We start from the raw sequence: 72,089 nt of genomic DNA on the forward strand, positions 1-72,089 counted from the left end.
TATGACTAGATTATTTCAGTTGGTCTGACACTTGCAGATTTGTAATTGTTGGTGTTAGTCAAACATTATTGATCTACATTATAAATATTATTTGTGGATACCTTTCAGTTTCATTTTCTGGTTTATTCATTTTGTTGACAACTTACTAAATTTTATAACATGAGAATACAATTTCAGATCATGACTACTACAAACGATTGTACTAATGATGTCATGTACACTTTCTATACATCATGTTAATTATCTGTAAAAATATAGAATGGAATATTATTAGCCATATAAGCTATGTTAAAATTTGTGTATTTTCTGTCACAGTTACTTCTTAGGATGTGACACATCTTTAGATTCACAGAAAGTGTTACAAATAAAAGTGGCTGTTTTACAATGTTACATCCCATTATTAAAAACAAATCTTCTGAAGTCCATAATGTTATGAGAATGTGGGAATAGACTTCATAGAGGCCCCATCTGAACAGAAAGGGAGAAGATCAGTTAACAGATCTAGTAGCATGGTGCATGCAGGGGGCCTCCATCCCAAAAAAGCAGAGCCCTGTCTTTTGGGATCAGATGACACTTTTTAGGCTAAATGCAGACAGGCAGTGTAATTCCAATTAACTATTTAGCAATAAAGGACAAAGATACATATTTCAAAGTGACTGAAAATAAAGTGACTTGTTACTTTACTCAGAAGATGTCTAAAATTGGAACTAAATTATTATAATTCGTCTGTCTGAGAGCCACATTGTCACAGGGATAGAATATTGCCATAACTCTCCCCCACCTCCCCACCTACCCTCACTCCTTCCCTCTCTCTGTCCTTCCACATCTTTCTCTCCCTCTCCCTCCCTCTCTCTCCCCCTCCCTCCCTCCCCCTCTCTCTTTCTTTCTCTCTCTCTCTCTCTCTCTCTCTCTCTCTCTCTCTCTCTCTCTCTCTCTCTCTCTCTCTCTCTCTCCGTGTGAGTGTGTTTGTGTGTTATGTCTCCAATTTTTCAAGTTTTGTAAGTTTATATTCAGTTGTCAGTTCTTGCATTTCGATTAGGATACATTACATTGCAGTCATTAAGTCCAAATCATTAATAAACAACTCAAATAAATAAATTTATAACTTCCTTTACATAAACGAATGTATTCTGGTTAATAAACAATAGGCAGTATAAAGCAAGGAAATGTTATAGACTCTAAAACATATACTAAAGTAAGCAATAGTAAAGAATGTTTTAAAAGAGTTGTACTATATTCAACAGATTTCTCAAAAATGAAACATCAATTGGACAAAACTAGCTTAATGACAAAGCTGTTATATTATGCATAACGTGTTGTATAAAAGCTCAGTAGACAGTAAAAATTTGCCACACATATGGCAATCACTTTTCATCACATAAAACAGAGAGCAGATCCCCTACAAAGCTGTGAACAGCCCTTTCACCGGCAAACTAGAGGTACTACTCCAAAATGTAGTGTCCCATCTAAAGGTAAATGAGAAGGCCTTAGTTTCTCTTTATTTTTAACCACATTTTCATCTTATAGCTTGAGGCAAAGATACTGAAGGTCGAGTTATGATGACTGATTTAATTCACTAACACATCTTCTTCTGTCATCTTAAAAATTAAGATGATGCACTGTTTCAAGGCATAGAAATTTGGACACTAATATTTTGAATTACACACTGAAACAAATATAAGGCATTTGTTTCTCACCTTCCAGCAACAGAGTTTAAGAAAAATACAGAGATGGTCTGTAGAACAGGACTCAAATTCATTAATTTATTTTACACAAACAAACAAAAAAACGACAGTTCAGCTCTAGGTTCAAATGGCTCTGAGCACTATAGGACTTAACATCTATGGTCATCAGTCCAGCTGTAGGTGACTTGACTTCTACATATGTAGGTGCCACCACATGTGCATGTAATTCTGTTAAAAAAAAACATGAAATCACTGATTATTAAACAAAACTATTTTTGTATAGACACTTCTAATCAGAGCATGGTATAACTTCTTGCTGTGGAGACTCACTTCATCATGTAGCCTTGTTTTACAATACTCAATGAGTACAGCTTTCTTTCAGTTAATGAATGTGATTATCAAGGGGAGAACTTGTAACCTCCCAAGAGAAAATATGTATAATATATATATATTTAAAACATTCACATTTAGTGTTAACTCCCAACAGTTTATAATACTGTATCCCCACAATAATAATGTGACAAAAAAATGTGGCTCATATATAACCTTTCAATAATTAACTGACTGTTAATCTAAACTGGTAAATTTGGACGTCAGCAGTGCTGCATCAGGGCACTGAATAAATTGAAAATTCTTACCTCAATGAAGTCGCCGGATAACGCGTATATATCTGCTCCTATAATAAATTTTTCTGGTGCAGCACAGTGCAATGCTGGTCGCTAGATTTTTCATGTATAAAAAGAAACAACTGATTTTTCTTTATGATAATCGTGATGACCATGGATTGCAGAAGTTAGTAAATTCTTTAAATTCAGATGAATGATTGTCAAAAAGTTAACTTAAAAAAAAGATTATTATTAAATTATTTTTCTTAAAACATTTACATGGGACTTGATAAACAATAGTACAAATTTAGTTGTAACAAATTAGATATGCACATGGCTGTTTTTACCTTATACTACATTCCTCAGGCACAACCGGCCCAACCGCCCGATGACAAACTACCCCACTACTGCCCACACTGCTCCTACTGCAACTGACACTGCTTTCTGGTCTGCGATTCTATTATAGCTTACATTTCGCAGGCAGCACGTGAGCAATCCATCGAAATTACATCTGCTTGATTGTGCTAGCAATAAATTCCTTAGCCATGGACCTCTTACAAACTGTTTGGGCCTTGTTTATTCAACTGAAAGATCATCATTCCTTATGTCTATTGACCCATTTTGCACAAATAAACATGCTCATTCGATATAGCTGATAAGCCAATTCTTTTTTTTTTTTTTTTGTTCAAGATACCAGTACTAGAAATTTTAGGACATGGAGAAATTTGCCAAATGTGGAACTTCAGTCTTTAGATCAGTTTCCTAGCCAGATTCAAACTGTATAAAAACAGGATGATGTATGTAAACATAGTCATTAATTATCACAATGGCACAGTAATTAGCATTAGTAGATGTAGCAGTCCGAATGTGTACCAAAAATTCCTTGGAAGCAGCTTCAGACTGTTGGATTGACAATCTACTCCTCTACGACTTATCACAGCATTAAAAAACACTTCCTCCTGTAAAAACGTCCTTCAAGGTGCAGATCTGCTTCTGACAGTATCATACACATCTAAAGATAAATGTAAACTGTTGAGTGTATCTAGAAAATCTGTTCTTGTTGAGTGAACCAGATAAGTTCCTTCAGGAGATTCTGCTAATGTAAACTGGCAATCTTTTACTTTCTTTCAATACCTGCATAATTAACTGGCAAAAGTCATAAAATATGAACGCTTATGTTGTTTAAGAACCAGACCTTATGGTTATAAATAGATTTCACTTCTTATAAAATTTTAACAAAACATCATCAGAAAAGTAATGTTGCCTGCCAAACTGATATTTTGTGTTCCACTCTTGTGGAAACGTGTACTAAAAGACTCACAGTGCAACAAAAACAAGTGTTCAGCGAAGAATTGTATTTTTATTTTTTTTTCAACAGAACTGTCAATGCTTGATTTCAAATATAAATGAGAAAAACGTTATGTGTCAACTCCACTCCACACAGTGTGTAATAAGAGAGACTCTGCGTCCTATTCCGCGTCACGTGACTTTCATGTTGGTTTCAGTGTAACGAAGTCACTAGCAGTCATGTTATCCATGGTTTATGTGTGTATACGGCACGAGAGGTACTGTGGCTGCGCTTTTTTCAGCGATATACTTAGGCTTTCTCGAAGGCAATGATAGATGTTTCTGTTGTCAAGGTATCGCTGAGACTGCAGATGAATTAAAGCAGAAGCTCTTTATACGTTCTGCTGGTTCATTCATTGTAAATCTGGAACCATTGCTGCCTTTTCTTTCTTTGAAAGTGGCTTTCTGCCAACTTCATACACGTTATTTACATATCACTATGTGGTACAAATAGCACTTAAGAAGCTCCCCTAACGCTAAACAAGTGTGCTGGTTATATGAAGTGTGTTCTAATTTGTCCAAAAAATTACAAGCATGCTGTACTTTCTGCCTTTGAAAGTGAGAACCTGTCAAATACATACTAATTATTTGTGTAGCGACAGTACTGCAGAAAGTACTTAAGGATGAAGTTCTCTGCTAAATAAAGATCCTGGTTGTGTGAAGAATGTTCTAATATACACGAAAAATTACAGTTCATTGCCAGGGAAGTAAACTTCTTATGGCAGGGAAGTAAACATCTTCCTTTGCTCTTGAACGTAACTGAAATATCTAGAAAAACACCAGAAGAATTGACTGAGCGGTTCTAGGCGCTACAGTCTGGAACCGCGCGACCGCTACGGTCGCAGGTTCGAATCCTGTCTCGGGCATGGATGTATGTGATGTCCTTAGGTTAGTTGGTTTAAGTAGTTCTAAGTTCTAGGGGACTGATGACTTCAGAAGTTAAGTCCCATAGTTCTCAAAGCCATTTGAACCAGCAGAATTATGCCTGCACCATTACTAGAATACATTTCGACTGCATATGTACTTAATTTGAAGACGTTCTTGTTTGGAAAAGCAGTCTCATAAATTAAAGAGCTTGTAAATTTTCTTTTATACGTTATAGACAGCTGACAGTGAAACTAAGTAGCCTTTTAGTTTTTTCTCACATGTATCAGTCCTGTTTACGTTTTTTTTTGTTTTGACGATGTGTGGTAGTTCGTTTTTACCAGATAATCAATATTTTTTGAATATTCACTCCCATTTCCTTGTTTCATGCTCAATTTGTAAATAATTGACAATGAAAAAAGTCACAAAAGCTGTCAGAAACATGAAGATGAATATTAAAATTTTTCGGGATGGCAGGATGCGGACTAATAATACCTCATGCACTTTTATTGAAGTTACCCACTACACTGCAGTGGTGACAAGTTTTGTATGACTGTGTTCTATCTCATACTTCTACTGAAACCTTTAAATGCTGGTAACTCATTATTTGACATCCAATATCAATAAAGTGTATCTTTTAGAGAGATCCTCAAAGTGCTAGTATTTTGAAACAGCATTTATTTACAGGACATAAGTTATAAGTTGGTTGTAATATAAAAAAACACAAAATACAAGCTTGACGAAATCCAATATGGGCTCATGCAGTTGCTTCAACTCCTCTCGTGACGTAGATACAAATAAAGGGACTATAATCTGTAACACTATGTTGGTAATGCAATTAAAAGGTAAAAATTAAAAAAAACTGTAATATCAAAATTAGAATCAGAAAACAAATAGTGTAATTATACATATCTGATAGTAAATATCAGTGTGGAGCCCATTAAACAGCTTCCTGGAGTTTTGTCATGGAAATATTTGTCATATTTGTTGATACAGAGTTAAGTTTTCTGTGGTTTCATGAAACACTTCAGACTAATCTTGAGTTAACTACTTCACTATGTTGGTGTAAATTTCTTTCCTTTTACAATTTAAGATGAGTTAGTGCTTGGTTATTGGCCCTTAACTTTGAGAATTCCACTCGCAGAAATTATTCACACTGCCACTGAGGCTGCTCTGGAGGACGATGAAGGCTTCACGAATGCTTCTGAGTAGTTGGTCTACAGATCTCTACCACGCAATAGCTATCAGCAGTTCGTGTTACGGGAGTAGACCACGATTTCCATATGAAACGCCCTTTATTATGCCTTTTTCGTGAAGTCAACATCCCATTCAAGTGACGATGCCTCTTGTTTTTGACGGGAAATAGAATTAAGAAACGTAAAGAGTAATGCGACAGCAATATTCCCTGCCAATATAGTTTCTTACTCTTGAAACTGCAACACAAACGTATGTACGTGGGAGGTTTTATGCTAGGGAGCAGTTGTTATTCAGTTTGATATAAAACTGCTTGTTATTCACTTTATATGTTTAATTTTTTTGTTGAAGACTTATATGATATTTGATTACCTTGAGATTTTGTTTGTGATCTATTCCTTCTTATAATTAGCTGTTTCACTATATGAAACCCCTTGTATATAACGGACGATGATAAGTGGAATGCGTAACAGAACTAATAGTTATTCTTTTTCGATCTAATAATAACTTTCATTACTTGGACAAGTATATCCTAAACGTAAATTATAACAGAGATGTTAACCACTTACTGCTGAAAAGTAATGTCTTTGGCGAAGCGGAGTGTTTCTGCTACCTGCGACCTAAAATCGATTTAGCTTGGGAGAAAGCTGAAACAATGAAATGTGTGTCAACGAGGAGGTTAGTGACAGCTGTGTGTTTTGATGGGTGTGTTAGTGTGTGGTTTATGTCCGTCGTCCGTCTCCAGTTTAGGACTGGAGGAAGGTAAGTTATATTAATAGAAAACATCCGGCTAGGATTTGCATTACATTTAAATAAGTAACATTTATATTTAGATGAACGGCGTAAATATAGCTCCCCCTTTCGTAACTTGCCTTTAAACCGTGCCCGACTTTCCGTGTTGGTATACAGTCTTCAGTAGTAATTGTGTACACGTTTTACAATGCCATGAAAATTTCGTGAAATGGATGAGGTCTGTTGACGGTTCACGTACACAGGCTGTTTACGTCGCTGTTCTTAGCGTTCGCCATCCACACAGTTGTTTATTTAGTGTTCAACTTGGTATAACTCTTTAAAAAAATGTTTGTTTACATGACCTCACAAATGTTTTTCAGATGAGGGAGCGTCTAGGTTCAGCTGATAGTGGGAGTAAGAAGCTGAGTCTTGCATATTTACATCAATGCAAAAGCAAAAGACAAATGGACAGGGCAAGAAATGGAGCCCGATATTTTCGAAATCCACCGCAGCCTCATATGTGTGTGCAAGATTTTATTCATGTATGTTAACTTCTCTTTGTAGTGTCTGCATCCGAATATGTTTTTGATAATGTGTGAGTATTCTAATTAACTTTTTGTTTTTCATTAGGGTTCTGATCGACCATGTTATATTAATGTTATGTCTTGGGTGAAAATTGTGATGCCACATAACACAGAAGATTCTATACCTTTATATGGAGGTATGCGAATTCTTCCTGGGTCTTCCAGCCAGAGAGCACAAAAGAAGCAACCTCTCATATTTGCAGTGATGGCAAATCCTGAGATTCTTAAAATAAGTGGAAAGTCTGCAAAGAATTTATCGGTATGTAATACTTTTCAGTGACCTTACTCATTGTGTGTGTGTGTGTGTGTGTGTGTGTGTGTGTGTGTGTGTGTGTGTGTGTTTGTTTGTTTGTTTGTTTGTTTTATTTCCCTTGCCAACAAGGCTAGCTGTCTTTGATGTTTGTTTGTGGTGGAAGTGAGATTTGTTGTTGTTGTGATTGTCCTCTTCTGATAAACTGCTGCATGCTGAGAGAACATTTCATAGGCTGATGTCCCAAAAATTCATATTGTAGTGTAAAAGTATTTGTATGGTTGCAAAGAACAGAAAGACAGGACGGAAGAGGAGTGTGGGTCATATCAAATATTTCCATCTGAATATGTCAACAAGGAGTCTGATGCATATTTTTGTCTTACATGGTCTTTAAAGTGCTATGCAGGTGTAGGATGAACAAGTTTGCTCAGTCAAGAGAATTGTTCAATTGTAGTAGTTGCCCATGACCAGTGAAGTAACGTTAATTTCCACTGTGACGTCACCTTTTGGTCAGTATTTTCACAATTTTGTTTTTAGTTGATGGAACCAGTTAATTTGAAATTAAAGTATCTGGTTGTGGTGATAAACTGATCTGTAGCTTATCCCATTTGAAAAAAATCTCCACTGGTATCACATTATATTCCCCATTTTTGTGATTAAATTTGTCCCATGTTTTCTACATCTCTAGTCTAAGCCGACTACTAGCATTAAGTATTCCTTGTTATTTGTTAGCTCTCTTTGCGTTTAATGTTGCCACAACAGACGAGGGGAAAAGACCAAAAGCATTTTAATCTCACAGAATGTTTTAAAAAAATCAAAGGAGGTAGTAGGACTCTGTTGCTAAATTTTGTGACCACACTTTATCAGCCATGGCCAAAATAGTCAAGCCGCAAAGACAAAATTTGAAGTGGAGTTATTCAGTTTCCATAAATTATAACCACTGGAATCTCCACTAATGCTAGAATGAAATTTTCACTCTGTAGTGGAGTGTGCTCTGGTATGAAACTACCTGGCAGATTAAAACTGTGTGCCGGACTGAGACTCGAACTCAGGAGCCCCAAATTGGAGTCTTGGTACTGCACACAGTTTTAATCTGCCAGGAAGTTTCAATTCTATAAGTATTTATTTAGGAGTTGACTGATACACATATTACATATTTCCCAAGTATATTCATCCATCCATTCATTCATTCATACATAGTGTTCTGTGAATCCCATGATGGATAGCCTTCTAGAATGTTTACACATGACAGAAGCTGCAATTGCTGAGTACCCCTGCACAGTATGTTAACAAGAAGTTATTACCATTGCTAATATACTCACACTGGTTAGTATGTGAATTACTCCTAAATTACACTAGCCTACATATCTGTAATAAGAGAAAAACAACTACCTTGAAATAAAGTCAGTGCTTTTTCTATGGTATTACTCAGCTGCTGTTTTATCTAATGCTTCAAGTAAAACATGCAGTTCACATAAATCACTGTCGGCTGTCTACATATACAGACAGTATCAAGACCTTTTCAAAACAAACATCAGAGTTGGAGGGTTGTTATATCCTAGAGTCCAAATATTCTGAAAAATTGTATGAGGAGCATCATGCTTCATTTTAGGAATATTTTTATTATTAATTTGTTGTGTTCAGTCACAGTATTTTATTTTCTTGTTTTAGCTCAAAATGTTTTGGAACCACAACTCCATTATCAAGGACTGCAAAGACATTTATGGGTGTTACTTCTTCTTCAGTTTCATTTGAGTATAAAATGCTCTTTGTCTGTATTGTTGAAAACTTCATTCACACTAGGTGTTCAAATGTATATGGATTTCTACATGTTACCTTGTTTGACATGGAAGTGCTGCACTGATGCAGGACAAAACGCTTTGTGTCCAAATGAAACAGATGTAACACTTGGAAAAATGAAATTGTAGTCCTAGAAAATTATGTTGTAGCTCCAAAAGTGTTGAACTAAAACAAGGAAATAAAATATTGTGACTGAATGTGGTGTATCAGTAACAAAAATGTCCATGACCTATTACTTCCAGTAATGGGCTGGCCCAAACAAAATATCTGTTATACTAATCCTTTGTTTTTCAGTATCTCATAAACTCCATCCACAGACCCATCAGTGCCGACCACCCACCATGCAGTCCTTGCTGAGAGGTCATTGGGTGCACTATTGAGGGACATGGTGTTAGCATGCTGCTCTCTTGGCCATTGTTCATTTTTGTGACCTGGAGTCACTGCTGCTCACTCAAGTAGCTTTTCAGTTGGCCTAACGAGGCTGAGTACACCTCTTTCCAGTCCTCCCACAACAAAAAAATGTCTGGCAGTTACAAGGCATGTAATCCGGACTCTTCACAGTGCCATCATTTGCACTGACCACTTAGCTATAAGGGTGGACTTTTCAATACATAGGTGATATTGATGTCTAACAGCAATCTGTTGTATACTTAAGCACTGGAGTATAAAACTCCATTATTAACCATAGATAGGTATACATAGTCCATATGGATATTAGTTGTACTTCTAGTGTTATGGTTGTGAATTACTGATATCATCCTGTATCACTTTTGTCATTAACCACAAATACCATTAGGGGGTGTATGTATTGGTATGCATGCGTAAAAGATCCCTATGTTCCTGAAAAGGCCCCTAAAGGATGTTGAATTACCAACTTTACATGATACTTTCATCAAACACTTGTCTGCAATAAGTACTTTTTGACCCTAGCTGCATTACCCCAGAAGATTATGCCATAGGACAGTATTGAGTGATAGTGTGCAAATGTTCTAGCAAATTTGACTGCAGGTCAATACAGTGAGAGATGTTCCTAGGTGCAAAGAAGCTAGAACTTAGCTTTTTGGTTAATTTGACCACATGCTGTTACCGCCTCAGTTATTATCAATCTGGATGCCTAGTAACTTCGCACAAGCAGTCTCATTCAATATATGGGCATTGATCTCTACTTCTGGTACCTGTAAGGGTAAGCCATTGTTACTTGTTGAGAATTGCAAAATATGAGTGTTTATTATACTAAGGGTTATGCTATTAGCTGTGAACCAGTTGTAACCCTGTTATATTATTCACCTGCATGTGTTTGGTCCTTTATTGACATATACCCTACTTGTTTCATCAGCAAATGTCACATTTCATAAAGAATCCTCCTAGGTCTCAGATAAATCATTTACATAGGTCAAGAGAGGAGCAGGCCAAGCATAGAACCTTGCAGGATACCACATTTAATTTGTCACCCCCTTTGAATTTAGTCTTACTCCTGTCACAGGAGAGTGCCTTTAATGTCATAAGTGTTTCACTTTGGTAGTAGAACTTCATGGCTATGCAGTCAAAGACCTTTGGAAGATTACAGAAAATGCCAACAGGGTGATTTTACTCTTTTAGCTACTCCAGAATATTTGAGTTCATGGGATTAAATGTAGCTTTCTTGAAAGGGAAGCCTATACAGAAGCCAACTGCTCTGAAAAATGTTATTGTCAGAAAGATGGTTCAGTATTCTGTAGTAAGGCATCCCTATAATTTTTGACAATGCGGGAAGAAAGAAGATGGGTATATAATTAGATATCAGTTGCATATCTGTACTTTTATAAACAAGTGTTACTACTGTGTGCTTCAGTTGTTCAAAAAATATACATCGGCTTATTTACTGATTACAAAATTAATTCAAGGGGCGCTAACAAATTTGGACAACATTTTTAGTATTTTTGTGAAATACTAGCCAGGAGAATTACTGCTTTTGGTGATTTTTAACACTTTTATGGTCTGTTTAACATATGATTTGGTAGAGTTAATGTCTGGTGGTGGATCATGCTGTGGCTGTCTAAGTGGATCTTCCTGTTGTGGACTATTTTTGTCCTTCACTTTCAGCTACTGTTACAAAGAATTCCTTGAATTTGCTGGCCTATGATTTGAATCTGTTTTGGAGCTACTGTCATCAGAGTTGGATATCATTTGCTTTACCGAGCTTATTTGTTTCATGCCAGTAATGGTCCAATTTAGTCTTGCCCTTTTTTTTGTGTATTGCCTTCTTTAACAGTATAATGGTGTGTGCGTTTTAATTGGACGGTGAAAAATTTTGCCATAGTGCTTCCAATTCACGTAAAAATCTTGATTAGCCTAGAGCTGGTGTTCTGCATTGAATAAAGCTGTCTCTTCTGAGAGCAAGATACTTTGATCTTGGAAGTTTGCTGCTCCTCTTCTGTAATTGTCTGTGACCCACTATACAGGAAAACTGAATTCATAGTACTGTAAGAATATTTTCAGGAAAGAAATTTAATTTGTTATGTACTTTGTGTCCTTGGTAACATCTTGCCATTTTGTGCCCTGTAAATCCCCTCTGAAAAGTGTAGCTCAGTCAGCATTTTTCAAATCTGTGAAAATTTACTTTTCAGTTGATGTGGTGCACTATAGCTGCCATTTGACTGTGACTGTCAGATAAACTATGTATTATATGTTTCATAACAGACAACTGTATTGAAAAACAAATGATCAAATCTTGTTGGATTATGTTTATCAATTCTCATTTGGAATGTGATTGTTGGTATTAAACCAAATACGCTGCCATTGATCAGTACTGTCTCAGATGAAATAATGATTCAAATCTCTGCATAGAGTCGGTTCCCAGTTACTTCTATTGAGTCTTGCTGTCTCCAGTTGCTTAATGCAGTTAAAAACATTTTATTTTGAGTCTCTGTCTTGCAACAGAAGAAAAATTTTCTGGAGAAAACTGTAAAATTATGAAATGTAATTGCTGGCCATTACCCCTAGAAACACCAATCACGGGCAAAAATTGCCCACACATTTTTATTTTTTAAAAATGTCATGGCAAATATCCTATGTTTTTGGGCCTTTTTCTATTTGTCTGTTACCTTATAATACACTGTGCTGTACGTTGCTATGGTTAAATTTTTATAATTGCATTTACAAAATAGGAATTTTACGCCCAAGGGCACATTTTGCCCGGGGTTGGTACTCCGCGAGACCATAATTCTTATTATCTTCCCTACAACCACCAAGCATGGGCAAAATTTGCCCTTACGTTTTTCTTTCTTTTATTCAGTTGACAAACTCGAACATGAGTTTTACAGTGGTTTGTTGAGCATCTAATTGTTGAGTTTCACTTTCATTGTCGGTTTTAGACTTGTCATTATTACTATTAGCAGTTTGTCACAGTAGAGCGACACCTTTATTGTAAAGTGGATGTTGTAAGATGAGTTATAGAGCCTTGAACGACGCAGGAACTGTTACTCAACGACGAATTATCAGATTTAAGTGATTTTGAGTCACATCATACAGAAGTGGAGGACAATTAAGAAGAAACAAACCACGCAAGTAACGCTCCAAATAAATATGTTACAAGTTCTGGCAAAGTGTATCTTGCAGAAGCTCCGAGGCATAGTAAAAGGGATTTTAGTAACATAGTCTGTGAACATCAAGGAATAACCAGTCCTGGGAAAGTTACAAGCATATGTGAATCGTTTAAAAAAATTTTCACTCCTGAATTAGTTCAGAAAATACTTGACCATACAAATGAAGTAGCTGAAAGAGAAAACGTATCTCCCATTAGCGATTCTGAAATATATGCATTGATGGGAATTTTAATTCTAATGGGAGTTTACCAGGACACCAATATTTCTTTATTTGATTTATGGTCAAATTTATTGGGAATAGCGATTTATAGAGGAGCTATGGATAAGACCACAGCATATCAGCTATTGAAAATTCTTCGCTTTGATGATAAAGACACCAGATCAGAAAGATGTGTACATGACAAATTTGCGCCGCTACATGAAGTATTTGAAGTATTGAATGGAATATTCCCACGTACTTCAGAAGTGGACCTGACAATACAATTGATGAAATGTTGTGTCTTTTCAGAGGTCGTTGTCCTTTGAAAGTTTTCCTCAAAGAGAAACCTGGAAAATATGGAATATTAGTCAGAATGCTTTGTAGTGCAACTGAACGATACGTAATATAAATGGAAGTGTATGCTGGAAAAGACAGTAGACCTGCCAGTGAACGAGGTCCTCTTGAGATTGTGAAGAAACTGGTGGAGCCAATAAAGAATACAGGCTACAATGTCACAACTGACCGCTTCTACACTTCTGTGAAGTTGGTGGACATTCTCTATCAAGACTATAAACTTACATTGGATGGGACACTCAAATCAAACAGAAAACATGTACTGCGGGAACTTAAGACGAAAGCAGGCAGAGAGCTGTATTCCTCCAAATTCACATTCACAGACCCATCTCCTAAGAAGCCGCCAGAAACAGTTGTCTCTTACAAAGGAAAAACCAAAGACAAATCTGTTGATGTTGTCTACACAACATCATAATGCAGGAGTAGAAGTTGATATACCAAAAAAGAAAACACACATAAACCTGTACTACAATTCCACTAAGGAAGGAGTGGATGCCGTAGATCAAATGGTTAGGACATACTCTACAAAAAGGGGTATAAGAAGATGGCCACTGACAATGTTCTACAGCGTACTTGATACAGCTGCAGTTCACTCATACACACTGTTCAAGATGAATGCGCCTAAATGGAATTAAGGGAAACCAAACGCCAGAGAACTGTATGTCCATGAATTAAGCCACGAACTTTTGAAACCATACGTAGAAGAGCGAGCCATGGATTTGAAAGGACTCCAGTTGCCTATTATTTGCGTGATGGGAGAGATCTTAGGAAAGAAACTAGAGGTAAACAAAATTACTGCAAATGAAAAACCTACTAGGAAAGCAAGGTGCTACTTATGCTTGAAGAATGCAAGTAACCAGAGAGCAAAAGACAACATTACAAGAACCAAGTTAACATGTGGAAACTGTGGGCGCCATCTGTGTAAGACTCATTCAGAATCAACCATTTTGTGAGCAGGAGGTAAATGTCATCTGTAAGTGAAAATATTCTCTCCAAGTGAAAAGTGTTTTCCGAGAGTTTTCAATGTACAATAACATGTATTTTAGCAAGTGTTTTTATTTCTGTTTTTGAAACTTTTTCTAATTGACAAAGCTGTATTATTCAGTTAATAGATCAAAGAGTGCATAGAAACTTTAAGCAAACTTGCATTGACCAAGATTTGACCATTATTTGTTGTTATATTCACTCTATGAGTGTTAAAAAATTAGGCTTTCAATTATGTTGATGAGATGTATGACGAGATAAAAGAAATTATTCAGATAGTGAAGGAAGGTGAACATTTAATAGTCATGGGTGACTGGAATTTGACGTAGGAAAAGCAAGAGAAGGAAGCGTAGTAGGTGAATATGGATTGGGGATAAGAAATGAAAGAGGAAGCCGCCTGGTAGAATTTTGCACAGAGCATAACTTAATCATAGCTAACACTTGGTTCAAGAATTATGAAAGAAGGTTGTATACATGTAAGAACCCTGGAGATACTAGAAGGTTTCAGATAGATTATATAATGGTAAGACAGAGATTTAGGAACCAGGTTTTAAATTGTAAGACATTTCCAGGGGCAGATGTGGACTCTGACCACAATCAATTGGTTATGAACTGTAGATTAAAACTGAAGAAACTGCAAAAGGTGGGAATTTAAGGAGTTGGGACCTGGATAAACTGAAAGAACCAGAGGTTGTACAGAGTTTCAGGGAGAGCATAAGGGAACAATTGACGGGAATGGGGGAAAGAAATACAGAAGAAAAAGAAGAATGGGTAGCTTTGAGGGATGAAATAGTGAAGGCAGCAGAGGATGAAGTAGGTAAAAAGATGAGGGCTAGTAGAAATCCTTGGGTAACAGAAGAGATACTGAATTTAATTGATGAAAGGAGAAAATACAAGAATGCAGTAAATGAAGCAGGCAAAAGGGAATACAAATTTCTCAAAAATGAGATCGACAGGAAGTGCAAAATGGCTAAGCAGGGATGGCTAGAGGACAAATGTAAGGATGTAGAGGCTTATCTAAGGGAGGGGTAAGATAGATACTGTGTACAGGAAAATTAGAGAGACCTTAGGAGAAAAGAGAACCACTTGCATGAATATCAAGAGCTCAGATGGAAACCCAGTTCTAAGCAAAGAAGGGAAAGCAGAAAGATGGAAGGAGTATATAGAGGGTCTACACAAGGGCGATCTTCTTGAGGACAATATTATGGAAATGGAAGAGGATATAGATGATGATGAAATGGGAAATATGATACTGCGTGAAGAATTTGACAGAACACTGAAAGACCTAAGTCGAAACAAGGCCCCGGGAGTAGACAACATTCCATTAGAACTACTGACAGCCTTGGGAGAGCCAGTCCTGACAAAACTCTACCATCTTGGTGAGCAAGATGTATGAGACAGGCGAAATTCCCTCAGACTTCAAGAAGAATGTAATAATTCCAATCCCAAAGAAAGCAGGTGTTGACAGATGTGAAAATTACCCAACTGTCAGTTTAGTAAGTCACAGCTGCAAAATACTAACGCGAATTCTTTACAGACGAAAGGAAAAACTGGTAGAAGCCGACCTCGGGGAAGATCAGTTTGGATTCTGTAGAAATGTTGGAACACGTGATGCGATACTGACCCTACGACTTATCTTAGAAGAAAGATTAAGGAAAGGCAAACCTAAGTTTCTATCATTTGTAGACTAAGAGAAAGCTTTTGACAATTTTGACTGGAATAATCTCTTTCAAATTCTGGAAATGGCACAGGTAAAATACAGGGAGCGAAAGGCTATTTACAATTTGTACAGAAACCAGATGGCAGTTATAAGAGTCGAGGGAGACAAAAGGGAAGCAATGGTTGGAAAGGGAGTGAGACAGGGTTGTACCCTCTCCCCGATGCTATTCAATCTATATATTGAGCAAGCAGTAAAGGAAACAAAAGAGAAGTTTGGAGTAGGTATTAAAATCCATGGAGAAGAAATAAAAACTTTGAGGTTTGTCGATGACATTGTAATTCTCTCAGAGACAGCAAAGGACTTAGAAGAGCACTTGAACGGAATGGACAGTGTCTTGAAAGGAGGGTATAAGATGAACATCATGAGGATAATGGAATGTAGTCGAAATAAGTCAGGTGATGCTGAGGGAATTAGATTAGGAAATGAGACACTTAAAGTAGTAAAGGAGTTTTGCTATTTGGGGAGCAAAATAACTGATGATGGTCGAAGTAGAGAGGATATAAAATGTAGACTGGCAATGGCAAGGAAAGCGTTTCTGAAGAAGAGAAATTTGTTAACATCGAGTATAGATTTAAGTGTCAGGAAGTTGTTTCTGAAAGTATTTGTATGGAGTGTAGCCATGTATGGAAGTGAAACATGGATGATAAATAGTTTGGACAAGAAGAGAATAGAAGCTTTCAAAATGTGGTGCTACAGAAGAATGCTGAAGATTAGATGGATAGATCACATAACTAATGAGGAGGTATTGAATAGGATTGGGGAGAAGAGGAGTTTGTGGCACAACTTGACTAGAAGAAGGGATCTGTTGGTAGGACATGTTCTGAGGCATCAAGGGATCACCAATTTAGTACTGGAGGGCAGCGTGGAGGGTAAAAATCGTAAAGGGAGACCAAGAGACGAATACACTATGCAGATTCAGAAGGATGTAGGCTGCAGTAGGTACTGGGAGATGAAGAAGCTTGCACAGGTTGGAGTAGCATGGAGAGCAGCATCAAACCAGTCTCAGGACTGAAGACCGCAACAACAACAACAACAACAACAACAACATTATGTTGTCACTATTTCCTGTTAAACTAATATCTCAATGGAAACAGAATTACATAAAATAAATACATATTACAACAAATTACAAGATTTACAACTTATTGTAACACGGGCAAAATTTGCCCTTGGTTGGTGCTCCATGTGACCTAAAATACCTTGGTGTTTCTAGGGTTACTTACCTTCATGTGAAATATCAGTGTTTTTGATAGACATGTATAAAAGTACATACACTATCCTAGTTTTTGGAGCTGAAAATTCCATCTGTGGGGAGGAGAGACGGGTGGATCTGGAAAGTTTTAAAAGGGAAGGGCAGATCACCTAGACCCCCAAGGTTAGAGTGATAAAGTGACACACCTGTAGTGAGAATTGGGAGAAAAAAATTGGAAAAGGGGGTGGGGTGTCACAATAATTTTTTGCTTGCCATCATTATTGTCTCTCTCTCTCTCTCTCTCTCTCTCGCTCTCTGTGTGTGTGTGTGTGTGTGTGTGTGTGTGTGTGTCAGCAGTACTGCTGTTTCTCCTGAAGATAAGTACTTTCAAATAATTTAATAGAACTACTGTCTTACATGTTCCCTAGTCTCTTACTGTAGTACGGCACCCAGAAAACTGTTCAGTGCAATACTTATTTAAGTCTATAGTCTCAGCCTTTATTCCACATTTTGTATATGAAAGTACTTTCTCTTTCCTCGCGTTATGCCTACACTAACATGTTACTAGCTTGTATCCAAGTAGTTGCATTAGTTCAGTTACTGTGACTACCAAATGATGTTCTGTTGTGCATAACATGTCTATAGAAATACCTTTAGATTTTTCTATTTCTTATAGTGGTGTGGAATTTTTATCTTCCAATTTTAACAAACTTCTTATGTTTTGTAGAAAAGTTCTAATGTATTGTGATATTTAGCCTTTGCACTGCCAGAGCTGCTTTTTTTTCCTAATTGTTGCATCTGTGTTCATAATAGGCTATTTTCCCGTGTTAAAAATATCATTCTGATTGATATAGCATTTAAGTAGCATTTATGATCAATGTTCTCACAAAATATGTATTACTTTTATGTAATTAAAGCTTAAAAATCATCAAACACCAAGATTCAGGCACATGAACGAAACACTCTGTTATTAGCTGAAGCTCTGGTGACATCTCAGACTAGGAGTAAGACAAAGCTATACATATGTGCTTGCAGAAGTTAAGAGGATTTTACATACTTTTTCTCCATACAGTTTGGCTATTTAGTGATGGAAAATGTAGTTAAACTCTTAAGTAACATTAGAAAGGAACTTTGTGAAAACTGATTGTGGAGACCTTGTGAAAGTTGATGCATTTGTGCTCCACCCTTTTAGAGCGGTGATATGTGCTACAATGAAATTCTCTTCCCTGCTCCCTGCAACATCATTAAATTCACTCAAAACTAAGGAATGGTAGGACTTTTGCAAATGAGTTTGTATATTATAACTAGATTGTCGACTACTAGTCGTGAGCGTGATCCAAAAGACAATAAAATCATTCTTCGCAAATCTTAGTGCTGATTTCCCATATAGAAGAAACTCAGTTGACACGCTCATCCTAGCAGGCACTCGCAGGTGTAACGGATAGTGTATCTGCCTGCGGTTCAAGAGGTCACATGTTCAAATCCAGGAAGGGTCATTTACTTTTTAAAAACTTGAAACGAAATTCAAAAATTGTGTTAGCAAGAACTGATAGTAGCAGTTGTTTTGATGGTGGGCTGTGTTGCATATATCTTCACATTAATCTTACTCTGAGAAATGGACAACAGTGGATAACTACACTAACTCATTCACTTTTTGGAAAGCATGCTAGTAGTGTAAATATACAAGCACAGTACAATGAGGTCTAGGACAATGAGGTTTTCTATATGGAGGGAAATAAAACATGTACAGCACGCGGGTAACACAAACGTAAGGGTGTGGTGTTTGTGCGCGTAAACTAACGTCATTGTCTGAAGCAGATGTAAGATGACAAAAGTTTAAAGAATATGGATCCTAGCTGGATAGTACAAAGATAAAAGGAAACGTAGTTTCTAATAAAGTAAAACGGGTGTGGTCACATTAACTTTGAAATATCTTTTTGAATGTGACATGTGTGAACGGCAATTGCAAATGTGTGCACAAGTAAACAGCAAGGAATAAGCGTTAATACTCGTGTTTCCGATCATGTGGTGAAGTTTTGTACTTCTGAAGATGAGAGGACTGTGGAGTTGCTTGACAAATAAGTTAATATATTCTATCAGGTTGGATTTGAAATAGCGACCCATAGATATAATCTTATAAAATTCTTCAGTTTGTGCTCTGTCACCTGAGCTACCAAATTACATGCATGATATAGCAACAATTTTCACTCAGAGTTTTATTTCCTTGTAACAGTTGGAAACCATATTTCAAAGGTAGATTGATGTTAATGCAACACATGTTTAATTAAGTTAGTGAACTTGTGCATCGACGTGGTGGCAGTTTGCCAGTACAGGCAACCATATTTTTGGGATCTTCTCAGTCTCTGGAAAACTCAAAACAATTTTTCACCAGTTTTTATGTATGTATTTGTACAATGTGGTACCACACAACATTTGTGAACCAATTTCCAAAATAATTCCAAAACAAGACATCACTGTGAATTAGCGTTATGACAGTAGAAACAACGAGTTAGTCAGTGACGTCACGGGCATCAAATGACTCGAATAGAGAGTTTTAGCAGACCTTCAAATCATTTAAATTTCATTTTCGTTTTTGTAAAAGAATACTAAAATTTAAAAAAGCATGTTAGGAGTCTAAAATGAGTTCATTAATAATTTAAGACCATTTTCAGAAAACAGTCATATACCCTATTATTCAACAGATCACTCTTGTAGAAAAATTTACCCTTAAAAAGGCCTTATGAAAATGATGCAAATCACAGGAGTTAAACTGACAGTGCCTTGCATATACTGAATCCTTTTGGAAATTAGTTGTGCACATAAACTTTTACTGGAAACATTCAGATGTAGACCATGCCATATCTGGTTGAGCCATTTAAGAGGTAACACATCACTTGTACCCATGTGTCACTGTTTCTCTGCGTTTAACAACTCCTGAAACTGCATTTACTCATCAACAGAACACTTAATCCCAGCACTTACCACGTCACTGAAAGAGTGACAGTCTTCACTTTTGTGTGAGGAACATTCACAACATTTTTCCTGTTGTTACCCGTAATGATATAAGTATAATGTTTTTTACTGTTCTAGAACACAGATATTCTAGTTTTGAACAAAACATCGGAATATTAACAGTTTTATCTAAATCCCATGTAAATTCTATATTTAAAAAAAATCACTTAGTTTAACATTGCTTCTTGTGATTTATCATATAAAACATTTTCAACGAAACATATTGGCTACAATGTCCACTGTTCATTTTTATTTGTTACATATTACTAACAACAACATAGCTCTTTTTTTTCAAGCTCTTGTTTTCTACAGATTGTTGGTTTCAAATGAGGCATTATAATGAATGCATCCTCAAATGTAAATTGCATACACAGTACAGTGTAGCATTTGTTACTGTATTGTACTTTAAAGTTAAAGCAACTGATTGAAAAGCTAAATAACACTGTAACAATATTATGAGAAAGATATTTGTTACCATATAGCGGAGATGCTGAATCAGAGATAGACACACCTAAAAGACTATCAGAATATGAGTGAGCTTTCAGCCAACTGATAGTACACACACACACACACACACACACACACACACACACACACACACACACACACACATTCGCGCGCGCAACTTGCACACACGTCTGCAGTCTCAGATAACTGAAACCACACTTGAACCATGAATTTGATGTTTGTGGATCTAAGGTCAAATATGATGTTTTATGTGCAACAACCTGACAGCATGCACCTGCTTTCGGGAAAATTATGCTTTTGTGTCTGGTGAAAATATTGCGTTAGAGTATGGACATTGAATAATCATAGTCTTATGTATAAACTATCATTGTATCTTATAAGAGCACAACAGCATTGTTTTCATAGTCTACAAGAAGTGGAAGTAATAACTTTTTGAAGTGAAGATTGTTTTACTGTGTTAAATCATGCATCAGTGGTAATATGAGGGCTGTTTCGCACAGGAAAAAAGTGTCCATTTACCAAGATGAGTAGTTAGATTTGCAAAGATTAATGCACATATGGGATAGAAATAACACAATGCAGAAAGTAAAGTTTTGTTGCAATGCAAAACTCTGTAAGAGAGCTGAAGACTTCTAGAGGAAGCTGTAATGCCCAAAAGAACAGCCAAGGAGGAAATAAGGAGGATACAGCGTGGAAAAAAAAACTGCTGTTACGAAGTTCAGTCAGTGTCGAATAGGTATTTTGGTGTGCCACAGTCTTTGATGACACATTTGTATGATAGAAATATGATACCTCAGAGAGGCAGAAGAAATCGACATTAGTGGGTAGCTGAATTCCATACATGACTAAACAATTATGCTATTGTGGTGAGGTTTACACATTTATGTTGCATGACGATCATAACTTTACATTTACACAGAAGTGAATGAACCTAATAACACAGAAGCAGTCCAAAACTAACATTACTGGTGAGAAAATTTATATAGTACATTATTTGAATTAACTGATCCCTTAGATACTGCTTCGCTGGCTCACAACCAAACTGTCACCTTTCAGTCTAACCTGGAACTCAGGCTGTACTACAGATCAGTATGCCACTACAACTAAGATTCAATGTTCCTATTCATTGACTTCTCCAACCCACAACCAAATTGCTATCTTCCAACCTAACCTGTACCTCGTGCTACTCTACAAATCGATTTGTCACTACAACCTGCATTCCAAAAATAGCTTTGACACAAATGAAATATTGTCAGTTTTCTATTCTCTTCGTATTTGCAAATATGTGGTTGACATCAAACGCCGCAACATCGTAAAGCAATAGGAGGAAGCCAACATCCAATATTAGCAGGTTCAGTTGAATCCATTATTTTAGTCTAAGTATAATCAATTTTCAGACCAGTCAGTTTCCAAATAATTTCTTTCCATTGCAGGTTAATGGTTATATGCACTATGGGCTGACAGCTTTGTTCGCTTTGTTCCATTAATATGTGTTTCTTCTTCTGTTCCCTGTTCAACTTCTTTTAGGACTGCCCGAGGTAGTTTTGTGCAAAGTCACCTTGCCAGATTTCTATTTTGATATTGAATTTTCCATTGTTCTGAGTAAGTGTAATAATAGCTGTAGTATTGAAGTACATGTTCTTCAATATACAAATCCAGTTCAAATCAAAGACTTATGTCTCAATGGCTATTTGTATAAAGTTTCTCTTAATTGATTCGGATTGGGAATTTGTACTCAATTCGTAGTTGTGTAGATATGTACACAATTTACAAATGATCCATTTGTAATGCCAGCCTGTTTGCATAATTAAAATTAAATTCTTTTGTGTGTGGATAACCAAAATTTCAGTGACTGAGTTTATGAGTAGAAAGCTGACTATACTGGAGATATTTTTGTTTCCTTGTGGATGTCCATGTGCCATTATTAGGCACATTTCTCATTTTACTTATTTTATAAGGTGGATAAGTAACATCTCTCTTCTTGTCATGAAAAGAACAGTTGATTTAAATTTCTAAAGAAAACAAGCTAGAAATTGCATAATTTTTCCCCAGGTTTGTTAATGTTTTCAGCTTGAGGGACAGATGTTGAAGAACAGGCCGTTTGTAATTCCACTCATGTGTGCCTTCAAGGAGGTGAAAAGATTATAATCTGAAGGTCCATGGGAATATGAGAGGGATGGGGGATTCGAAACATCCCAGCCAAGTGAGTCCAAGGTGGCCTCGGTGGCAGAGGCTGTGTGAGGATGGGCATTGTTGTGCAACAAGTGCTCTGTTCTTGTTGGCATTCCCCTCCTTTTGTTTCGAATGCTCCTTATGAGTTTTTGTGGGTCTCATAATACTGTTGTGCATTGATGGTCTGCCCCTGAGGCATAAATTTGACCAGAATGATGTCTTTTTGGTGCAAACCACTGAGGCAAGACTCTTTGCCCCAAATTTTGGTTTTGAATGTTTTGGCAGTTTGGGAATTGGTGTGACACTACTGTGATGACTGTCTTTTGTTTCAGACATTTAATGAGCCTCCCACATTTTATCTCCAGTCAAATAGAACTCAGGAAATTCTCACCTTCCGATTCATCACTCAAGAAACTTGCAGGCACTATTGACCCAACTTTTCTTGTGCTATTCTGTCAGCTGTTTCGGGACCAATATTGTGCACCGTTTCTGGTATCCCAGCATTTCTATTAGTATCTCGTACAAAAGAGTTCTGCAGAGTTGTGGAAACATACAGAAATTTCATTGACTATCAGTCAGTGGTCTTCAGATCAGTTTCTTCCATTTTTTGAACCAAATCATCACTCAGAATGGAAGGTCTCTTCCACAACTCTGTTCATCATGAACATTTGTTCTGCCTCCACTCAACTCACTACACCACATAAACACACTTCTTCTGTTCAGAACACCTTGACCATAAACTGTTTTGACTCTCACAAGAAATTTTGTAGATGTTATTGCTTTTGTGAGTAAGAAGCAGATCATGGCATGTTGCTCGCACTTGGCAGGCTTTCTTATCAGCATCTTCCATGTAACTGGACACTACAACGTGAGTTTATGTACTGCCCGTTATGGTTGTAGAGCACTTACTTTCTGAACGTTTCTCGTAGTTACAGTATCAGAAGGCTGAACTCACTTCTATGACATAAGTAAGTAGGTTTTCATGGCCATTGTCAATTCCATTAAAATCCTTCCAAGTTTACTTTTGCTTCTAAATCCACAAATAATCTCCCATAAAACTCCTCCCGCTGTTCAATGACACAAAAGTATTATTTTGGGTGATCAGTGAAACTAACATGTCACTGATTAAGGCAGTCCCCCCTGTGGGTTTGGGGGTAAGAATAGGCCCGCGGTATTCCTGCCTGTTGTAAGAGGCGACTAAAAGGAGTCTCAAAAGTTTCAGCCTTATGTGATGGTCCCCTCTCGGCTTTGACCTCCATCTTTCTAAATTCTTCCGAAGAGTGAGCCAATTGGGGAAGGGCGCTTTACATGCTGCACTGTATCCGCAGTGCGTTGAGATCTTCAGCTGGCTTTCTCGTCATTGCAATGCTGTCCTGCTCGTTTTCCATCTCGTGGGCGAGGATACGTCCCTAGGTGCAATTACCATGCTGTACTGTTCAGTGTTGCTTTTTGCTGCGACGATGACCTTGGACATTTTTGCACCTAAGATCCAGCATGGTAGCCAGTCTGTTGTGGTGGGGCCGCCATGTACCCTGTTGGTTGTAGCTCCCTGACAACACAGGGATCACTCTGCTGATGCCTGCGCCATTAACTCCCCACGTATGCCAAGGAGTAGATGCCTATCTTCCTCGGGCATCGCGACTCCTGGCAATGGCCATCCTGCCAGGTGGCCCTTGCTGAGGTAGGGTGGCGCCCGTGGGTAGGGCCCTTGGTCGGAGTAGGTGGCATCAGGGCGGATAACCCGCAATGAAGCGTGGTAAATCATCTCTTGCTGGTGGCCAGCCACCAGCAGTCTCTAAGCGTTCTCGGGCTCAGTTTAATCCTCAGAAATACAATCCGAAAACGTTCCCCTCCCTGGCCACACCATGAGCGGAGCGTGTAAGTCTCAGAATGGCAGGGACAGTTATTCGCCCTGGTTCCTAGTTTGTACGAGATCTGATGGGGAGTCTTTTATGCCCACAAAGCCTCAGTTCTTTGTAGAGCATTTAGAGGACAAGTTCGGGGAGGTGGAGGGCTTGTCCAAAATGTGCTCTGGGTCAGTTTTGATAAAAATGACATCTTCTGCCCAGTCACACAGGTTACTTGCTTGTGACAAGTTGGGGGATGTTAATGTTACCATCACACCACATAAGTTTAAATATGGTGCAGGGAATTATTTTCCACAGGGACCTACTTTTGCAGTCTGATGACGAGCTGTGCGCCAACTTAGTGTGTCGAGGTCTTCATTTTGTCCAGCGCGTTCATTGGGGTCCGAGGGATAATCAGGTTGCTACCGGTGCCTTCATCTTGGCCTTCGAGGGTGATACATTACCAGAAAAGGTCAAGGTGATGGTCTATTGTTGTGACGTCAAGCCGTATATCCCTCACCCTATGCGGTGCTTTAAGTGCTGGAAGTTCGGCCATATGTCTTCCCGCTGTACTTCCAGCCTCACCTGTTGAGATTGCGGGCGCCCATCACATCCCAATACTCCATGTGCCTCGCCTCCCATCTGTGTCAACTGCGGAGAGCATCATTCACCTTGCTCGCCAGACTGCAGGATCGTGCAGGAAGAGTGTAAAATCATGGAATATAACACCCTGGACCGACTGACTTATACCGAGGCTAAGAGGAAATATGAACGACTACATCCTGTGCGAATGACGTCCTCCTATGCCGCTGCAACGACAACTGTGTTAGCACCATCTTTTCTGCGAATTCCAGTCGGATCGCTGAACCGTACAACACCCGCCCCCTTGCCCATAGGGGGCACCATCCCCCCTGTTGCTCGTGCACCGCCTACCTTGGGTGCAACACCCCCCCAAATGACGGGGACATCCGTCCCCGCTTCTAAGCAGGAGAAGCATCCCCTTTCTTCGGCTTCTCTTGCTTGCAAGGGGTCCCCTGTGTCCCTCCCTTCCCTGGTTTCCACAAGCGGGAAGGCTGACACCCGACAATGGCATAAGGGCCCACAACCAGCTGGTCATAGGGCTTCACGATCCTCCTCCGTCCCGGAGTCTGAATCAGTGAAGCCCTCCCAGCCAGTGAAACCCAAGGAGCAGTTTGAGAAATCCAGGCGGAAGACCTCTAAGGCCAAGGAACTTGCGGTGGCACCCACCCTACCGCAACCTTCGAGCTCTGCATCTGAGGATGAGGTGGAGATCCTGGCATCTGCTGAGGACCTTGATCTCGCCGGTCCCTCAGACACCATGGATAGCACTTGCACAGGTGCTCAATCGGTGGCAGCAGGTGATGCAGTGGCGTAATCTGCCTCCCCAGTCCCTTCACGCCTTTCTCAGCCATGGACAATACCATTCTCCAGTGGAACTACGGCAGTTTCTTCCGCCACCAAACTGAGCTCCGACAACTTCTCAGCCTTCACCCTTTCCTCTGTATTGCTCTTCAAGAAACTTGGTTTCTGGCGATGCGAACCCCCGCCCTCCGTGGCTATCGGGGTTATTATAGGAACCGGGCAGCTTATTAAATGGTATCTAATGGTGTCTGCATCTATGTCCTTCACTCCCTTCACAGCGAGTCCCTCTGCAAACACCTTTAGAGGCTGTTGCTGTTCGGGTGTGGACACGACAGGCTGTTACTGTCTGCAGTCTTTATCTTCCACCTGATGGTGATGTCCCGCAGCATGTCCTGGCTGCGCTGATAGCCCAACTGCTGCCACCTTTCCTGTTACTGGGTGACTTCAACGCCCATAACACTCTGTGGGGTTGGTCAGTGGCAACAGGTCAAGGCGCCACCGTTGAGAATGTATTGACCCAACTCGACCTTTCTATTTTAAATGGTGGTGCCTTCACACATTTAAGTGTGGCACATGGCACGTACTCCGCCATTGACCTTTCGATCTGCAGCCCTAGCCTCTTACCATCTGTCCAATGGAGTGTGCATGACGACCTGTGTGGTAGTGACCACTTTCCGATCTTTCTGTCACTGCCACAGCGTCACTCTTCTGGGCGCCCTTGCAGATGGACTATGAATAAGGCTGACTGGGACTTGTTCTCCTTCACTGCCACCATTGAGCCTCTTTCTAATGAAGCCATTGATGTGGTGGTTCACTCAGTCACCACTGGCATCATTACTGCCGCAGACTCTGCCATTCCCCGTTTTTCTTGGTCCCCTCGGCGGAGGACTGTGCCTTGGTGGTCGCCTGCGATCACCGAGGTGATTAAAGATCGCAGGTGGGTGCTCCAGCATCACAAGCGGCATCCCTCATTAGAAAACCTAATTGCCTTTAAACGGCTCCGTGCGCAGGCGTGATGCATCATTCACCAATACAAGCAGGAGTGCTGGGAAAGGTATGTCTCCACCATCGGCCTCTCAATCGCAGGTTTGGGCCAAGATTAGGCACCTCTATGGCTATCGGATCCCTGTCAGCATCCCTGCCCTCTCACTGAATGGAGCAGTTTGTACTGACTCCGACATAATTGCAAACTGCTTAACAGACCATTTTGCTCTCAGTTCCACTTCTGTGAATTACCCACTGGCCTTCCACTCCATTAAAGAGCGGTTGGAACGTCAGAGCCTTTCCTTTCACACCCGCCATCCTGATACCTACAATGTTCCATTCAGTGAATGGGAATTATACAGTGCCCTAGCCGCTTGCCCTGATACAGCTCCCGGGCAAGATCGCATCCACTGTCAGATGCTGAAACATCTCTCAGTGGACTGCCAGTGACGCCTCCTCGACCTTTACAACTGTAGGTTAGAGAAACCCCTCCTTAGGCCCGACAAGACACCTCCTGAGACGCGGCAAGGTAGGAGTAGGCAAAATGCAACAGGGAATAACAATATTAATGTGCTAATAGTAAACTGCAGGAGCGTCTATAGGAAGGTCCCAGAACTGCTCTCATTAATAAACGATCACAACGCCCATATAGTACTAGGGACAGAAAGTTGGCTGAAACCAGATGTAAACAGTAATGAAATCCTAAACTCAGATTGGAATGTATACCGCAGAGACAGGCTGAACAGTGGAGGAGGAGGCGTGTTTATAGCGATAAGAAGTGCAATAGTATCGAAGGAAATTGACGGAGATCCGAAATGTGAAATGATTTGGGTGAAGGTCGCGGTTAAAGCAGGCTCAGACATGGTAATTGGATGTCTCTATAGGCCCCCTGGCTCAGCAGCTGTTGTGGCTGAGCACCTGAAGGATAATTTGGAAAATATTTTGAGTAGATTTCCCCACCATGTTATAGTTCTGGGTGGAGATCTTAATTTGCCGGATATAGACTGGGAGACACAAACGTTCATAACGGGTGGCAGGGACAAAGAATCCAGTGAAATTTTTTTAAGTGCTTTATCTGAAAACTACCTTGAGCAGTTAAACAGAGAACCGACTCGTGGCGATAACATATTAGACCTTCTGGTGACAAACAGACCCGAACTATTTGAAAAAGTTAACGCAGAACAGGGAATCAGCGATCATAAAGCGGTTACGGCATCGATGATTTCAGCCGTAAATAGGAATATTAAAAAGGGTAGGAAGATTTTTCTGTTCAGAAAAAGTGACAAAAAGCAGATTTCAGAGTACCTGTTGGCTCAACACAAAAGTTTTGTCTCAAGTACAGATAGTGTTGAGGATCAGTGGACAAAGTTCAAAACCGTCGTACATTATGCGTTAGATGAGTATGTGCCAAGCAAGATCGTAAGAGATGGAAAAGAGCCACCGTGGTACAACAACCGAGTTAGAAAACTGCTGCGGAAGCAAAGGGAATTTCACAGCAAACATAAACATAGCCAAAGCCTTGCAGACAAACAAAAATTACGCGAAGCGAAATGTAGTGTGAGGAGGGCTATGCGAGAGGCGTTCAATGAATTCGAAAGTAAAGTTCTATGTACTGACTTGCCAGAAAATCCTAAGAAATTTTGGTCTTATGTCAAAGCGGTAGGTGGAGCAAAACAAAATGTCCAGACACTCTGTGACCAAAATGGTACTGAAACAGAGGATGACAGACTAAAGGCCGAAATACTAAATGTCTTTTTCCAAAGTTGTTTCACAGAGGAAGATTGCACTGTAGTTCCTTCTCTAGATTGTCGCACAAATGACAAAATGGTAGATATCGAAATAGACGACAGAGGGATAGAGAAACAATTAAAATCGCTCAAAAGAGGAAAGGCCTCTGGACCTGATGGGATACCAGTTCAATTTTACACAGAGTACGCGAAGGAAATTGCCCCCCTTCTTGCAGCGGTGTACCATAGGTCTCTAGAAGAGCGTAGCATTCCAAAAGATTGGAAAAGGGCACAGGTCATCCCCGTTTTCAAGAAGGGACGTCGAACAGATGTGCAGAACTATAGACCTATATCTCTAACGTCGATCAGTTGTAGAATTTTGGAACACGTATTGTGTTCGAGTATAATGACTTTTCTGGAGACGAGAAATCTAATCTGTAGGAATCAGCATGGGTTTAGAAAAAGACGGTCATGTGAAACCCAGCTCGCGCTATTCGTCCACGAGACTCAGAGGGCCATAGACACGGGTTCACAGGTAGATGCCGTGTTTCTTGACTTCCGCAAGGCGTTCGATACAGTTCCCCACAGTCGTTTAATAAACAAAGTAAGAGCATATGGACTATCAGACCAATTGTGTGATTGGATTGAAGAGTTCCTAGATAACAGGACGCAGCATGTTATTCTCAATGGAGAGAAGTCTTCCGAAGTAAGAGTGATTTCAGGTGTGCCGCAGGGGAGTGTCATAGGACTGTTGCTATTCACAATATACATAAATGACCTGGTGGATGACATCGGAAGTTCACTGAGGCTTTTTGCAGATGATGCTGTGGTGTATCGAGAGGTTGTAACAATGGAAAATTGTACTGAAATGCAGGAGGATATGCAGCGAATTGACGCATGGTGCAGGGAATGGCAATTGAATCTCAATGTAGACAAGTGTAATGTGCTGCGAATACACAGAAAGATAGATCCTTTATCATTTAGCTACAAAATAGCAGGTCAGCAACTGGAAGCAGTTAATACCATAAATTATCTGGGAGTACGCATTAGGAGTGATTTAAAATGGAATGATCATATAATGTTGATTGTCGGTAAAGCAGATGCCAGACTGAGATTCATTGGAAGAATCCTAAGGAAATGCAATCCGAAAACAAAGGAAGTAGGTTACAGTACGCTTGTTCGCCCACTGCTTGAATACTGCTCAGCAGTGTGGGATCCGTACCAGATAGGGTTGATACAAGACATAGAGAAGATCCAACGGAGAGCAGCGCGCTTTGTTACAGGATCATTTAGTAATCGCGAAAGCGTTACGGAGATGATAGATAAACTCCAGTGGAAGACTCTGCAGGAGAGACGCTCAGTAGCTCGGTACGGGCTTTTGTCAAAGTTTCGAGAACATACCTTCACCGAAGAGTCAAGCAGTATATTGCTCCCTTCTACATATATCTCGTGAAGAGACCATGAGTATAAAATCAGAGAGATAGAGCCCACACAGAGGCATACCGACAATCCTTCTTTCCACGAACAATACGAGAATGGAATAGAAGGGAGAACCGATAGAGGTACTGAAGGTACCCTCCGCCACACACCGTCAGGTGGCTTGCGGAGTATAGATGTAGATGTAGATATCTGGGTCGAGGGTGAGTTTCTGTCGCAATGGTGGGAAAGCATTGTTATCCCCATTGTGAAACCTGGCAAGAACCCATCGGAGGTGGACACCTACCACCCCATTAGCCTCACCAACATTCTTTGCAAGTTGCTCGAACGCATGGTGAGCCAGCACTTGAGTTGGGTACTCGAGTCTCGGGGCCTTCTGGCTCCGTCTCAGTGTGGGTTTCGTAAAGGCCGCTCTGCTGCCGACAATCTGGTGAGCCTGGAGTCAGCCATCCGTACAGCCTTTGCCCACCATCAGCACCTCATCGCTGTCTTTTTTGACATCCGGAAGGCATATGACACGACATGGCGCCATCACATCCTCTCTATGCTTCATTGTTGGGGTCTTCGGGGTCCGCTACTGATTTTCATACGGAATTTTCTGTCACGTCGTACCTTCGCGGCCTCCCATAGTTCCCCCCAAGTTCAGGAGAATGGGGGACTTCAGGGGTCTGTCTTAAGTGTCTGCCTGTTTTTAATTTCAATTAATGGGCTCGCTGCGGCGGTGTGAACGTCTGTCTCAGTTTCCTTGTATACTTATGACTTCTGCCTCTACTGTAGCTCCATTGGCATTGCAGCTGCTGAACGCCTGTAAGGCGCAGTCATGGGCTGTAGCGCATGGCTTCCAGTTTTTGGCTCCAAGACCTGCGCTCTGCATTTCTGCCGCACCGGCGACGCACGGTTCACCCTGAGCCACGGCTTTATCTTGCCGGCAAACTTCTTGCTGTGGTGGAGACACATCGGTTTATGGGTGTGGTTTTTGATGCCCGGTTGACTTGGCTCCCACATATTCGGCAGCTTAAACAGATGTTTGGAGGCATCTTTTGCTCTACGATGCTTGAGACACACCAGCTCGGGCGCCGACCGATCTACCCTCTTACGGCTCTACCAGGTGTTAATCCAGTCCTGTCTGGATTATGGGAGTCTGGCTTATGGTTCAGCATCCCCTTCTGCATTGCGGTTCGATGGCTGCTGGTCATGTCGGTTATGCTCTCACTCTAGGGGACCATTATGAACAGCGCTCATTGCTGGCTGGCTGCAGCGTTTTCACTGCTGAGCTGGTCGCCATCTTTCGTGCCCTGGAGTATATCCGCTCATGCTCAGGTGAGTCCTTAGTTATCTGTAGGGACTCCCAGAGCAGTTTACGAGCTATCAACCAGTGCTTCCCTCGCTCTCGTCTGGTGATGGTTGTCCAGGAGTCCCTCCATCCTCTTGCCCGTTGCAGCCGCTCTGTGGTCTTTGTGTGGGCCCCTGGTCATGTCAGCATCCTGGGCAATGAACATGTTGACCACCTGGCCCAACAGGCCACCAGTGAACCAACTCTGGACATTGGCTTCCAGGAGACTGATTTGCGAGCAGTCTTACGCCGCAAAGTTTTCGCACTTTGGGACGCTGAATGGCACGATCTGACCACACCCAATAAACTCCGTGCTATCAAGGAGACAACTGTGTGGCGGTCATCCATGCGAGCCACTCACTGGGACTCTGTTGTCCTTTGTCGGCTCTGCATTGGCAACACCCGGCTGACGCACAGATATTTACTGAGCCGTGAGGACCCGCCTCTATGTCGCTGCGGGGCGGCTTTGACGGTGGTCCACACTTTGTTGGCCTGTCCCCTTTTAGCTGGACTCAGGCAGACATATGCGCTGCCTGATATGCTCCCTGCCCTTTTAACAGAAGACACTGCCATGTCAGGCTTAGTTTTGCGTTTTATTCAGGCGGGGGGCTTTTATCACTTAATCTAAGAGTTTGTCTTTTTTTGTGTTGAGTCTGACCTTTGGCCTATGGTTGTAGACTGAGTTTTTAATGTGTTTCTCGGTGATTGGCTTTTCCTTTTTTGTCTCTATGGTCGGCCAACCACTGTCACACTCTGTGTGATTTTAATTCCTGTTGTCTGGTCTCTGTCTAAATCTTTCTTGTCCTGTGTCGTCTGTCATCTTTTCCATTGTTTGGTTTTTATTCTGTGTGGGTGTTTGCAATTTTGGAAAAAGGGACCGATGACCGTAGCAGTCTGGTCCCTTCAATCCCACAAACCAAACAACCATTAAGGCAGTACGAATATGAAAAATGTGGAGAAAACTTGCACAGAAAGAGAAAGATTACTGTAAGGACTCAAGATGCAGTAAATATGAATGATCACTACAGTTTTTCCTGTTTTATTAGCTAAGTTAAGCTCAAAATTAATACCGTTTTGAAGAAACACTCTTGGCCCACACACTTTATTGATACAGTAGCTTTCTGATAGGTTTGATGCAGCCTGCCATGAATTTCTCTGTTGTCCCATGCTGTTCGTCTTGGTTATTTGTTGGATGTATCCCAATCTCTATCTTCCCCTGCAGTTTGTACCCTCTACAGTTCCCTCTATTACAATTATTTCACCTAATTTACAGTGTCCTTCTGTATGTCACATCTCAAATACTGTGATTCTCTTCTTTTCTGAATTTCCCACAGCCTTTGACTGATTTCCACTCAATGCTGTGCTTCAAATGTATGTTCTCAGAAATTTTGTTGTAGTCCCCAGTTGTACTACGACTTTGCTAGCGACTACACTGACGAAGCCTTTCTCTCATTTGCCGAGAGACAGTTAGAATAGCCTTCAGCTAAGTCCATGACTACGACCTAGCAAGGCGCCATTAACCGTATCTGAAGATAGTCTCACTTGTATCGTCAATAGCGATGTACCACAAGGATAATAAAGTTAAGTAAACCGACGATACATTCTTTTCTTATTAGCATTCATTATCTTGTTCCAGACTTCACGCCAGTTGGTGTGTGTGTACGCGTGCCTTCGGCTACCTCCGAGTGGCGTGGCTGTCTTGCTACGCCACAACAGTAGCAGAATTCTAAAGCTTCGCCTGCCTCATGGTCACTAATTTTGATGTCAGGTTTATTGGGAAACTCACTTCTACCACTCCTTATTAATTTCATATTCCTTCAGTTTACTCTCAATCAATAGTCTGTGCTATTTAGACCGATCATTCCATTCAGTGGATTCCGCAGTTTATCCCCACTTTGGCTAGAGATAATAATGTCTGCAGTGACTCTTACCACTGATTGCCTTTCACCTCTTTCTTTTATTTCCATCATTGATTCTTTGCTGCGTAGATAGGACAGTAGGGACAGAAATCCCTATCATATGCCCTTTTTGTTCTTGATCTTCCATTCTTATGGTGTCCTCTTGGTTTTGTGCATACTATGTGTTGTGGACTGACAAGACAGCCAGTCCACAGTGACGGGTAACCGAAAGGCACGCGTACACACACGCCGTCTGGCGTGAGGTCTGGAACAGGATACGTAATGAATGCTATAAAGAAAAGTACGTAGCTGCGTTTATACTTAACTTTAATTCATCCTTGTGGTACATCGCTCCTGACGATACAAATGAGACTCTTTAAATATAAGCACTGTTAGGCTAATGGCGCCTTGCTAGGTCGTAGCCATGGACTTAGCTGAAGGCTATTCTAACTGTCTCTCGGCAAATGAGAGAAAGGCTTCGTCAGTGTAGTCGCTAGCAAAGTCGTCCGTACAACTGGGCGAGTGCTAGTACGTCTCTCTAGACCTGCCGTGTGGTGGCGCTCAGTCTGCAATTACTGACAGTGGCGACATGTGGGTCCAACATGTACTAATGGACCGCGGCCGATTTAAAGCTACCACCTAGCAAGTGTGGTGTCTGGCGGTGACGCCACACTATGTATGAATGGTATTATTGTATATGTGGGTGTAAGCCATTAACCTATCATCATAAATTTACAATAATATATTCAGACACATTCAGATAGCAGTGAAGTTGGTATTACAATTAGACTGTGCAACGAAGTAAAGTAATAATTGTTTTTGCTTTTAAAGACCCACGATTAAAAAAAAATGTTATTTGTCAAATCAGCATTTGTATAAGTTGTGTATGAGAACTTCATAAACTTTATTGACTGGGGATTTGTATCCTAAGAAGCAAGAAGGCATTTGCTTGTTATGAGAGGCGTAACTATAACTTCTGACATATTTCCCCAAGAAGAAACAGATAGCTAGTTAGATACTTGTGTACTTTAAGATTTTCCCAGTGTGTGCTATGCTCTAATAACAAATAAGAATATGATGGGATAAAGTATCTAAAACAGCCATTTTCAAAGCAAAAATTGTGAAATGTTATTTTAAGACAAGGAGGTTTACCTGTAAAAATATCAGTGGTTTTTGACATACTTCTGGGCTTCAACTGAAAGCCAGTATAGTGCCTCGCAACTTTGCACTGAAGGGAGATGGTGAGCATGTGGTGTAGGTGGCGTTTTGCCAGCTAATTGGTTAACATTCAAACGCACATTCAGAATGTCGTGTCTAATAATGTTCCAAATAGTTCTCTCCTTATTCCTGGAGTGTGTTTAATTTTTTGAGCTCATTACAAGAGTTTGCTTTTTTAATGAAAGTGACAATATTCTAGGATAATGGTGTTAGCTGATTTTCATGTCCAGACTATTACTGGTTCTCTGTATTATGAGTGGTAACCCACTCCTTAGCCTTGCTCCTGTTCAATTATACCATTATTTGTTTTAGGGGCAAACAAGGCTCAAAGGGGAGACATTTTAATAAATAATCAAAAGTTTCCAGCAACACTATCTGCTTCATAATTTTCTGCTCAGTGTTCTTCCTGTAATTACTCTCCTAACTCTGATCAAGTCATTGTTTATGACTCAGCAATAAAATAGTTTTTTTTTCTTTGATCTTAGTTTTTAACATTTGTCCATTATGGTCCCAAAGCTGTACTCGACAACTCTTTATGATTGCCAGTCTTTGGTAAAGCCTCCACAAACAGTGATTCTAGTTAATTCTGCATATCCATATTAAAATTGTTTATAGCGGCTTTATGAAGCCTGATATACTCCCTGCTGGTGGCATGTAGATTGTCAGTACAACAAGCTTGTGTGTTTCCTACCCACTGTTGTGGCATAGCATTCAACGATTTGTTCAATACATCATTCGTTAATCAGAAAGGCCTGGGACTTAACAACATTTTTTGCATATAAGCCGCTCTGCTTTTCTTCTTATTGATTTTGCAGAGCTATTATATGAACTTATATTCATGAAGGTGAATCTGATCTGCATTGGAAATCTGTTGCAAATTCCATCCATCCTTTCATTTGTGTGTAGTATGAAAACAAAGGAAAGGCAACCAGTCAGCTATAGTGGATCAATGCATGGACCACAGTAATGCATAACATGAAACTGCATTCACACTAGCTTTAGAGTGCTAGCTCTTTTTCCAGCAATAGTACACACAATTTACATGTTGTCCCATACAAGAAACTCCATTATTGTTACATATTTCAGTTGTTTGAATGGATATATTTAATTCTTCCGTTTTGTTTATGAAGCTTCTGTTGTTTCAGCTATTTTTTTCATGTCCTTTATTTTACCCAAGCTGCTGTATTTTGTTGGTCTAGTAGCTATGTCAACTGCAGCTATATTTTGGGTGAACTTGCTATAAAAAGACTAGTGAACACATTGGAAACCAGTGGGATGTGATGGACTGCCTGCTAGTGGTAGCTAGCTGTGTAAGTAGTCTCTCATGAGAATCATTTAGATGCAAACCATGCCATGTATAATGCAACTGTGAAAGAGGTGATGCATCAGTCAGGACCATGTCAGGTGTCAGAACTCATCTTTATCAGAACCAACCAGATTATAGCTGAACAGGTTCGTAGCAAACAGTTCCAGTCATAATCTCACGAAAACTCATATTATGTGATTTCGTACAAGGAAACATGACCTGCTGGCACCAGAAATATTAATGGTCAAATAGAAAATGAAACATCACATGTAAAATACCTTATGATCCAACTGAATAACAGGGTAAGATGGAATCAACACAAAAATAAATTAATCAAGAAGCCATGTTCAGAATGTTTACCTCTTAGAAGTATATCTCATTGGGCTGTGTTATTTTGTATATTTTCACTTCTTGCTACCATATGGAATTTTCTTCTGGGAAAGTGCACCAAAGGTAATAAAAGTATTTATTTGTAGGGGCAGGCAGTAAGAATATTATGTAAGATATGTAAATAAATTTCTTGCAGAGGCTTTTTTTAAGGATCTTGGAATTCTTACACAGTCCTTTCACTCGTTAATGGTTTTTGTTACTGGCAGTAAAAATCAGTTTCAGGTGAACAATGATTTTCCAATTGCAGTACCATACAAACAAATAAGTTCCATGTAGCCTCTGACTCTTTGTCTAAGGTTCAGAGTGGAATTTGTACCTGGTGCAAGGTGTTCAGCAATCCGTCTAAATTGCATGTAGAATCTTAGTCTCCTTTCAGCATAATTCAAGAGGTTTTTTTTGTACGTCTTGCCAGAACCATTTTAAATTAATTACTCTGTGGTAGCAGCAGCAATAAGTGTATTTTGAACAGTCTAGGTAGTGTTGAATTGGTTCAAAATTGAGGTGACCAGAGTAATGTACACTATGCTCTTCACATATACCTGCAAAAATATACCTACGAGTAGTAAATCAACTGGTTGAGTTATTAAGTATTACATGTTTGGCAGCAGCAGCAATTTTAAAATAAAAAACCTGTGAAGTTTTGTTCCCTTACTATATGAGCTGATTGTGCATCACGTACTGACCTCAATACCTACTTCCTGATCATGGTGTCTTCTGTTGAGGTATTTCATTAAAACAAGGGGGAAGTGATAAGGAAAATGTCATTATTTGACTCAACATTGTAAAAATAAACAGATTCAGTGTTTACTGACAGTGTCTCTCAAATGGGGCAGAGCCTACTAGCAGTACAGTGAGCCAAATCATATTTGCAAATCCTTTGTAGACTGACACATGTCCCCATCTCCCCGCTACTGGATGTATACTATGAGGGCGAGGCAAATGAAAGCAAGACGGGTAGAAAAAAGTAAATAAACGGTTAATTATTTCAAAAGTAATTGCCAAAACTGTCAATACATTTAACCCAGTGTGAGGTAAGACAGTCAGTACCTTCAGGGAAAAATGTTGGCAGTTGCCTACTCTGACAGTCACATCCCCACAGTTCAGATAATCAAAATGATGAAATTCAAGTTCCAGCAATAACACTTCTTTGTCTGAACTACCAGACATGTAAATGTAAATCATTAAACATTGGGAAATGATGCTCTAGAATAACTGTTCCAAAGCTGGTTTCTTGCACCAATTAAAAAATAACAATAATACTAATCTGGATTATTCGATGAAAATCCTGGCTCAGCTTCTTGTCCAATACATGATGGGATATTATTTTGCTAGAGGCCAAGGTTTTACAGGTTTCCAAAAATATATTAATTTGTTCAAAATAAATAATCATAGTATATCATCAAATTTGATGCATCCAACAGTTCGTTACTCACCAGTAACGTATAAAAGACTGGATATGGCAGGTCACTCTCAAAATAAACTCTGGGTTTGAAATTGACAGATTTGTATTTTTTCTTATAACTGATGAATCACAGAAGTTAACATTTATGTTACTTATAGTTAATAATAATAATAATAATAATAATAATAATAATAATAATAATAATAAAACCCGTGGAGGCCCGGGAGAAGAATAGGCCTCCGGTATGTTCTGCCAGTCGTAAAAGGCGACGAAAAGAACAAACCACTAATAGGGCTAACCCCCCTTTTAGTGTGATTACTTGGTTCAGGACAGAACTAAAGAAGCCTCGGACAAGTGCCGTCATGGTCGGGGACGACGCTTGAACCCTATGCCCGCCCACAATGGTAACGACACTGCTAGCCAACTGGAAAAGGATTTAAATCCGAATAGAGGTGTTTTGCAGGATATGCTTCCTGCAACCACCCTAGAAGGAAAACAAAGACAGAGGATGAGATGGTCAGATGAAGTTAATCGACACCTCATGTTCTGTTATTACCAAGCAACAAACCTAGGAACCAACACAACTGGATACAGATCACAAGTATACACAACATTTATTACCAGATACCCGGAATTAAAATTTTTAACAGAACAACGACTAGCTGATCAGATCCGTGTAATAATCAAAAATAACAGGATACCCCAGTCAGAATTAGAAAACATCAAACAACAAGTACAACAAATACTGGAACAAAATAATTTGCAATCAGAAGAGGAAGAAAATACAGTAATGGACTCAAACATCCCAGAGCAAACAAACAAAGACCAACACGCATCAATTAAACAATCAGAGGAAAACGAAATCTTAAGACAGCCACCAGAACAAGCACAAATAGAACACGAAGAGAGACACGTGTTAGATATAGAAGAGAAATTTCAGCTGACATATATAGAATACAAAGACACAAATACAGACATTAGACCATTCTTGCATAGACCGCCAAATAACCCACAAGTCGAAACAACAATAAAAACTATCAACACAATCATACACAACAAAATAAATGAAAACACAACTATGGAAGAGTTACAACTACTGGTTTATATAGGAGCACTCACTACACTAAATATACACACTAGGCAGAGATCAGAACAAACCAACACACAGAAGAAACCCACAAAACCAGCATGGCAACACAGGTTACAGATCAGAATAGAAAAACTGAGAAAAGACATCGGACAGTTAACACAATTTATAAGAAATGAAATATCAGACAAAAAACGAAAAAGGTTAGGTAAAATCTCACAACAAGAAGCAATAGAGCAATTAGATGAAAAAAAGCAGAAATTGCAAGCATTGGCCAAACGACTTAGAAGATACAAAAAAAGTGAAAATAGAAGGAAACAAAACCAAACATTCAACACAAACCAAAAGAGATTTTACCAAACAATGGATAACACACACATTAAAATAGACAATCCACCAAACATAACAGACATGGAACACTTCTGGAGCAGCATATGGTCAAACCCGGTACAACATAACAGGCATGCACGGTGGATACAAGCAGAAACAGACACATACAAGATGATACCACAAATGCCTGAAGTGATAATTTTGCAACATGAAGTCACCCGAGCAATTAATTCTACACACAATTGGAAAGCCCCTGGAAATGATAAAATAGCAAATTACTGGCTAAAGAAGTTCACCTCAACACATTCACATCTAACTAAATTATTTAACAGTTACATTGCAGACCCATACACATTCCCTGATACACTTGCACATGGAATAACCTATCTGAAACCTAAAGATCAAGCAGACACAGCAAACCCAGCTAAATATCGCCCCATAACATGCCTACCAACAATATACAAAATATTAACTTCAGTCATCACACAGAAATTAATGACACATACAACACAGAACAAAATTATAAATGAAGAACAAAAAGGCTGCTGCAAAGGAGCACGAGGATGTAAAGAGCAACTGATAATAGATACAGAGGTGACATATCAAGCTAAAACTAAACAAAGGTCCCTACACTACGCATACATTGATTACCAAAAAGCCTTTGATAGTGTACCCCACACATGGTTACTACAGATTTTGGAAATATACAAAGTAGATCCTAAATTGATACAATTTCTAAACACAGTAATGAAAAATTGGAAAACCATACTTAATATCCAAACAAATTCAGATAACATCACATCACAGCCAATACAGATTAAGCGTGGAATATACCAAGGAGACTCATTAAGTCCTTTCTGGTTCTGTCTTGCTCTGAACCCACTATCCAACATGCTAAATAATACAAATTATGGATACAATATTACTGGAACATACCCACACAAAATCACACATTTGCTATACATGGATGATCTAAAACTACTGGCAGCAACAAATCAACAACTCAACCAATTACTAAAGATAACAGAAGTATTCAGCAATGATATAAATATGTCTTTTGGAACAGACAAATGTAAGAAAAATAGCATAGTCAAGGGCAAACACACTAAACAAGAAGATTACATATTGGATAACCACAGCGACTGCATAGAAGCGATGGAAAAAACAGATGCCTATAAATACCTAGGATACAGACAAAAAATAGGAATAGATAATACAAATATTAAAGAAGAACTAAAAGAAAAATATAAACAAAGACTAACAAAAATACTGAAAACAGAATTGACAGCAAGAAACAAGACAAAAGCTATAAATACTTATGCTATACCAGTATTGACCTACTCATTTGGAGTAGTGAAATGGAGTGACACAGACCTAGAAGCACTCAATACACTTACACGATCACAATGCCACAAATATAGAATACATCACATACATTCAGCAACAGAAAGATTCACATTAAGCAGAAAGGAAGGTGGAAGGGGATTTATAGATATAAAAAACCTACATTATGGACAGGTAGACAATTTAAGAAAATTCTTTCTAGAACGAGCAGAAACTAGCAAAATACACAAAGCAATCACTCATATAAATACATCAGCTACACCATTGCAATTTCATAACCACTTCTACAACCCTTTAGATCACATAACATCAACAGATACAAAGAAAGTAAATTGGAAAAAGAAAACACTACACGGCAAGCACCCGTATCATCTAACACAGCCACACATAGATCAAGACGCATCCAACACATGGCTAAGAAACGGCAATATATACAGTGAGACGGAAGGATTCATGATCGCAATACAGGATCAAACAATAAACACCAGATATTACAGCAAGCATATTATTAAAGATCCCAATACCACAACAGATAAATGCAGACTTTGCAAACAACAAATAGAAACAGTAGATCACATAACAAGCGGATGTACAATACTAGCAAATACAGAATACCCCAGAAGACATGACAATGTAGCAAAAATAATACATCAACAACTTGCCATAAAACATAAACTAATAAAACAACACGTTCCCACATACAAGTATGCACCACAAAATGTACTGGAGAATGATGAATACAAATTATACTGGAACAGAACGATTATAACAGATAAAACAACACCACATAACAAACCTGACATCATACTCACCAATAAAAAGAAGAAATTAACACAACTAATTGAAATATCCATACCCAACACAACAAATATACAGAAGAAAACAGGAGAAAAAATTGAAAAATACATCCAACTGGCTGAGGAAGTCAAGGACATGTGGCATCAGGATAAAGTCGACATTATACCAATTATACTATCAACTACAGGAGTCATACCTCACAATATTCACCAGTACATCAATGCAATACAGCTACATCCAAACATATATATACAACTACAAAAATCTGTAATTATTGATACATGTTCAATTACCCGAAAGTTCCTAAATGCAATATGACATATACCATACAGTTACAAGGAAGTCACGCTTGACCGAGGTCCGCGTCACGTTCCATTTTTAACCAGACTTAAGTCTGAGAAAAAGAGTCAATAATAATAATATTTATTCAACATCGAATAATCAAATACAATCCCTAGAAATAATACAGTTTCAGGACATCATACAGATAATTCTTCTGAATACGTCAGTTTATAAATTACAAACTAAAGATTTGTTTGTATTTGACGATAGTCAGTTAAATGAGATGAATTTCTCTTCATCTTACATAAAAACATGTTCCAGTCCATCCTTACCACCACGGTTCTCTCCCGTGACTGTATCACGGTTTTCTATGTGAAACTAAACAGAGACATCACTGGCCCATTGAAGCAAAGAACCGGTGATGTTTTTTCCCCAGTGAGCCTAACTTCACATTTACCATGAAAATGTGTAAGGTGTAAACAAATTTTAAAGAAAGATCTTAAACATAACTTTATAAAGAAGTTTTGTGATCGAATAATGCTAAGTGTATAAATACTTGCCAGATACTGGTGAAAGAAACATTTGGAATATTACGGGATAATTAATATTCTTACAAGTCAGAAAATGAAAGAAATTGTTTTCCAAATTAACACAGAAAAAATATAAAAAGAAGGAAGGAATTTCAAATAAATGTCTTCAGACAACATATTTATCTCAAAAACTCCCGTCATGAACAAATGATATGCAGCTTTTGAAGAATCATCTAGTGAAAAAAGAATGGAATCAGGGAGTTCATCAAACAGAAAATGTATCATCTGGTATTGAACAGAAGTATCAGTAGTACAAATTTGCTATACTACAGGACCCATGATTGTACTTGGGATAAACCTCTTCATCTGAAGCAAATCAATGGCCACAAATGTCTTTCTTCAGGGCTCCAAAATTATGGAAATGGGGAGATATTGGGACTATATGGAGGATGTGTAAGAGCGTCCAAGTGAAACTTCTGCAGCATAGTCGAAACAACAGGTATGCCAGCTCCTGGAAAGTCTTTGACGGCAAGGGCCCACTGCTCATTGGCTTTCTGGAACACGGTGCCACAATTAACACACAGCAGTACATGGACACTTCACAAAAATTGAATTGTGCTGTAAAAGCAAAATGCCCAGGAATGTTGACACATGGCATCATTCTGTGCAGATACTGTCCTCAATACCTACTTTCTGATCTTGGTGTCTTCCTGCCCACTTGTTACGTAGATTTATTCTGCTACATCGTAGCAGTTTTGCAGGGAAGCCGTGAAACATTTTTCATACAGTCCCCCATCTCTTACCATGTGATTTTCATTTTTTAGGAGCCTGGAGAAAGATGTGGGTGGTCACCAATTTTCTTCAAATGGAGAAATGCACACCTGTGTACAACAACAGTTCTGTAGGCAAGTGCTAACATTATGCCAGGAAGCCCTTGACTATCTTGTCTCATTGCTGGATAAATGTGTTAAAAGTTATGGTGATTACTTTCAAAATAATAAACATGTTATGTACTTTTTCCATCTGACTCATTTTCATTTGACTACCGTGGTGCCAATTTTAGCTAAAAAATAGTGATCCCATTGTGTCCGCTTAAAGAGAAACACAAAGAGTAACTGGAACTATCGTAAATAAATCTAGTCATATCAGTATGGTGAAAGCCTTTCAAGACCTATTGGCTTTCACTTTATGTCCTGTAGAAGATTATCCCGTAGTATGTAGTTCTTTTTCTGTAAGTATACAGATTTTTTATGGTGTGCCACTATCAGAGCACGCTATTTAACAAGAACTCTTTCATGTTCTGAACAGAAACAATCTTCCATTTCAGGTAGAAATCAGATTACCAATAAGAATTTTTGGTTTGATTGTGGGTTTCCTTATGCAACATTAAGAGTGTGAAATTCCATAATGTTACAGTGTTGCTATTCGTAGTCATTGCTATTTACCCTACAGCACTGTATTAGATGTTTGGTAAATTTTAGTTTCCTTTATTCTGGAAAAATTATATAAAGAATATGATCACTAATCATCCACACTGCCTGACAAAAAGGTGCAACACCCTCCTAAGGACTGTGTTCAGTAGCACCAGGTTACAATATGTGTGTATGAGGGACTGTAATGCTAGCAATTCATTCGTCACAATCATTGGTGGTCAGATAGTGTTCAGGAGACCTGTCCGTGCGCTGTATGCTTAGACCCTTATCGACAGTAACTCCGCTGTGTTTACAGGTGAACAGCGTTTGCAACATTAATTATGGGGTACAACCATGCCACACTGATGTGCAACTAATCCTGTTGGACAGCTTCAGCTGTTTGAACAGGGTCGCATTGTGGACCTGCAGGAAGCTGGAAGGATATATTGATGAATTGCTGCCCTTGTTGAACACAATGTATCCATGGTGTGGCACTGCTTTGAACAGTAGTTTATGGAACACTGTCACACCTATAGACCAGGTTCTGGATGTCTGTGTAGTATAGACACACATTGTGTGAGCCACAGTGGCCAACCAAATATCACCCAGGGATGAAATCTGGCCACATGTTGCACCTAACTGTGTTGTCAGAGATCACTGGGAACTGTCTGCTTGCAGCAGGATTAAGATCATCTGCGCCCTGGATGCGTTACCATTGTCACCAGAGTGATGCCCAGCATGGATAAACTCTGGTGCCATGCAAGACTTGACTGGAGGGAGGAATGAGGCTCTGTTGTCTTCAGCGATGGGAGCAGGTTCTGTCTGTTAGTGAATGAGGAACATACATGTGTATGACTTGGACATGGTGAACTGCCTACCAGAGCACATTTACGCATGACAGTTACCATCCCAGCCTTCATGTTGTGATGAGGTGTCAGTTACAACATGCAGTCACATTTCGTGTTTATGCAGGGTAAAGTAACCAATTCCTGCTAGATTGCACAGGCTGTTATTCACATGCTACTGCCATTTCTTTGAAGGAAAGATGGTCTTTTAGCATGAAATGCACAACCACATACAGCTACTGTGTCACAGTGTGCTCTTCTTGGTGTACAACAACTGCTTTGATCATCAAGCTTATAAGATATCTCTTGTCAGTTGAACATGTATGGGATATGGTAATGCAGGAACTTAATAGTTCTCCAGTGCCTGCAGAAACAATTGTCACATCGCAACAAAAGGTGCAAGCTGCTTTGGACAGTGTATCACCTATTGTTGCCTTCAGAGGGGTTACACTGTGTATTGACCCAACTGTTTGAACTCACTTTAGTGTGACATATTTCAATTGGTCTGAATGTATCATATTTGTTGTTGTCGTCTTCAGTTCGAAGACTGGTTTGATGCAGCTCTCCATGCTACTATATTCTGTGTGAGCCTCATCATCTCTGAATAACTACTGCAACTTACATCCTTCCAAATCTGCGTATTGCATTATCTCTTGGTCTCCCTCTACAATTTTTACCCCACACACTTCTCCCCAGTACCAAATTAGTGGTACTGTAATGTGTCCCTGTCAGCTGATCCCTTCTTCTAGTTAGGTTGTGCCACAAATTTCTTCTGTCGTCAGTTCTATTCGGTACCTCCTTATTAGTTACATGATCTACCCACGTAACCTTCACCATCCTTCTGTAACACCACATTTTAAAAGTTTGTTTCTCTTTTTGTCTAAACTGTTTATCATTCATGTTTCACTCCATACAAATGCTTTCAGATAAAATCTAACACTTAAATCTGTATTCAGTGTTAACAAGTTTGTTTTCTTCAGAAACAATTTCATGCCATTGCCAGTCTACATTTTATATCCTCTCTACTTTGGCCATCATCTGTTATTCTGCTGCCCAAATAACAAAACTTGTCTGCTATTTTAAGTGTCTCATTTCCTACTCTAATTCCCTCGGCATTGCCTGATTTAATTCCAGTGCATTCCATTATTCTTTCGCTGTTTTTGTTTATGTTCATTTTATGTCCTCCTCTAAAACACTGTCTATTCTGTTCAACTGCTATTCCAAGTCCTCTGCTGTCTTTGACAGAATTACAGTCATCAGCTACCTTCAATTTTTTATTTCTCCTCCCTGAACTTTAAGACCTACTCCAAGTATGCCTTTGGTTTCCTTTACTGCTTGCACACTGTAGAGACTGAATAACGTCAGGGATAAGCTACAACTCTGTTTCATTCCCTTCTCAACCACCGCTTCCATTTCATGGTCCTCGACTGTTATAACTGCCGTCTAGCTACTGTACTAGTTTTAAATAGCCTTTTGCCCCCTGTATTTACCCCAACTACCTTCAGAACTTCAGAGAGAGTATTCCAGTCAACAATGTCAAAAGCTTTCTCTAAGTCGACAAATGCTATAAACATAGGTTTGCCTTTCCTTAACCTACTTTCTAAGGTAAGTTGTGTTCCAACATTTCTCTGGAATCCAAACTCATCTTCCATGAGATTGGCTTCTACCAGTTTTTCCAGTCTTCTATAAAGAATTCATGTTAGTATTTTGCTACCATGATTTATTAAACTAATAGTTCAGTAATATTCACACTGTCAGCACCTGCTTTCCTTGGAATTGGAGTTATTACATTCTTCTTGAAGTCTGAGGGTATTTTGCCTCTCTAATACATCATGGAAGAATTTGTCATGGCAGGTTCTCCCAAGGCTGTCAGTTGTTCTGACACAATGTTGTCTACTCCAGGAACCTTATTTCAACTCATGTCTTTCAGAGCACTGTCAAATTTTTGTAGTATCATATCTCCCATATCATCACCATCTACATCCTCTTCCATTTCTATAATATTGCCTTCAAGTACATCTCCCTCATATAGACCCTCTATATACTCATCCCAACTTCTGCCTTTCAGCTTTTGCTTCTTTGCTTAGGACTGGTTTTCCATTCAAGCTCTTGATATTCATACGTCTGAGTCTCTTTTCTCCAAAGATCTCTTTAATTTTCTTACTTGTAGTATCTGTCTTTTTCCTAGTGTTACCTGCTTCTAAATTCTTATATTTACCCTCTAGCCATTTCTGCTTTGCCATTTTGAGCTTCCTATCAATCTCATTTTTTAAATATTTGCATTCTTTTTTGCTAGCTTCATTTGCTGCATTTTTATGTTTTCTTCTTTCATCAATTAAATCCTATACCTCCTGTGTTACTCAAGGATTTCTGTTTGGCCGTGTCTTTTTCTGATTTAATCCTCTGCTGTCTTCACTATCTTATCTCTCAAAGCTATCCATTTGTCTTCTACTGTATTCCTATCTCCTGTCCTAGTTAACTGTTGCCTAATGCTCCCTCTGAAACTCTCAACAACCTCTGGTTCTTACACCCCATCTCCACAATTTCCTACCTTTTTACAGTTTCTTTAGCTGTAATCTAAAATTCACAACCAATAAATTGTGGTTAGAAGTAACATGTGCCCTGGGAACATCTTCCAATTTAAAACTTGGTTCTGAAATCCCTGTCTTACCATTACATAACCAAATCTGAAACCTTCTGGTGTTTCCAAGTCTCTTCCATGTGTACAACCCTCTTTCATGACTCTTAGACCAAATGTTCACTTTGATTAAATAATGTTCTGTGCAAAATTCTACCAGGTAGCTTCCTCTTTTATTCCTTTCCCCAGTCCATATTCACCTACAATTTTTTCCTTCACTTCCCTTTCCCTCTCTCGATTTCCAGTCCTCAATCACAATTAAATTTTTGTCTCCCTTAACTGTCTGAATAATTTCTCTTACCTCATCAAACTTTTTTTCAATCTCTTCTTCATCTGTGGAGCTAGTTTGCATATGAACTTGTACTACTGTGGTGGGTGTTGGACTTGTGTATGTCTTGGCTACAATAATGCGTCCATTATTCTGTTAATAGTAGCTTACTCACATTACTTATAACTCTGTATGCATGTGACTAGAAGTGCTGTTCCTCCTGACACTGTACTTCTCTAAACACATCAGATGAATTCGCAATTACGAATAATGACTACAATCAGCTGTAGAATGGAATAACGACAATGAAAATTTGTGCCAGACTGGGACTCGAATCCTGATTTCCTGCTTATCGTGAACGGTTGCCTTACCATTGTTGTCATTCCATTCTACAGCTGATGGTAGTCATTATTTGCAGTTGCGAATTCATCTGATGTGTTTAGTAATGGCTCTGGTTGCCGCAGTGCATCGTCATCAAAATAACACCGGCTTTGCAATATCATATTTATCTTTCAGTACTGGGCATGCAACTTTCAAACACATCTGATCAGTATGGGAATACACATAATGGATGTGTACGTACAGATTGTAGACATATGGTTGATGATGTAAGGAAATTTGGGTCTGCCCATGAGTCTTGCATGGATAGCCAAATGGTAAGGCAACTGCTCTCAATAAGTGGGAAATCTGGGTTTGAGTCCCAGTCCGGCACAAATTTTCATTGTCGTCATTCCATTCTACAGCTGATTGTAGTCATTATTCGCAATTGCGAATTCATCTGATGTGTTTAGTAACAGCTGTGGTCGCCGCAGTGCATCGTCATCAGAAAAACACCGGCACTGCAATATCATACACTTCACTAATTCTCACTATATCTAATTTCAACATATTCATTTCCATTTTTAAATTTTGTAACTTATTTGTGCTATTAAAGGATATAACATTCCGCACTCCACTCTGCAGAACACCAATTTCTTTCTCCTGATTCAACATCCTCCTCAGTAGTCCCCACCTGGAGATCCGAATGTGGGACTATTTTACCTCCAGAATATTTTACTGAAGAGGATGCCATCTTCATGCCATTGGGAAAAATCACGATTGTAGTTTCACCTGGAATTCAGCTGTTCACAGTACCAGCACAGCAAGGTCGTTTTGGTTGATGTTACAAGGCCAGATCAGTCAATCATCCAGACTGTTGCCCCTGCAACAACTGGAAAGGCTGCTGCCCCTGTTCAGAAACCTCACATATACTCCTACTACAATAAACTACCTGTCACCTCACTTGTCAGTAAAATGACCTTGTTCTCGAGGGTGTTGCATTTTTTTTACTGGCAGTGTACACTCATATTTATATTTTTCTAAATAATATTATGGAGTACTTTCATGTGATTTAATTGCAGTACTTATGTGTAAATTAATTTCTTACTAATATGAATATAATAGAGGGAAACATTCCACGTGGGAAAAATATAGCTACAAACAAAGATGATGAGACTTACCAAACAAAAGCGCTGGCAGGTCGATAGACACACAAACAAACACAAACATACTCACAAAATTCAAGCTTTCGCAACAAACGGTTGCTTCGTCAGGAAAGAGGGAAAGAGAGGGAAAGACGAAAGGATGTCGGTTTTAAGGGAGAGGGTAAGGAGTCATTCCAATCCCGTGAGCGGAAAGACTTACCTTAGGGGGAAAAAAGGACAGGTATACACTCGCGCACACACACACATATCCATCCGCACGCATATACACAGACGTGTGTGTGTGTGTGTGTGTGTGTGTGTGTGTGTGTGTGTGTGTGAGAGTGTATACCTGTCCTTTTTTCCCCCTAAGGTAAGTCTTTCCGCTCCCGGGATTGGAATGACTCCTTACCCTCTCCCTTAAAACCCACATCCTCTCGTCTTTCCCTCTCCTTTCTCTTTCCTGACGAAGCAACTGTTTGTTGCGAAAGCTTGAATTTTGTGTGTATGTTTGTGTTTGTTTGTGTGTCTATCGACCTGCCAGCGCTTTTGTTTGGTAATTCTCATCATCTTTGTTTGTAGATTAATTTCTTTCTATTAAGACTTAAGCATCAGTGCTATGCAGCCTTACATACAAAATATCATGCAATAAAATTACTAAATCTGTGAAGTAAACATTTGTAGTGGTTCACTAGTTCACGAGCCATTCCTTGATGAAGACTCTCATTGTTGAAAACATTATACGTGGATATTTAAAACAATTTAATGTATCATTTATTTTCAGTCTGAGTTGCACTTTTTTATTTTAAATATCAGTACAGTTGCTGTCCTCTCATGAAGAATATGTTGGTTATAGTACGGGTGATAAACCCTGCTCTTTGTGTTGAATAATATGTGCTTGGATTATTCTGTGCCTGTGTATAATATAAAGTTGTCAATTTTGAATTCATTTATTAATTTGTTCAACAGGATCGTGATGGTCTCATTGAAGTAATGCTGGATTTTGTCGAGGCTATGAATCCAGACATTAGGTTCAAACGGCAGTTCTCTGTACTGAAGGACAGAGATCTGACTGGAGAACTGAAAGACATTTGGCTGGCAGTACATATGATGAGAGAGCGGGAGAGAATGGAAGGTGTGAAAGGACGTGATGTTGTAGGACCTGAGGGTGAATGGTTGCAGGTTGCATACGAGACAGAAGTGACATTAACTGAAGATAACCCAGGTGCAACCACAGAACCAGCTGTACATTCTCGAGAGAATCCCACAAGAGAGACTCTTGCAGCTGAACAAGTTTCCAATGAAGAATGGTTGTATGTTTCTCGTGAAACTGAATGTGCAAGTGGAAGACATTTGGAGGCTGCATCATCAACATATGGGAGCAAGTCTAGACACAGAGATGCTGACAAAAATATTAGTAACTCTCCACCACCCAAAGTAAAACAAATAGAGAATTGTCATACTGGAATGAATGAAAAATTGACTGACTGTTTCTCAGGTGTTGATGCCACACGGCAGGTGCCCAACAGTTCTAGAACTACTGTGTGTAACTCATCGGAATCTCAGGGCTCGCACCATACATCGAATGTTGTTCCTCAGAATACACATCAGGGCTTAAGCAATAAGAAATCTGAGTTTGAAGCATCAGTGGCTAATGCTCACAGTTACAAACCTAATGAATCTCCAGCAAATGTAATTCACCTTGATCATGATTATAATTTAGTTAAGCCTTTTAAAGTGGAAGATCGTAATGAGAAAAGATCTTGTAAGAATGGGCAGAAGCGTGATCATCTGGTACATGAAAAAAAGAAAAGTTCAACAGAGAAGGTGCCACTATCTGAGCGTGGTGATTCAGATAAACATAAAATATGTGCAAAAACGGCAGATGGAAGTGCTAGTCACCATACACAGTCAGATACTACTGAGAAGTTGTGTTCAGGGAACCCCACAGACTGTAGTTCTGTTATTAAATCTAAAATTTCAAAACATGAATCACCTACAAACACAGAAAGAAATGAACATTCAAAAGAGAATTTGTGTACGGGTACAGTGACTGTTTCAGTTCCATAGTTGAAATTAAGACAGGAAGTTTCATAGTTGGCAGTATGATACAATTGCCTTTTTTTAATCAGTATTTGTGCTTTAGAAGAATATCACCAGACAAATATGAAACCTATGTGTTGTTAGAGCTGTGCTTTTTGTAATTATGTATATAAAATTTTAAATTTATATGTATTTGGTTTTGAAATAATGTTTACAGGTGGGTGGTAACATGTTTATAAGCTTTCTAATTAGTCAAAGTGCTGATCTACACCTGTTGTTGGTGTTTCAGTGTCTATGACAGCATTTATTCATTAATACTACTCAGAAGATAAAATAGGAATAATCCATGCTGAATCCTACCTTCCAGTTTTAATGACAATTAAGTTCTTGTTAGTGGAAAAATAGATCATCTAGCAGTTAGTGTGTCAACATTATTTACACCATCACATTCACAATACCAGCAGATGAAGGTATGATATTTTAGCTGTTACTAGCTCTTAAGTGTAATGTTGCACTGTCATTTGTATGTTGCTCACTTATAAATTTCATCAAGGAGGAATTATATTATCAGATGTGCTTGCTTCCGATATAAATGATGAACTTTGTCATCAAATGTGTGATAAATCACTCTGATGGCAGGTTATGTAGAACAGTGTTGTGCAGTAACATGATTTGTATTCTGTGTGCAGTAACATGATTTGTATTCTGTGAACAGAAACCTGATACTGACAGTGAATTGTGCTTGTTTCATAGAGAATTGTTAATACAGGATGCATTAGAGGGAAGACTGTGTAATTGTTTGTTTCTTGACTTAAGCTTAGCTGGAGACATTTTGTTCCTACATTGGCAATAAAAATTCAGTTATGTTATTCATTCTGGTAATACAGAAGACAGTCCCATTTTTGGGAAAAGATGGCCCTCTTGACTCTCACAAATTAATTTTTGCTGTCATTAAGGGAGATTTTATTAACTTGAACAGAGCATAGGATGGATGGCTATTATTCAAGGTGTTATATTATTTGAACATTTTTGTTGTGTTTCCAGGACTTTAAAATTGACCAGTAGTTGGTTTTCATGAAAATGGGTAATGGTGCTTCATATTTGTGGCTGTTGTAAGATTAGGCTTTGATGCCGCATTGATGTGTGATAATTGAGGATGGAGAAATTTGAGGGGCAAGGATGAATTGATCTCGGTACACAGACTACATGAAAAGAAATAAGTTTCTGATGTACTCCAGTTCGTCATGTGATCTGAAACTGATGATTATAATTTGTCTGATATTGAAAAAAACTAATATTGTTAATTTAGATGATACCATGTTGACTAATGGGAGTATAAAATCTTTGAGCCACAGATTCTGTCTGAACACCAGTCCACTTTATTCTCTCTTTGGTAAGATATAGCATGAAGATTCCATCTCTAACAGTAGGTAAAATATATAACTTGATAACCATAGTCTAAGACTTGTGGGTGCTTCTTGTCATGACGCATCAGATGTGGCATAATGCTATGGCATATTCTCTCACATGTAAAAACTATATTCCAATTTGGAAAGTTTAGATATTTGTGTGCAGTTAAAATAGATGTTAGTGTCACAATACATTCGGGTTTCTGAAACACTGAGAAGTAATAGAGGTGTGAATCTTTTTACCCACTGTGGGGTGTACATACACTATGTGGACAGCCTGTGACAAGTTAAAACGAGAGGAATAGAGAGTAGCTACATTAAGTTGGAAGCTGAAGTTAGAACATGACATGTGTTTGAGTGCTTCAGTTGGTAAGAGCACTGCTTGTGATACACACACATCAGGGTTAATATTTACATAGCATGCTGTTTTTAACTGCTCACATTCTGTATGTGGCTTAGCAGTTTGGATGTTAAGGGTATTACTTAGATTTCCTGTATGTTGAAATTGATGGCTATTCAGAGATTTCACCATGTTTAGTTTACGGAAAAAGTAAAATCAAAGATGTGCTTGGATGTACCTTAACATATGTAAGAGAGGTACACAACTGCTCATTGAGAGTTGTTTGACTGTCTCTGGCATCTCTGAGTCTTTAATGTAGCGTACTGAAATAAAGTTAGTATTAACTTGATTTTTCATCACAGGTTTAATATGCATAAAAACTACAGTTTTATGCAGAGTTTAAAATATTTTGATGGTGTGTTCTGCATTATGTTACAGTGTTCGTAAAAGCATTGTGGGATGTGAGAGTCCTGTTTCCACAGATATTTGGCAAAAGCTGAAACTGTGCTGAACTGAGTAATCCAGAGACGTACTTTTTATAGGATGTGCTTGTTAAATTGCCGCACACAAATGAGCCTTACAAAACAATTCAGTGCATCAGCTTATCACTGGCTACTCTCCATTTCCCCCAAACTCCTTAGGGGTCTTCCTTTATTGGCCTGGGGCTGTCAACTGTAGGGAGATTCTGTGGTGAAGTCACTCTCTCCACTATATCCATTTTTCTCAAGATGCTGGATGTGGAAATGGGCAGTCTGTGGCAAACTGAATCTTTTTGTAGATATGTGAAGTTCATTAGGGTGACCCAATTAGAAGAGTCTTGTGCAGGTTCAAGATTAATTTGAATACACAGTTGTAACTTGTCATACATGAAGTATTCAAAATTCCCACTACCAAGAGTAAAATAATTCCATCAGCCTTAATTTCATCATTAAAGGTATACAGGTACAGTTGTTTTTTTCCTAAATTCTTTGAAGTGTACAAAGTAATAACATGTTTAGTTGCCACCATTAGCAATTCATTACTGTGTATGTGTTTTGATTGCACCCAACTAAATTTAAATCTTATGTAGATTGTTATTTCATACATTTTTAATTACTGGAGAGAGTGGCAAATTAGTGCAGACTTATGATCCCAGGCAATTTTTAACTGAGTTAATAGTAAATGTCACAAGAAAATGTTAGGAACTGAAATAGTTTTACTATCCAGTTGAAACCAATGGAAAACTTCAGGTGTCTCAGCCAATACTAGTACTGAGCTGTGTACAATTACAATCTTTACAGAGAGGATATGAGTGAAATAGTGTATCTGTGCTGACTGTTCTCAACTACTACTCCTCCCCTATACCCTCCCCTTATACCAGCACACCTCACAAGCACATGTATTTGGCATTTCAGGTTATTGTCAAAGGAAGTCTTAGAATCTGAGTGTTAGATGAATTGCTTTTAGACCACTTTTGTTCAGTAATTGGGGCAATAATTTTTATGAGACATCTTTGTGTGAAGAGGGATGATTATGTTATGGGAATTTGTTCAGTTTCTGCATCCGATATAGTCCTCGAATTGATAAGAACTATTATTGTTGAACTGTTTTATTAACATTTATGGAAAGATTTTATTGTTACTATATTGATTAATATTTGTGTGGTAGATTATGAATTTTTCCTGTTGCTACTGTGTCTGTTTGTGTGTGTGTTTTCTTTTAATAACTCATATTTTTGGTTCCCTTCAAAATATCCGTTATTTTTTTATGATGGTTGCTCTTACCTTCCCCCTCCCCCCCCCCCCCTCCTGCCCCCAACCCCCAACCACCACCACAAGCACCTTCAAAGTGTATACTCCTCGTAATTTACTAAGAAGCTAACGTATTAAAATAATTGATCACATAGTGTGGTTCATATTAAGACCAAACTTTTTTTTGCCCTCTTGTTTCACAGCATCCAAGAGTATGAACATTGTTATTATTTGTAATAATAATTTTGAGTTCTTTAAACGTTACTGCTTTTAGATGTTGCTTACACTCTACATTTCCATTCTCATTGCATCCTTTCTTCCAAATATCAACATTGCTAATACTAAAAATAAATCTTATTGTGCCTACGAAATGATATAATGACATCCTGTTACATCCCACATTAGCCCCGCTGCCATTTACAAGTTCTGAGTATGCCAATACATGTTCAGTCACTATCCAGTTTTGTAACATGCATATCTACTTTGTGCTGATGTTCATCATGCTGCACCCACAAGAAAACATTCTCAGTTTTGCCTGCCACTTCACTCACCATTCTCATTTATCATTTAAAGCATAGCGGTTTTCATTTGTAATCTTAGACATGACTCCCCCTCCCACAATGGAAAGATATCATCTGCAGCCAGATCACGTCTACTTTCAATGATTTTTTATTTATTTTAAATTTTGTATACTAGGTTTTAGTATTTCTCCTCTGTTTCATCCTTTCTTTTAGGATTGGGACTAGTCACAATGGATTTATCAGTATAGTAGTGTTGTTTATAGTAATGAAAATTTTGCTCTTCAGCAAAAAGTTCTGAAATCAACTCTCCTTCAGATACTGATGAGTGTATGTTTGTCATTTTTTCTTATGAGAGAAGAGATTTGTATTATTTACAGATAGAGCCAAAATTTGTGAGGAAGTTTTTTTGTCACATATTGTGCGACAGTAACCCACTGTGAAGAAGAATAAGAAACTACTGAAAAACTACATTAAGTAGAAGTAACAGCAGATTTCTGTTGGATTTCATTTCTTTGTTCCCTTGAATGAGTAGTTAGTAGTTTTATAAGTAGATAAATGAGTGTGTATAATGCAAAATTTCTGGATTTTCTGAACAGCCCCCACTGCATTATATGTTGAAGTGATTAAGGTGCGTCACTTTATTTGATTCCACAGTATTGAATATCTCCAATATGTTATCAGTTGGCTGACTTGTGTTCAAGGAGTATAACTAGGTTTGCACATTCACACTGTCGTCAATCTGTGACTTTTCTCCATAGTAGAGAGTTCTAATGTTACATTAAATATATGTCAATAACCATAATGTGTTGCGGTGATTACACTTGTAGACAGCAGTTTCAGTCCTCTGATCATCTTACCTTCTCTGTTGAAGTCAAACAGTGTCTAGACCTAAATTCGATGTTAATACTGTTCATCTTAATGTAACCAGTTTTTCTTCAGGAGCTTATTGTTTGATTTATTCATCAGTTGATATGTTTGGAGCCAGAAAAGCATGAATATTTTTACTTTGCATTAGCAAAAACTGTTGTATGCTGTGAAGTTTTATTTTCCTATGTGTTAAGCATTGAAATGGCTTTTTAGGAAGCAGCCCTATTTACTGTATCCCCTGTAGTGGGAATCTGAATGGAGCCATTTCTTCCTATAAGGCCCTAAAGGCAATGTGTATGCCCAATTTTTATTGATGTATAATGAGCAGATGTGTAACAAATGGTGACAATAACAGAACATACATCAGAACTATTCGAGTTGACATCTCATTTTTTAAGATAATACATAAAGAATCTAGGAATGCTGGACATTTAATAAAGTGTGAAACAATAGGTAGAGATTAACTTCTTGTAATATCTGTGTCTTGTAATATCTGTGTGCAGCCTGTGTGATATGTTTAAAGGGCATCATTTTCTGCTTATGGCTGCAGAAGTTTTTATTATGGTATTACCGTTTCAGCATTATGGCATTGTCATGTATCCATAAAGTGTAAAATGATGTCTTTTAAATAGGTAGAAAGCTAGTAGACGCATGCTGTTGTAGAATAAATTAAAAATATTTTTCCTCTCGTCATTAATATAGTTATTCCTCTTCTGAAAGATTTGTTTATGTACCCACACAGTACTTTATACTTTAATTGTTAAATCTTGTTATTCATCATTTCCAGTTTGTAATTTCAAAACTTTATCCAGCTTAATAACAGTTTCATTTGAAATGTGATACAATGTGACAATTTAGACATCTTTCCACATTGGTTATAAGTTTGGATTGTTTTACAGCTGAATGATATGTAAAATATCTATAAGTGAATGGGAACTTTGTTTGTTGCATTGTATCATACCCTGAAAATAAACATAAATAAGTTACTTTTTAAATTAGAGATAAGTCTCCAAAATGTTTACTTGACACAACTAGATGTTAATGTTTGTTAAAAATCTTAAATGTTTGAAGTGTCTTAAAGTCACAAGAGTTTAGAAGTGTATCTAGACAATGTGAAATTGCTGGAGGAATATTTTGCAGTTCTCATTTGAGTTCGAGAAATAATTTTCTGATAGGTGCCAAAAAATTGCCTTTTTAAACTTCTCTTACTCAATTACGACAGCATAATACACTATTTTTGTTGCTGATTGGGTTTTTTAAACACTTTTGTGGATTCTGGGAAGCTCTTGTATGATTCCTTTCATCATCTCATTAATTGAGTGTTAATATGTCTGCATTTATCAACATTAAAATAACAAAGGGATTTTGAATGGCAGTGCGCTTGATACAGTTTGATCAGCTCCAGAGATTTATGCTAGTTGTGCAAATTATTGGAAACTGTTTGCAAATAACCATTATTTTCACAACTTAAATGATCTCATTTTGAATTTTTGTGAAGCCAGTCCCACCAACAAAAGGCAATTATAACACAATACTGGCCAATCTAAAAGCTAATATATAGTTAAAGGTAATTGTTTTCATATTAGCTGATCATCTGCAGTCATTATTAGAGTAAGTTATAGTATTAAGTTATATATCTTAGAATTGCTGAATGTGTTAGCCTTCTTATAAATGGACATAGTCTTGTGAATGTTAAATAGCTTTGAAGGAGTAATGTAGCACTTAGTATATCTGTCTCGCTGTTACCTTATTAGAATTTTCTGTGCAGAAATGATGATGATGCCATTTGATATACTCTGATCTCAGTGTGAAGTAACAACTTGTATATTTACTTTACTAGCTATGAGTAAGTTCAGTGAACAAAGCAGGCCTTATGTTAGTTTCCACTGTTTTGCTTTCCTAAGGGGGAGCTAGGTACTTGCCAGATAAACAGTTATTGACTTTAAGAACATTTGAAAGTTTCTGTAAGATGATGTATAATGTTTCAGTGAAAATGTGACAGGTGTTTACGTTGAAGATATGGTAATTGGATTTCTCATGGTTTTTTATGAACTTCGTATGAATTTTTGCTTTGTAATGATTTTACTTGACATGTGTTGTTGTAACAGAGTTCTATAAACCAACAACTGTGCTAGAACTATTGAATTTTTTAAAAAATATGTATATAATACTCAGTATTTGTAAGTTCTATATTTTTGAATTTTTTTCATGTTAGACTAGTATGCTGTATTGCATTGGAGTTGCAATGTGATTGGGCAATAACGTCCTGTGCTTGTTTCGGAAACATAATTCGTTGCATGCACTGCAGAATTTTTTTAAGGCTAGTGATCCACAGTGACATGGTAGATGCAAATTTACAATTTGTAATGATCTCACAAATTCATATGATTTGGTGAATAAAAATATTAAACTTTTGTATTAATTAAATTGAGTACTAAAACTCCTTCCTAATTATGTACTGTAGAACGTGTGATATTATTGTAATCATTTTGCTTTGCATATGTCGTGTTATTTTTAATGAGATCGTTGTTTTATTTTTGTTGAAAAATAATTGAACGTGCAATATGTTAGACTAGTGTTGATATTGCTTTTCTTAAACCATTTGTTGAAACATTAACAGTTTACACTTAATTTTCTTTGTTTTATAAGAAACAAATCTTTTCTTATTCACATCTGATAAGGCGCTATGTGAAAGATTTAATAGTGCTCACATGTTAAACTGATGTTCCATCCCATTAGTGCCTAGCTTGGGAGGATCTCTTAGGTGATTGATATCTAATCACAAGATTTTTATCACCCCATTCATCTGTCAGCTTAAGTGGGATTCCATTGTGCTGTACATTTTGTGTCATTAACATTTGCTGGCTTGCCTTTGTGTAACAGCAATACTGCCATAATGATTTAAAATAAGACTCTTGCTCAAACTAATTGTGAGAGTCACTTTTTTGTAGGTACCAATACATGTTGACTGGAAATTAACAAATTGCAGGGGTGGTCCACAGATTTCTGGCAAATGCCGCTTCAGCTACACTACATCCATTGTTTCAAATTAATATAGTTCAAAGGTCTTCAGGTTTCAATTTTGTGTTGTACTGAACATTTGAGAGACTATCTGTATTATTTAATTTATTTTACAGTATTCCACCTTTCTAACATAGCATTATTTTCTGGTGCCTTTGCCAACTATTGTATTTACACTTACTTTCTCAGTTGCTCATTTCTCTATAGCTAATTGTCTTATGGTAATTAATGCAGCTTCTGACTGTTCAGATTTTTAGATCACTCTGTCATTCCTAACTTGTTCTGTTCAAAATGTCATGTTTGACCTGAAGTTCTGAGTGGCTATCCAACTATTCTCTTTTGTCATTGTAAGGCACTTTCCTGCAATCCTTTTTCTCTTTTTAAACAGTCAAATCCACCTCAGGATATAAAGACCATGGGTTTATAAGCAGCTTTTTATTTGTTGGTCTACTGTCAGTTATGAAAACTTCATTCTGTGATATCTCTTGAAATGTGTTTCTGTATTTACCTTTTCATAGTTTTTTGTCATTCCAGTTTTATTTTTCTCAATGTTCTGGTCACATAAACATTCCATCACACACACACACACACACACACACACACACACACACACACACACACACACACACACACACACAAACAAACAAAAATGCACAGTTTTGTAATGATTTTGCCTTGTTCATAACCAATAGCTCTTAAGAAAAGAAAATTTATTTTCTACTTTTTTGTCCTCTGTAGGTGGATTGTATTTATTAGCTGCTTAACCCATTTTTGTCTCATGGAAAGCTTTTATTCAAAATTGAAATAAATGCAGTAAACCCTTTTAATTTTCTTAAACTGTGTACTAGTTCTTTTTCTACATCCCCCAAAAAAATGAAAAGCAGCAGTAACATGATATATCATACTGTAATGGAAGATGTATATACATGGTGGTGAGCCCAAAAAACAAATACAATTTGGAAAATTGGTGCTGGTGTGTTTCTGTGTTCACTTCAGTTTTACCTTTACCAACTTTTTATTCATACTTGTGTGTGTTATTGGTGCCCATGCGCTTCTTTTGCACACTTCATTGGTACAAATTTGCATGGGCATGTTGGAAGGGCAATGTGTGAACATGGTGCTCTCTTCATTCAGGAAGTCATGATATTCTCCTCTATTGGTCATGCTGTTTGAAGCTTGTCATTTTTTTTTCCTTTTTCTTCACTGGGGTAGGTGAAAAATAGACAATTCTGATAATTGGCTACAGTAGTAATGGATGACCTGTGCATTGTCAGTAAAACATTTATGAGTGTAAGGGCGTGTGTTCATTCATCTGAAGACTTCACTTGCAGTGTGGAGTAATCTGGGAACTTGACATTGTTTGTTTTAGGGTTTGAATATTTGCATTCTTTCTTAGTACACAGTGTTCTTATTCTCACTGTTCCTATGTTAATTTTTTGCTTTACATTGAATACACTGAAATTTCAACTACACTGGTGTTCTTTCATGATTTTGTGTGTAGGGCTGATGGGGCCTGAGCTATTGCAGCCCATTCTTCTATCCCTGGTTCATTTCCTTCACCCTGCCTTCTCTCCCTATTGTCACTCCTTCTCCATTGCCCCCTCCTTCCCCTCTCTTGGTGTCCTGATTTATATCAACCTGGCTATCTGCCTGATCCACCTGGTTCCTTGTATTGCTTACAATTTTATTCCTTCTGCCTGTTCTTTCATCCTTATTGATATTTAGGTCCTTGCTTGAGGTTTGACCTCCACTTCTAAATGTTCTGTTTTTAGTGTGAGCCTTTTAGGGAAGAACTCCCTCCCTAGCATCTACTGCGTGGATTCTTCTCCCCCCTTCCTTCCCCTTTCCCTTCCCCACTGTAGCCCCGTTCCTCCCTACTAGGTCACAGCATGTGCAGCTAGCCCATGTTGTGGGGCTGTTATGTACCCATATAGCTGAGGCCCCTGACAACACAGGGATCACACTACTGATATATGAGCTGTTCCCTTCCCGTGTATGCCAAGGAGTGATTGCTTGTCTTCTTGGAGCATTGGAATTCCTGGCAACAGCAGCTGTGCCAGGCGGCCCTTGCTGTAGCTGGATGGTGCCCATGGGGGGAGACCCTGATTGGAATGGGTGGTATCAGGGCAGATGCTTGGTGCATGGAGCATATCAAGCTGCAAAAATCTGGCCATTCACAAGTGACTGTCTCTTTGAATGGTGAAGGATCATGGAATGCTACTTCGTGTGACCCGGCAGCCTTCCCTTCACTGGCTGCACCATGGAAGGAGAGCCAGGCTTGCTGGCTTGGTATGAAACACTTTCCCCATTACCTTGCCTGTTCTAGGATGGATGGGGACACATTCACCACCACAAAGCCATTGTTTTTTTGTAGAGAATTTTGAGGAAAAATTTGGTGAAGTGGAGTTTCTTAGTAAGATGCAGTTGGGCTCTGTTGGTCAAAGCTTCTTCTGCCATCCAGTGTGCAACTCATGTTTGGCAATGTCCCAATACCTGTTACTCCTCAGCAATTTCTGAATATGGTCCAGGGAGTGATTTTTCATAGGGACCTCATCCTGCAAACTGATGAGGAACTCCGGGCTTTTCTGGAGTGACACAGCATTCATTTTGTTTCATGTGTGCACAAGGATAACCACACCAATACCGGCACTTTCATTCTGGCTTTCAAGGGGTATACCCTCCCAGAGAAGGTCAAGGTTATGTGGTATAGATGTGGCGTGAAGCTGTACTTCCCTCCACCTATGCGGTGCTTGCGTTTTGGGCATGTCTTCCCGCTGTACAGCAGAACCTTTGTGTGGTGACTGTGGCCACCCACTCCATGAGCGAAGCCCCTGTGTTCCGCTACCTGTGTGTGTCAATTGCGCTGACCGCCACTCCCCTTGCTTGCTGCATTGCACGGCTTAAAAGAAAGGAAAGAAGATACAAGAATACAAGTCCCTGGATTGCCTGTTTTATGCTGAGGCTCACCAAAAGTATGAGAGACTACATCCAGTCTCACTATCTTCAACTTTTGTCTCTGTTACACTCTTTCCCCCTCCTACCTCCTCCTTACCCCAGCCACATCCCCCTCCTCCTCCCCTGCAGTTCCCATGATCTCCCGTCCGGGAGCAGCTCCCCCTCCCCACTCGAAGAAGTGCCCCATTCTTCAACACCTGCCGAAGATAGGGCAGAGGGTTCATCAAACCACCTTCACAATTGTGATGGTTACCTTACCCACTTCAATGCCACTCAGGCAATTTTACTGCTATTGATCTCACGATCTCCTCCCCTGCTCCTGTGACGTCCTTACGTTGGTCATCTCATGATAACATTTACGACAGTGACCACTTTCTGGTGATTCTATTGTTCTCCTGCTGCCATCAGGCAGACAGGCCCCAGCACTGGGCATTCTGCAGCACCAATCGGCCTTATATACGTCTGTTGTGCACTTCAACACCTCCCTCTTGAATTGCATTGATGTGGTCATGCGAGGCGTCTGCCACTACTCTTCATGCTGCTGGCACTACTGGCCCCATATCCACAGGCCCCCCTCATCGTTGACTGGTATCATAGCAGAACAAGGATGTAGCAATCACTGTCCAGAACCAATGATAGACACTGCAGCGATATAAATGACACTCTACACAGACCAACCTCCTTGCTTTTAAGCGTCTCTGTGCTAAGGCTTGTTACCTTATTAAGCAGAATAAAAAGGAAGGCTGGGTGCGCAATGTTTCCTCCCTGGGGATGTATGCCTGTTTATGACTGTTTTGGTCCAAGGTCCGTAGCCTTCTGGGCCGCCTGTGACAATCCACTGTCCAGCGTCTTAACCTCCAAGGTGCTCTGTGCGCTGATCCATTGGTGCTTGCAGAACACCTTGCGACATACTTTGTAATGGCGTCGACATCCTCTTCTTATCCTGCTGCCTTTCTCCAGTAGAAACACAGAGTTGAACAGACCCCCCTCTGTTTCAACCCTAACATGCTGAGCCCTGTAATGAACGTTTCGCCAAATGGGAATTCTTGCAGGCTCTTACCTCTTCACGAGACACAGCCGCAGGCCCAGATTCCATCCACAACCAGATGATCCAACACTTGGATGTTCTGCAGAGGCAGTGTCTTCTACCACATTTGGTTCACGCGTGCTTTCCCATCACAATGGCAAGACAGTATCATTATCTCCATCCTTAAGCCCATGAAGAACCCAATGTCTCTGGACAGCTACCACCCAATTAGCCTGACGAATGTACTTTGTAAACTACTGGAGAAGATGTTTAGCTTCAAATTATGTTGTGGCTTTTGGACATGACGATCTCCAACTGACCATTTAGTCAGATTGGAAACAGCAATCTGACAGGCTTCTACTAACTGCCAGACCCTTGTCACATGTCCTACATAAGACATATGACATGACTTGTCACCATCATATTTTAGTTACCCTCCATGACTGGGGCTTTCATGGCCCCCTTCCAATTTTTATCCCCGAATTTTTGTCTCACCGGCTCTCCCAGGTTTGAGTTGGCACTTCGCTCAATGCTCCTCAGATTCAGGAGAACGGTATCCCACAGGGTTCTGTGCTAAGTGTCCCACTCTTTCTCATAGCCATCAATGGGCTTGTAACCTCTGTTGGGCCTGTGGTTACCCCAATGTTGTGCGTTGATGATTTTTGCATCTGGTGCAGCTCCCACTCAGTATCATTTTCTGAGTGTCAGCTCCAAGGTGCCATTCGACAGGCCTGTGTGTGGGCCATCTCCCATGGTTTCCACTTTTCTCCCTCCAAAATGCGGGTTACGCATTTTTGTCATCGACCGATAGTACACCCCAATCTGGAACTTTATTTAGGCAACCAGGTGCTTGATGTTGTAGCACAGTCCTGTTACTTGGACCTTATTTTTAATAAAAAGCTGACATTGCTGGCTGATATTTGCCACGTAAGGCTACATGCATGTGGAAGCTTAAGGCTCTCCACCTCCTGGCCCACACATCTTGTGGTGCGGACTTTACTGTTCTCTGGTCTCATCCAGGCTAGATTATGGTAGTCAGGTTTGTGGCTTCACAGCTCCTTCCACTCTACAACTGTTCGACCCTGTTCACCATTGTGGGGTGTGTCTAACCATTGGTGCCCTTCGCCCTAGTCCTGTTGACAGGACCATTCGCTGATTCCCTGACCATCATGTGTACTCTGTCCTATTTGCTAATGAGGGATGTCTCCCACCTGATAACCGCCAATGGGTGGGATTGCCGGTTGCCATGCACCTCACTTCCCTCTGTCCGTATCTCCATCTCCGTTCACTGGAATGCACCCCATGTATTTCCTCCCACACTCCTCCTTGGATTGTGGCTAGACCACAGATTAGGACCAGACTATTCCGGGGTCCTAAGGTCTCTGTCACTCCAGTGGTTTTCCAGTGTCTTATATGTGCCATCCTTGCAGAGTTCCAGGGTGCCACCATCTTCTACTATGATGATTCTAAGACAGTCGATAAGGTGGGATATGCTTTCACGTCTCCTACTGGTTTCTAACACCATTTATTGCCAGGATCATGTAGTGTGTTCACAGCAGAGCTTCTAGCCATTAACAGAGCCCTCCCATTTGGTTTTGCAGGCCTCTCTCCACAGTGCTTTAATTTGTTCCAACTCAATGAGCAGCCTGCAGGCTGTTGACTGATGCTACTGTCATCACCCTTTGGTCTCTGTTATCCATGACCCTCCCTCTGCCCATGGCCGTACCACCTACTCAGTTGTCTTTCTCTGGGTACCAAGTCATCAGGGCATCCCAGGAAACGAACTGGTGACCATTTTGCTAGAGAAGCAGATACTTATCCCTGTTCCCTTTCATGATTCCAGGTGCGGATATGCAAATCTATGCCAAATCTCTCTTTGCCCATAATTGGTGTGCTACCGCTCATTGTAATAAACTCTGCAATCAAGGAGTCTACTGCAGTTTGGCTCTTCCTTCCACTGCTCTCAGAAGGAGTCTACTGTTTTATGCCATCTACGAATCGGTCATACCAGGCTCACCCACTTTGTACTCCTGCGTAACCAGTTACCTCCACAATGTGGTTGTGGATGGTATCCCACATATTGGTGGAATGTCCCTTTCTTTTGGCCCTTCATGCTAAGTATAGTTAGTCTTCCAGATTCCTTAATTTTAATATTAGCAGATGATTCATGGATGGTTAAACTGATCCTCAGTTTCCTCTTTGAAAGTGATATTTTTATTTCCAGATACAAGGTTTTGCTTTACTCTTAGTGCAAGGGCAGGGAGATTGTGGTTGGGACCTCTCTTCATGTCTTTTCAGTCTGGGACCCCATGACTATTCCTTCATGGAAAACCTCTTCTTTTTTTCTAGTTTTTAGATTTGGTTTCACCTTTTATGCCTTTTACTGTGTGTGTTTTAACTTCATCATTTTATAATTTGACTGCCCTGATTGGATCCATCCACCTTTAGTGGACCCTCTTTCTTCTGTGAGTAACTTCAGAATCACGGGACTGATGACCTTGCTGTTTGGTCCCATAAACCCTCGCAATTAATCAATCTGTTACACTGTGGTTACGTTTTTTTGTTGGTGTTTCTATTTTGTCTCAAACTATTCACACGTCTCTCTTTGCCAATACCTTTCCTGCAGTTTGATTGTATTGTTGTTCTACAAAGCTTATAAAATTTACAGATAAACAGAAACTTTGCATTGACTTTTTTGTACTTTCATTCTCCTAAAACTTCTCGGCTTGTTGCTTTGGGTTTGCAGGTAATAGCAGTTTCAAAAATAACTTTTAGTGGACTACTTTCCATTTCTTAGGTTTTGCTGGTGTGAAAGTAAATGTTTAAGATGCTTGGGATGGTGGCTGAATTAAATTTGATGCCACAAGCAGTAAAAGATACTTCATTGTATCATACACAGTGTTGCTTGGAAGGAACACTGGCTCATTCAGAAGATGGTGATTCTAAATAAAACTGTTTTAGTCTGATAGTTATTCACAAAGCGAAACATTTTAATAGTTAAGACCTGAAGGAGTGGATTTCAAGGACATTCAACCCTTCAGAATTGAGGTTTCGATTTCATTAAATAGCTTGGTACATACGTTATTTGGGACTGTTTCCATTTTGTGTCTGATTTCTCCTTCCTTTTTGTTCAACTAAGTACGAACTTTCTCTCTAATGCTTTTGACTCAAGTAAAGTGTTAACTGTGTATGATGGAGTAACAACAACCACTGCACTACAGGCTACAAATCCTGGATATTGTAGCTGTCTGTCGTCGTATTTATCTATGTGCCATGATACTGAGAAAGGTGTAAGTTCAGAAGCTGGGCTGCACTGGTCAACTTCACATTCATGTGACCATCTACTGTCTAACACCAACTCTACGTGGTGAACCTTCATGTGTTTGTTAAGTGGTTGTCATTAGTGATAATATTGCTTGTGTGTTATCCAGACTATTCATCTTGAATACTTAAAAATTATCATCAAAATATTTTATTTCACATAAACTTCGAACATAATTTTAAAATGACATTGCAGAATTCCAAACCAACTAGTTATGCAAGAGAGATTGTCATCAAAAAGTCACAGCTTAACACTGTATGAAGTTTAAAGAAGATTCCTTGACATCAAACGCAAGCTCTTTTTGTTGTAGCATTTGTCACATACACATGCATTGATTTTAAATTTTCCAGAAGTCCCCAATTACAAAAATCAAGTCTATTACATTATTAAGCATACTGTCTATCCAAAGTCATACCATTGAGTAAAGGTTTCAGTGCACAGTAAATACTTTTCTGGAGTTTAAAGTTTATCCTTTGGCCCAAACAGTCTTTGTGACATCATGAGAACTTTTTTGATCATTACTTTGCAAAATTATATCATGAATGATTCAGCTACGCAGCAGGGTGCTGCAGGTGTGAACCAATGAGAATGCCAGTGGGTGAGAAGCAAGCCATTCATTCTACAGTAATATCACTTCCAGGTTAAAAAGCAATTGTTCAACAAATTGTGGTAGTTGCCCTGAACTCAAAAAATGGTTGACCATAGACCTATGTAGAATAACTAAGCCACGTGCAATGAGACAGAGACATGGCGTGTTGCCGGCAGTTAAGAATTTCTTCAGTGAACACTTTTATTAGGGGATACTTGATTTCAAGACAACAGTATTGCTGTAGTGGTAGCTGATCAGTAGCTGCAACTTTCAAAGCCAAGCATACAGTTACTCAGACAAAGTGTTCCTTACAGTTTAACAGTGGCAGGTTAAGGAGGTGGATGTTAGCTGGAAGAGATTTGATCAAAGAAATACACTTTGCAACATTCATTCAAGTGAGAGCAAACAGTGTTAGAATCTATAGTGTTTGAATTTGGGTAACTTTCTAAGCTTGATATCTGCTAAACTTATCAGATTTTCTCTTTACTGGGAATGCTTAAGATACTGCAAAGCATCAGTTGGAGGTTAAATGGAGACAATTTGCATTTCCAGTCCAGTTGTCAGATACAGGAACTGGAGTGTAACAAGATTGCTAAAAGTCAGTGAATGTAAGTGCAAGTAGTTGTGACTTCTTAACCTTTACTGAAAACTTTTTTGAAAATTTAAGTGCATGGGGAGTTGATCGGGTACAATGGTGAGCAGTTTCTTCACTGCCACTAGTAAAATTCGGTTGCTTAGAGAGCTAATGTGCCCAGTGAAGGCCAGAAGCACATGGACGTCATCACACACATGATTTTGCATGGCTGAGAGAGAAACATATAATTAAAAGTGTATTATTTTCTTGCAGTATAACAATTCCAGCCACTTCAACACAATAATCAATATTTTTTTATCCCTTGAAACCACACTCCTTTTTTGTTTTGTTTATTTTGTAACTTTAATATCATTATCTCCCAAATGCTGCTACACTTTAATATGCAGAGAATTGCTGTCATTTTTTTTCATTATTCACTTTGGGAAACCAGCAAATGGTCAGGCAAAATCAATGTTATAGGAAGGCTTCTCAAGGACTCCAAAGCCAACTCTTATTAAATAGAAATTCCAAAGTATTGGTTTAAGTAACGGTAGTGTGGAAAGAGCATTTTTTCACATAACAGTTTGAAATGCCTGTTATTAATGAGAGGGCTTACAAGTTAAGGTACTCACCACAGAATGGAGAATTCGAGCAGCATTATCAATTCAGCATGTAGCCTACCCATTACCTGTACAAATGTAACCTTGGTAGCTGCACTTCTGTCAAAATTGCTGAAATGTTGGTGTTGAAAGGCTATTGTCAGTAATGTAGGATCCACCAAGATTACAGTTCAGACACTTTAATTGCTCTTTAATTGCTGAATGAACTAACGTGTATGGTCATCTCAAGTCTCATATAGATGAATTAGACACACATAAATGGATAGCCACATACTGCAGTGATGTTTTGCAATATTACACTGAAGAGCCAAAGAAACTGGCACACCTGCCTAACATCATGTAGGGCCCCAACAAGCACACAGAAGTGCCACAACATGATGTGGCTCTGACTCAACTATTGTCTGAAGTTGTGCTGGAGGGAACTGACACTATGGATCCTGCAGGGCTGTCTATAAATCCGTTAGAGTACAAGAAATTGGAGATCTCTTCTGAACAGCATGTTGCAAGGCATCCCAGAAATGTTCATTTTTGGGGAGTTTGGAGTGCAGCAGGAGTGTTTAAACTCAGAAGTGTGTTCATGGAGCCACACTCTAGAAATTCTGGATGTGTGGGATGTCGCGTTGTCCTTCTGACATTGCCCAAGTCTTTGGAATGCACAATGGACATAATGGATGCAGGTGGTCAGACAGGATGCTTACATTCACGTCACCTGTCAGAGCCATATCTAGACATATCAGGGGTCCCATATCACTCCAGCTGCATACTTTCCACACCATTACAGAGCCTCCACCAACTTGAACAGTCCCCTGCTGACATACTAGATCTGTGGATTCATTAGGTGGTCTCCATAACTGTACATGTCCGTCCACTCGATACAGTTTCAAACGAGACTCATCCGCCCAGGCAACCTGTTTCCAATCATCAGCAGCGCAATGCTGGTGTTGACAGGCCCAGGCGAGGCGTAAAGCTTTGTGTCATGCAGTCATGAAGGGTACATGAGTGGTCTTTGGCTCTAAAAGCCCATATCGATGATGTTTCGTTGAATGGTTCATGTGATGACACTTGTTGATGGCCCAGCATTGAAATCTGCAGCAATTTGCATAAGGGTTGCACTTCTGTCTCGTCGAACGATTTTCTTCAGTCGTTGTAGGTCCTGTTCTTGCACGATCTTTTTCCGGCAGCAGCGGTGACGGAGATATGATGTTTTACCGGATTCTTGATATTCATGGTACACTCATGAAATAGTCATACAGGAAAACCCCAACTTCATGCTGTGTCCCATCGCTCGTGCACCAACTATAAAACCATGTTCAATCTAACTTAAATCTTGATAACTTGCCATTATTGCAGCAGTAACTGATCTAACAACTGTGCCAGACTCCTGTTGTCCTATATAGGTGTAGCCGACCGCAGTGCCATGTTTACATATTTTAGTATTTGAATATGCATGCCTTTACCAGTTTCTTTGGCACTTCAGTGTATTTAAATGCAGTAATGTAATGTAATGTAAATGTACAATCACAACTGTTCAAGTGTGGTAAAGAAATAATTAATATAGGTACTGAATTACACTCATAAGACACTGCCTTTTATAACTGAGAGTGAAATTGGTATGAAGAAAATTTTCACAGTTTGCATTAATTATTCTTGAAGTTTTATGCTGTCTATGTTAATAATTACAAGTTCACTGCCAATCACACAGGTCAACGAAGGAAAAACTTTTTTGCTGAAAATACCTAATTCTTATGTTTTTAGGGTGGGAAATCCAAATGTGATACTTAAAAAACTGTGTCGCCCACCATTTCTTCACATTTTACAGTTACATTTATTAAATTAAGCGATTTTCAAAGAATTTAGCAGCTGCTATATAGTTAAAATAATTTAAAAAGGAGGTGTAATGAATGTGGATGACATTGGTAGCACTGCTGAAAAACATTTGCTGCCAAAAAAAAGGTCAATTCTGTTTTTGACTTTTTGTTTAACAGATGGTGTTTTGTTTACTGTCACCCTAACCTCACTTTCCAGTTTCCTGTACATGTGCTTAGTACAATGTCTAATCGTGGTTGTAAAAACTACTGACAGTTTTTGTTATGTTTGTGGTGAACTTGTGGTTGAAAAACACTAAAGAAACATTACAGACCTTGTGAAAAAGGTTTATCTATCATACTTTGGATCTATCCTGCTTTGGATCTAAACTTGGTGATCAAGATAAATCTTGGCCACCGCATAAGGTATGTTATACGGTGTGTTGAAGATCTCAAAAAAGGTCCAAAAAGGAGGAAAAAAGCCTTTAGATTTGCTGTTCCAATAATATGGAGAGAGCCAAGAAATCATTCCAATGATCGCTACTTTTGTAGTGTTGATATTACTGGTCATAATTCGAAAAACGAAGGTAATAAGCTTCCCTAACCTTCCATCCGCCATCCGACCAGCAGGGCATGGTGTACATTTGCCAGTTCCCGAACCACCAGATGATTTAAATTCTATTCCAACAGAAGTATTTTCTGATATACAATCTGATTTAGATGAACCAGATGATGATGAATTCCGTTGTAATACAGAAAGTCTAGAGCCCAAATTGTTTACTCAGGCCTAGGGACCTGGGCTTAACAAAAGAAAAATCTGAATTTCTTGGCTCTAGATTAAAAGAAAAGAACTTATTGGCAGTTGAAACCAGCACATATGTATAGAAAGAGAGCAGCAATTTTCCAAGTTTTTTCAACAAGGTAATTTAGTGTATTGCTCAGACATTCCCGGTCTGATGAATGAGTTTGGTATTGAATACAAAAAGGAAGATTGCAGGCTGTTTACTGATTCATCCAAAACTAGTTTAAAGGCTGTTTTGTTACACAGTGGTAATATGTATGCATCTATACCTGTTGGACATGGTGTACATATGAAAGAAAGCTATAAAAACCTAGAAATAGTGCTAAATGAAACAGGCTATTCTGTTCATTGTTGGATGATATGTGGCAATCTAAAAGTAACATGCATGCTCCTTGAACAGGAAGATGGCTTTGCCAAACTTCCATCTTTCTTGTGTGAATGGGACAGTAGGGCTAGGGATCAACACTGGTGCAGAAAGAATTGGCCTTTGAGGGAGTCTTTAAAACCTGGTGAGAACAACATTCTGCACAGAAACCTTGTAGATCCAAAAACGTACTTGTACCACCTCTACATATAAAGTTAGGCCTAATGAAATAGTTTGTCAAGGCTTTGCCTAAAGATGGGCCATGTTTTAAGTACCTCTGCCGAAAGTTTCCACACCTTTCAGAAGCTAAACAAAAGAAGGTGTCTTTGTTGGACCTGACATTAGAAAATTGATGTTTGACGTTAACTTTGAAACCACATTGACCTTAAATGAGAAAGAAGCTTGGGTATCAATCAAGCAAGTCGTTACAGAGTTCTTAGGACATGAAAAAGATCCAGAATATGTTTCTATTATAGCTACAGTGTTAAAGAAGTTAAAAACTTTAGGATGTTTAATGAGCCTGAGAGTTCACTTTTTGAACAGTCACCTTGATTACTTTCCGGGCAATGTGGTACGGGAGATGTTAGTGAGGAGCAAGGAGAGCATTTTCAGCAGGACATTAAAGCGATGGGAAAAACACTACCAAGGCCACTGGAGCACCAACGTGATGGGGGCCTACTGTTGGTCACTTCACCGAGAAATTCAGCAAGTTACTCATAGTAGAAAAAGCTACACGAGAAGCTTCAATGAAAAAAGAGAGAGAAAATACAAACCAACTCCAGGGGACAAGTGAAACCTCTATTGACTCATATCATTGTTTTAAGTAGCTTACTGTAAATACAAACTATGCTTATGTTGTAACAAAGCAATTCATTAATTTCCCCATTTATCGTATAGCATAGGATTTTTATACTGTATAGTAAAAATCATATTGCTCGAAAACTATGGGTGATACGAAATAAACTAAGGCTAGATTTGGATTCAGCTCATAAAGATCAGCTATGAAAGTGAAAAAAGTTTTTTTTAAAAAAAATTTCATTGGCCTGTGACATTATCTATTTAAGACAATCACTCAATAAACTTCTGTGCACAAAATTTAGATAAAAGGTGATATATTTTCTGACTTGTATCTTATACTAACTCATCTGCATATTTTATATATCTCAACAGGTTGAGCTTAAAATAGCTTTCAACATGTTCTTTTTATAAGTCTCCGATAATCTGAATTTGTCTGTTTTTGTTTGCGGGATTTTCATAAATTGCAATTAGAGACTGTATAGTAGGTGGAGATTCGTTTTAACAAGAACTTTCAGTTCTAGCAATAAGTTCTGTTGAATTATGCTGTTTAATTTACCTAAATATGGGAGTCTATTTCAGTAATAATGTTTTAACTAACAATGTTAATTACTCTGGAATTAAATGAGCGTATGTTTTG

At 39.0% G+C, this 72,089-nt stretch overlaps 1 protein-coding gene across 3 annotated transcripts; it reads left to right on the forward strand.

The window, feature by feature from the left end:
• The first annotated feature begins 6,288 nt into the window (after positions 1-6,288).
• On the forward strand, positions 6,289-51,400 carry LOC126168446 (uncharacterized). 3 transcript variants are annotated; one of them, XM_049920556.1, is made up of 4 exons: positions 6,289-6,373; positions 6,808-6,969; positions 7,058-7,270; positions 49,635-51,400. In XM_049920556.1, the coding sequence occupies exons 1-4, from the start codon at positions 6,356-6,358 to the stop codon at positions 50,733-50,735; spliced, it is 1,494 nt and encodes a 497-aa protein (XP_049776513.1). In that variant the 5' UTR covers positions 6,289-6,355; the 3' UTR covers positions 50,736-51,400. The 3 variants fall into 3 exon arrangements, with proteins under 3 accessions (XP_049776513.1, XP_049776515.1, XP_049776514.1); XM_049920558.1 differs by having other exon boundaries at positions 6,293-6,457; XM_049920557.1 differs by lacking the exon at positions 6,289-6,373 and adding an exon at positions 6,553-6,665.
• Positions 51,401-72,089: the final 20,689 nt, after the last annotated feature.

This window comes from Schistocerca cancellata, chromosome 1 (genome assembly GCF_023864275.1).
Source record: "Schistocerca cancellata isolate TAMUIC-IGC-003103 chromosome 1, iqSchCanc2.1, whole genome shotgun sequence".
Lineage (NCBI taxonomy): Eukaryota > Metazoa > Arthropoda > Insecta > Orthoptera > Acrididae > Schistocerca > Schistocerca cancellata.

Bases quoted from the DNA above. Each gene is read 5' to 3' on its own strand.
- LOC126168446 (XM_049920556.1), top strand. The intron at 6,970-7,057 runs GTATGTTAACTT...GTTTTTCATTAG, and splicing joins GTGTGCAAGATTTTATTCAT to GGTTCTGATCGACCATGTTA. The intron at 7,271-49,634 runs GTATGTAATACT...TTTGTTCAACAG, and splicing joins AGTCTGCAAAGAATTTATCG to GATCGTGATGGTCTCATTGA.